At 42.7% G+C, this 72,089-nt stretch overlaps 1 protein-coding gene across 1 annotated transcript; it reads right to left on the bottom strand.

Annotated features, from left to right (window-relative positions):
- Positions 1–35,842: 35,842 nt before the first annotated feature.
- LOC135524579 (neurturin-like) lies at positions 35,843–71,714 on the bottom strand. The gene is made up of 4 exons (XM_064952243.1): positions 71,275–71,714; positions 70,640–70,964; positions 44,321–44,561; positions 35,843–37,154 (listed from the first exon to the last, which is right to left on the bottom strand). The coding sequence occupies exons 3-4, from the start codon at positions 44,538–44,540 to the stop codon at positions 36,736–36,738; spliced, it is 639 nt and encodes a 212-aa protein (XP_064808315.1). The 5' UTR covers positions 44,541–44,561; positions 70,640–70,964; positions 71,275–71,714; the 3' UTR covers positions 35,843–36,735.
- Positions 71,715–72,089: the final 375 nt, after the last annotated feature.

The following is a 72,089-nucleotide window of genomic DNA, read 5'->3' as shown; positions in this document are numbered from 1 at the left end:
GTAAATGTATATATATATATATTTTTCTATTATTTTTTCCCCCTTTTTTCCATTATTTTTTCTCAATTTTTGGGGGGAGGGGTGTGTTAGAATACCATTTTGGTATTTTGTATATAGTTATTTGTTTCAAAATGTATACCTTCACCAATTTGGCCACTTGGGTACATTTGGGCTACTTGTGTGGGACACCTGGGTGACTTCATGATAAATGTCAGGTAGCACACTCATTTTGGAAGTTATCATTCTGAAACTTTGCACAAGTACTGTTGCTCTCTTATATTTTTCACTGAAATTGTCCCCATCATCCTATCTGAATGTTTGTTTTATCTTGTTCATTTTAAAGATGATGATACAAAAAGATCTATTGTGTTATATTCTCCTACATTCACATTTACACAAACTTCAGAGTGTTTTCTTTCAAATGTTACCAAGAATATGCATATCCTTGGTTCTGTGCCTGAGCTACAGGCTGTTAGATTTGGGTATGTCTTCAGGCGGAAATTGCACAAAGTAGAGGTTATCCTCTAGTGACTCCCCATCCCGCATGAGGGAGCGTAATCGTCGACTGACACTAATTAGCATAACGCAACGGACATAAATATTCCTAGAAAATATTCCTATTCATGAAAATCACAAGCGAAATACATTGAGACATAGCTTAGCCTTTTGTTAATCACCCTGTCATCTCAGATTTTCAAAATATGCTTTACAGTCAAAGCTAGACAAGCATTTGTGTAAGTTTATCGATAGCCTAGCATAGCATTTTGTCCAGCTAGCAGCAGGTAACTTGGTCACGGAAATCAGAAAAGCAATCAAATTAAATTGTTTACCTTTGATGAGCTTTGGATGTTTTCACTCAGGAGACTCCCGTTTGTTCTTCACGTTTGGCTGAGAAATCCCGGAAATTGCAGTCACAAAAAATATTCCAAATTAACTCCATAATATCGACAGAAACATGGCAAACGTTGTTTATCATGAATCCTCAAGGTGTTTTTCAAATATCTATTCAATAATATATCCACCGGGACAATTGTTTTTTCAGTAGGACCGATTGGAATAATGGCTACCTCTGTATTTTACACAAGAATCACTCTGAGAGCATCAGGTGACCACTTGCACAATGTAGCCGCTTACGGGTATTCTTCCACATAAATGCGTAAAACTACGTCACAATGCTGTAGACACCTTGGGGAATACGGAGAAAAAGTAATCTGGTTGATAGCCCATTCACTGCTCAATAGGGACGCATTGGAACGCAGCGCTTTCAAAACATGAGGCACTTCCGGATTGGATTTTTCTCAGGCTTTCACCTGCAATATCAGTTCTGTTATACTCACAGACAATATTTTTACAGTTTTGGAAACTTTAGAGTGTTTTCTATCCTAAACTGTATGCATATTCTAGCATCTTGTCCTGACAAAATATCCCGTTTACTACGGGAACGTTATTTTTCCAAAAATGAAAATACTGCCCCCTAGTCACAAATTAAGGTGCTTTCGAGAGATTTTATCAGACTTTGAAGTCCACGTTGAGAGGTTATTGCTTTGAGTTTGCGAAAGACTAGGATTTTTTTTAAATTATTATTTCACCTTTATTTAACCAGGTAGGCCAGTTGAGAACAAGTTCTCATTTACAACTGGTCAAGATAAAGCAAAGCAGTGCGACACAAACAACACAGAGTTACACATGGGATAAACAAACGTACAGTCAATAACACAATAGAAACGTCTATATACAGTGTTTGCAAACGTAGTAAGATTAGGGAGGTAAGGCAATAAATAGGCCATAGTGGGAAATAATTACAATTTAGCAATTGACACTGGAGTGATAGATGTGCAGAAGATGATGTGCAAGTAGAGATACTGGAGTGGAAAAGAGCGAGATGGTAAGAAATAATATGGGAATGAGGTAGTTGGGTGGGCTATTTACAGATGGGCTATGTACAGGTGCAATGATTGGTTAGATGCTCTGACAGCTGATGCTTAAAAATAGCGAGGGAGGTATGAGTCTCCAGCTTCTGGATAATTTTGCACGCCCAATTTTTCAGTTTTTGATTTGTTAAAAAAGTTTGAAATATCCAATAAATGTCGTTCCACTTCATGATTGTGTCCCACTTGTTGTTGATTCTTCACAAAAAAATACAGTTTTATATCTTTATGTTTGAAGCCTGAAATGTGGCAAAAGGTCGCAAAGTTCAAGGGGGCCGAATACTTTCGCAAGGCAATGTAGTTTGATATGGGGGTCTGTGCTCAGATAATCACAGCATATTCTTTCGCAATAAATCATTTTTAAATATGACAACGCAGTTGGATTAGCAAGATTCCAGGCTTTTGAAGCATGTGAGACACTTGTATTTTCAGGAATGTTTAATATGACTATTTGTGGCGAACACCGTATGTTATCGATTTCAAACCAGTATCCGGAATGGGTAAGCGTTGCTACATAAGACCGAATCAAGGCAGTCAGTCACATATTTAGTATAGTTTTATCTAAAAAGTATAACTTTTCAAATATTTCACTATTTCTTTTTTTCTGAAATTCACTGAGAAAGACGGTCCACCCCTTCCTCCTCTAAGGAGGCTCCACTGCTATACATCCATTTAGGGAATGCAAGCAGACATGTTTACCTGTTAACGTAGATGTGCTTTTACAACAATATCAATATCTCAAGAAAATGATACAAAAATGAAAGTGTAATAGGTTTCACATTCTCCATGCATTCAACCTGTCCAGCTTTGCATCTACAGTGATCTCTGTTTGAGTTGTTTTGTCTTTTCTGTCCTGCCCCTTATCAATGTGTGTGTGGTTTTCACTGGAAGAGGCTGATAGTAACAGGAACTAGTAACAGGAAGCTTGCAAGTTCAAACCCCCGAGCTGACAAGGTACAAATCTGTCGTTCTGCCCCTGAACAGGCAGTTAACCCACTGTTCCTAGGCCGTCATTGAAAATAAGAATTTGTTCTTAACTGACTTGCCTGGTTAAATTAAGATACAATAGAGAGATTGTATCTTTATCTACAACCAATGCCAGAGCCTTTACATGGCAGTTAATTCTCTGGAAACCGCAGCAGTAGTGTGGATAAAATCACTTGTGTAGCCAAGCCAGAAAAACAAGCCATATTACAACCTATGTGTTGTGATAATTGAGTTGTTTGCTCTATAACTTGTTAGTTCATATGCCTTGCAACCATGATATATAGGCCTAAGGACAAGACAAGAAAAGGCACAGTGGCAGAATAATTTCAACCGCACCTTTGTTTTATCACTCAATCTCTGTCCAGTGAAGTCCACAAAGCATATTGCATGTAACAAACAGTTACAGTTGAAGTCGGAAGTTTACATACAGTAAGGTTGGAGTCATTAAAACAAGTTTTTCAACCACTCCAAAATGTTCTTGTAAACAAACTATAGTTTTGGAAAGTCGGTTAGGACATCTACTTTGTGCATGACAGTCAATTTTCCAACAATTGTTTACAGACAGATTATTTCACTTATAATTCACTGTATCACAATTCCAGTGGGTCAGAAGTTTACATACACTACGTTGACTGCGTTGAAACAGCTTGGAAAATTCCAGAAAATTATGTCATGAAAATGAGTCATGGCTTTAGAAGCTTCTGATAAGCTAATTGACATAATTTGAGACAATTGGAGGTGTACCTGTGGATGTATTTCAAGGCCATACCTTAAAACTCAGTGCCTTTTTGATTGACATCATGGAAAAATCCAAATAAATCAGCCAAGACCTCAGAAACAAAAATGGTAGACTTCCACAAGTCTGGTTCATCCTTGGGAGCAATTTACAAATGCCTGAAGGTACCACGTTCATCTGCACAATATGGTGTTTATCCGCAAGCATAAACACCATAGGACCACGCAGCCGTCATACCGCTCAGGAAGGAGACACGTTCTGTCTCCTAGACATGATCGTACTCTGGTGCAAAATGTGCAAATCAATCCCAGAACAACAGCAAAGGACCTTGTGAAGATGCTGGGGGAAACAGGTACAAAAGTATCTATATCCACAGTGAAACGAGTCCTATATCGACATAACCTGAAAGGCCGGTCAGCAAGGAAGAAGCCACTGCTCCAAAACCGCCATGAAAAAAACAGACTACGGTTTGCAACTGCAAGGGGACAAAGCTTGTGCTTTTGGAGGAATGTCCTCTGGTCTGATTAAACACAAATAGAATGTTTTGGCCCTAATGACAATCGTTATGTTTGGAGGGAAAAGGGGGAGGCTTGCAAGTCGAAGAACACCATCCCAACCGTGAAGCACAGGGTGGCAGCATCATGTTGTGGGGGTGCTTTGCTGCAGGAAGGACTGGTGCACTTCACAAAATAGATGGCATCACGAGGCAGGAAAATTATGTGGATATATTGAAGCAACATCTCAAGACATCAGTCAAGAAGTTAAAGCTTGGTTGCAAATGGGACTTCGAAATGGACAATGACCACAAGCATACTTACAAAGTTGTGGCAAAATGGCTTAAGCAGAACAAAGTCAAGGTATTGGAGTGGCCATCACAAAGCCCTGACCTCAATCCTATGGAACATTTGTGGGCAGAACTGAAAAAAATGTGTGCGAGCAAGGAGGCCTACAAACTGACTCAGTTACACCAGCTCTGTCAGGAGGAATGGGACAAAATTCACACAACTTATTGTGGGAAGCTTGTGGAAGGCTACCCAAAAAGTTTAATCCAAGTTAAACAATTTAAAGGCAATGCTACCAAATACTAATTGAGTGTATGTAAACTTCTGACCCACTGGGAATACATCACTCTTTACTATTATTCTGACATTTCACATTCTTCAAATAAAGTGGTGATCCTAAATGACCTAAGACAGGGATTTTTTTTACTAGGATTAAATGTCAAGAATTGTGAAAAACTAAGTTAAAATGTATTTGCGCAGCAACTCACTGCCTTCCCGAAGACAAACAATGTATACGAAATGCTTCAGTCTGGTTTTAGACCACATCATAGCACTGAGACGGCACTTGTGAAGGTGGTAAATGAAATTTGAATGGCATCGGACAAAGGCTCTGCATCTGTCCTCGTGCTCCTAGACCTTAGTGCTGCTTTTAATACCATCGATCACCACATTCTTTTGGAGAGATTGGAAACCCAAATGGGTCTACACGGACAAGTTCTGGCCTGGTTTAGATCTTATCTGTCGGAAAGATATCAGTTTGTCTCTGTGAATGGTTTGTCCTCTGACAAATCAACTGTAAATTTCGGTGTTCCTCAAGTTTCCGTTTTAGGACCACTATTGTTTTCACTATATATTTTACCTCTTGGGGATGTTATTCGAAAACATAATTTTAACTTTCACTGCTATGCGGATGACACACAGCTGTACATTTCAATGAAACATGGTGAAGCCCCAAAATTGCCCTTGCTAGAAGCATGTGTTTCAGACATAAGGAAGTGGATGGCTGCAAACTTTCTACTTTTAAACTCGGACAAAACAGAGATTCTTGTTCTAGGTCCCAAGAAACAAAGAGATCTTCTGTTGAATCTGACAATTAATCTTAATGGTTGTACAGTCGTCTCAAATTAAACTGTGAAGGACCTCAGCGTTACTCTGGACCTTGATCTCTCTTTTGAAGAACATATCAAGACCATTTCAAGGACAGCTACGTACATTGCAGAAATCAGAACTTTCTGTCCAAAAATGATGCAGAAAAATTAATCCATGCTTTTGTCACTTCTAGGTTAGACTACTGCAATGCTCTACTTTCCGGCTTCCTGGATAAAGCACTAAATAAACTTCAGTTAGTGCTAAATACGGCAGCTAGAATCCTGACTAGAACCAAAAAATTTGATCATATTACTCCAGTGCTAGCCTCTCTACACTGGCTTCCTGTCAAAGCAAGGGCTGATTTCAAGGTTTTACTGCTAACCTACAAAGCATTACATTGGCTTGCTCCTACCTATCTCTCTGATTTGGTCCTGCCGTACATACCTACACGTACGCTACGGTCACAAGACGCAGGCCTCCTAATTGTCCCTAGAATTTCTAAGCAAACAGCTGGAGGCAGGGCTTTCTCCTATAGAGCTCCATTTTTATGGAACGGTCTGCCTACCCATGTCAGAGACGCAAACTCGGTCTCAACCTTTAAGTCTTTACTGAAGACTCATCTCTTCAGTGGGTCATATGATTGAGTGTAGTCTGGCCCAGGAGTGGGAAGGTGAACGGAAAGGCTCTGGAGCAACGAACCTCCCTTGCTGTCTCTGCCTGGCCGGTTCCCCTCTTTCCACTGGGATTCTCTGCCTCTAACCCTATTACAGGGGCTGAGTCACTGGCTTACTGGGGCTCTCTCATGCCGTCCCTGGAAGGGGTGCGTCACCTGAGTGGGTTGATTCACTGATGTGGTCATCCTGTCTGGGTTGGCGCCCCCCCCTTGGGTTGTGCCATGGCGGAGATCTTTGTGGGCTATACTCAGCCTTGTCTCAGGATGGTAAGTTGGGGGTTGAAGATATCCCTCTAGTGGTGTGGGGGCTGTGCTTTGGCAAAGTAGGTGGGGTTATATCCTTCCTGTTTTGCCCTGTCCGGGGGTGTCCTCTGATGGGGCCACAGTGTCTCCTGACCCCTCCTGTCTCAGCCTCCAGTATTTATGCTGCAGTAGTCTATGTGTCGGGGGGCTTGGGTCAGTTTGTCATATCTGGAGTACTTCTCCTGTCCTATTCGGTGTCCTGTGTGAATCTAAGTGTGCGTTCTCTAATTCTGTCCTTCTCTCTTTCTTTCACTCTCTCGGAGGACCTGAGCCCTAGGACCATGCCCCAGGACTACCTGACATGATGACTCCTTGCTGTCCCCAGTCCACCTGGCCGTTCTGCTGCTCCAGTTTCAACTGTTCTGCCTTATTATTATTCGACCATGCTGGTAATTTATGAACATTTGAACATCTTGGCCATGTTCTGTTATAATCTCCACCCAGCACAGCCAGAAGAGGACTGGCCACCCCACATAGCCTGTTTCCTCTCTAGGTTTCTTCCAAGGGTTTTGGCCTTTCTATGGAGTTTTTCCTAGCCACCGTGCTTCTACACCTGCATTGCTTGCTGTTTGGGGTTTTAGGCTGGGTTTCTGTACAGCACTTTGAGATATCAGCTGATGTACGAAGGGCTATATAAATACATTTGATTTGATTTGATTTAACCGAATTGGTCTACCTATTTCACAAAGTATTGTGAGGAGTGATGGTTTTTTTTGTTGCCCAAAGACATTTGTGAAAGGTTGAAGGTGAATGACATAGGCTTTGTTGTACCCTTATTCTATGCACTTGTTCTAGGCCAACTGATAAGGCTTGAACTTTCAACCTTCAGGTGTTGCATTAAACATTTTGAGTAGTGCGTACATGTGAATTTTATGTTGCTGTATTTCTGTTCTTACAAATACAGTACCAGTTACCCACTCTGTGGCGGCAGGGTAGTCTAGTGGTTAGAGCGTTGGACTAGTAACCGGAAGGTTGCAAGTTTAAACCCCTGAGCTGACAAGGTACAAATCTGTCATTCTACCCCTGAACAGGCATTTAACCCACTGTTCCTAAACCATCATTTAAAATAAGAATTTGTTTTTTAACTGACTTGCCTAGTATAATTTTCTTTTTTTTCTTTTTTTCTTTTCTTTTTTTCAACTTGATTTAACCAGGTAGGCTTGTTGAGAACAAGTTCTAATTTGCAACTGCGACCTGGCCAAGATAAAGCATAGCAGTGTGAACAGACAACAACACAGAGTCACACATGGAGTAAACAATTAACAAGTCAATAACACAGTAGAAAAAAAGAAAAAAAGAGTCTATATACATTGTGTGCAAAAGGCATGAAGGTAAAATGTAAAAAAATCAATGTTTTTTCTTTATTGTAGAATAATAATAAAATAATAATAATAAAGACATCAAAACTATGATATAACACATATGGAATCATATAGTAACCAAAAAAGTGTTCAACAAATCCAAAATATATTTTATATTTTATATTATACACCAGGCTCACCCAGAGCCCTCTGTTGCGCACATGTTTGTGTATATTAATTTTCCTGAGTTTCCCAGGATTCCCAGCATAAGGCACTCATAGATTCAGGCGCAGCTGGGAACTTTATTGTCAGATCATTTGCCCATAGTTTAGGGATCCCTATTGTTCCAGTGGATATGCCCTTCCCAGTTCATGCCCTAGATAGTCGACCATTGGGGTCGGGGCTAATTAGGGAAGCCACCGCTCCACTGGGCATGGTGACACGGGAGGATCACAAGAAAATCAGTTTTTCCCCTTATTGATTCTCCTGCGTTTCCCGTGGTGCTGGGTATACCGTGGTTGGCCTGTAATGACCCCACTATTTCATGGCAACAGAGGGCTCTCAAAGGGTGGTCGCGAGAGTGCTCAGGGAGGTGTTTAGGGGTTTCCGTCGGTGCGATTACGGTGGAAAGTCCAGACCAGGTCTCCATCCTCCTTGTGCTCATCAATTACCACCCCATCGACTGGGGGATTGTGTGATAAATCTCCTGGTAGACGCAGCACTTCCCAGGAGTCACGTGTATTCCCTGTCACAAGAGGAGACAGCGGCTATGGAAACATGTGTCTCCAAATCCCTGGAGCAGGGGTACATTCGGCCCTCCCCTTCACCTGCCTCCTCGAGTTTATTTTTTGTGAAGAAGAAGGATGGAGGTCTGCGCACCTGTATTGACTATTGAGGCATCCAGATCACGGTGAGGTACAGTTACCCCCTACCTCTCATAGCCAGGCCGATTGAGTCAGTGCACAGGGCGTGCTTCTTCACAAAATTGGATCTCAGGAGCGCTTACAACCTGCTGCGTGTCCGGGAGGGGGACGAGTGGAAGATTGCATTTAGTACCAACTCAGGGCACTATGAGTACCTCGTCATGCCGTACGGGTTGATGAATACTCCATCAGTCTTCCAGGCTTTTGTAGACAAGATTTTCTAGGACCTGCACGGGCAGGGTGTAGTGGTGCATATCGACGACATTCTGATGTACTCCGCTACACGCGCCGAGCATGTGTCCCTGGTGCGCAGGGTGCTTGGTCAACTGTTGGAGCATGACCTGTATATCAAGGCTGAGAAATGCCTGTTCTTTCAGCAGTCCGTCTCCTTCCTAGGGTACCGCATTTCCACTTCAGGGATGGAGTTGGAGAGTGACCGCATTACAGCCGTGTGTAATTGGCCGACTCCCACCACGGTAAAGGAAGTCAGCTGAGGCGGACAGGGCTTTTGGTCAGCTGAGGGCTATGTTTACCTCGGCTCCCGTGCTGGCTCAACCGGATCCCTCTTTGGTGTTCATAGTGGAGGTAGACGCCTCCGAGGCTGGGAGAGGAGCCATGCTCTCTCAGAGCTCGGGTACGCCACCAAAGTCACAAACCCTCACGTCTGGGCTGAGATTCTTCGAGGAGAAGGCACAGGGGCAGAGCGAAACTATGACGTGGGGGACTGGGAGTTGTTGGCTGTCGTCAAGGCTTTGAAGGTGTGGAGACATTGGCTTGAGGGGGCTAAACACCCTTTTCTCATCAGAATTGACCACCGCGATCTGGAGTACATCCGGGCGGTGATGAGACTGAATCCAGGCAAGGTTGGCCATGTTTTTAACCCGTTTTGTTTTCACCCTATCCTACAGACTAGGTTCCCAGATTGCGAATGCAGATGCACTGTACCGGATGTATGACACAGAGGAGCGGCCCATGGATCCCCCTCCCATACTCCCGGCCTCTTTCCTGGTGGCACCGGTAGTGTGGGAGCTGGACTTGGGCATCGAGCGGGCGTTACTTACAGAGCCCACTCCCCTCCAATGTTCAGCTGGGCGTCTGTACGTTCTGTCTGCTGTCCACAACCGTTTGATCTATTGGGCCCATACGTCACCTTCCTCTGGTCATCCAGCATCGGTCGGACAGTGCGCTGTCTTAGTACACCGTCTTAGTGGGAAGTATTGGTGATTCACTTCAGGATGTGAGGGAAGTTACAACCCTTACCCGTTCCAGAATGGCTGTGGTTGCACCTGTTGGTGGATTTCCTAACAAATCTTCCTCAATCACAGGGTAACACCACGATCCTGGACGTTGTGGATCGGTTTTCTAAGTCCTGTCGTTTCCTCCCTTTGCTCGGTCTCCCTACGGCGCTACAGACTGAGGAGGCCCTGTTTACACACGTCTTCCGGCACTATGGGGTGCCTGAGGACATAGTATCTGATCGAGGTCCCCTGTTCATATCAAGGGTCTGGAGGGCGTTCATGGAATGTCTGGGGGTCTCGGTTAGCCTTACCTCGGGTTTTCACCCCAAGAGTAACAGGCAGGGGGAGAGAGTGAACCAGAATGTGGGGAGATTTCTGCGGTCCTATTGCCAGGACAGGCCGGGGGAGTGGGCGGCATACATGCCCTGGGCAGAGATGACAAAGAACTGGCTCTGCAACTCTTCCACTATCCTCTCCCCCTTCCAGTGCGTACTGGGGTACCAGCCGGTCCTGGCGCCTTGGCATCAGAGACAGATCGAGGCTCCTGCAGTGGATGACTGGTTTAGTCACTGAGGAAACATGGAATGCCTTTCATGTGCATCTTCAGCAGGCCGAGGCGCCAGAAAACCTGCGCAGATCGCCACCGCAGTGAGGCCCCGGTGTTTGCACCGGGTGACCGGGTTTGGCTCTTGACCTGAAACCTGCCCCTCCACCTTCTCTGCCGGAAGCTGTGCCCGTGGTTTGTGCGGCCATTCAAAGTCCTGAGGAGACTGAACGAGGTATGTTACAGGTTATAGCTTCCGCCCGATTATCGAATTAACTCCTCGTTCCATGTGTCTCTCCTGAGGCCGCTGGTGGCTGGTCCACTCCAGGAGTCTGAGGTGCGAGAGGTTCCTCTGCTCCCTCTGGACATCGAGGGAGCCCCGGTGTATGCAGTTCGATCCATACTGGATTTGAGGTGTTGGGCAGGGGCCTTCAGTACCTCGTGGAGTGGAATTGCGTGGAATTGCGTGGTACGGTCCAGAGGATAGATACTGGGTGCCGGTGGAGGGCGTTAGACCCATCGATACTGCGGGATTTCCACCGTCTCCATCCGGATCGCTCTGCGCCTCGCCCTCCGGGTTGCCCCCGAGGCCGGTGTCGGCATGCTGCTGGAGCCGCGCGTCAAGGGGAGGTACAGTCACGACTTCCGCTGAGGTCGGTCTCCTTGTACGGTCGGCGTTCGGCGGTCGAAGTCACCAGTCTTCTAGCCATCGCTGATCCATCTTTCATTTTCCATTGGTTTTGTCTTTATTTTCTATACACCTGGTTTTTATTATCCAATTACATGTTCATGTATTTAACCCTCTGTTTCCCCCATGTTTGTTGTGCGTGATTATTTAATTTTTCAGTTCGGTTCATTATGGCTGGTTTTTCGACAGGTGCTGTGTTCACCCGTGCATAATATTTACCATTGGTTTTTGGGTCAAGTGTATTTGTTTACCTTGAGCCTTTATTTTTTGAGTAAAGTATGTTGCTCGCTCATTTTGCTCTCCTGCGCCTGACTTCATGCACCATCTACACTCACCTTCTGACGATATTTGAGATTCTTCAAAGTAGCCACCTTTTGCCTTGCCTTGATGACAGGTTTGCACACTCTTGACATTCTCTCAACCAGCTTCATGAGGTAGTCACCTGGAATGCATTTCAATTAACAGGTGTGCCTTGTTAAAAGTTAATTTGTGGAATTTCTTTCCTTCTTAACACGTTTGAGCCAATCAGCTGTGTTGTGACCGCTGAACACAGCTGTGTTTTGCTCCCAGTGTTTTGCGGGTATTATTTAATGAAACTGCCAGTTGAGGACTTGTGAGGCGTCTGTTTCTCAAACACGCTAACTCTAATGTACTTGTCCTCTTGCTCAGTTGTGCACCGGGGCCTTCCCCTCCTCTTTCTATTCTGTTTAGAGCAGGTTTGAGCTGTTCTGTGAAGGGAGTAGTACACAGTGTTGTACCAGATCTTCAGTTTCTTGGCAATTTCTCGCATGGAATAGCCTTCATTTCTCAGAACAAGAATAGACTGCCGAGTTTCAGAAGCAAGTTATTTGTTTCTGGCCATTGTGAGCCTGTAATCGATCCCACAAATGCTGATGCTCCAGATACTCAACTAGTCTAAAGAAGGACAGTTTTATTGCTTCTTTAATCAGGACAACTGTTTTCAGCTGTGCTAACATAATTGCAAAATGGTTTTCTAATGATCAATCAGCCTTTTAAAATGATAAACTTGGATTAGCTAACACAACGTGCCTTTGGAACACAGGAATGATGGTTGCTGATAATGGGCCTCTGTACGCCTATGTAGATATTCCATTAAAAAATCTGATGTTTCCAGCTACAATAGTAATTTACAAAATTAACCATGTCTACACTGTAATTCGGATCAATTTGATGTTATTTTAATGGACATAAAATGTGCTTTTCTTTCAAAAACAAGAACATTTCCAAGTGACCCCAAACGTTTGAACGGAAGTGGATATATATTTGTTTAACACTTTTTTGTTACTACATGATTCCATAGGTGTTATTTCATGGTTTTGATGTCTTCACTATTATTCTACAATGTAGAAAATAATTGTAAAACATCTAAAAACTCTTGAATGAGTAGGTGTGTCCAAACCTTTGACTGGTACTGTAAATAGCTAGCTAGCTAACTTTTTGACTATGCTGGCTAGTATAAATAGCTAGCTAACTTTTTGTTTGTGAGACACTAATAGGCCTAGTCTCTTTTTGTTCACTACAATAACAATATGAACAAAAGCATTTCATCAGGCAAAAATAAAAACCCAGTTCAGGTAAGCAAACATAACTCAACAACATTAGCTTGCAAGCTCTGGCAGATGATAGCAATAGCAACCAACTTACCAAGTTAAGGACTTTGCTGGTGGAATCTCTATCTTCTTCTGCATATTTGACTAGGAAAGGGTATCTCCATACAACCACTAGATTGTAGGCCTACACCAGAAAAGTAATGTTAAGTAATGCTATGGACACATAGCTTTCCTGTAGGCTATTAGGCTACCACAGGCCATTGCCTTTGCCTCTGTCATTGGAGCAGCACATAATCACAGAGGGGAGACACTCTGTTTCCCCTGTTTTCCCCTAATCACCTAGCGCACACTTGGCCAAGTGTGAACTGAACACAGCACCCAGAGACCCAACTGCCCATTTCACCCCAATTTGAGGAAAAAACAAAATGCAGTTCACCTCCCACTCCATTCAAGAGCATTGTGTGAAGTGTGTCCCTCACTTCATTGTGAGAGTAGGCATATTTTTCCCCATTCATACTGCTTGGTGTTGAAAATGATGTATTGATGAATATGACCTATGTACTGTACTACTTAAATTCAGATAGCTGTTTGTTCATGTGTGCATCATGGATTACAATGTAATTTACAAGTTAAATAGACACATTCGGTAAAACCTTTCAGGATATCATCATGTATTTTGGACAATCATGTCACACATAGCCATGGGAAGTAGGGGTGCTGCAGAACCCCCTGAAAACTCAGAATTAACAATATATATAAATATATTTATATATATATATATATATATATATATATATATATATATATATATATGTATACTTTTTTCACAAAAGTAGTGCACTGGGCCTTTACTAGTCCTGTATTAGCGGACCGATATAGACATGTGTAGCATGGGCAAAACATTTTTTTCAGCATCTCCGTTTTGGCAAAAAAGGTAGTTGTATATTTAAGAACTATTTAAGTGTCTTGTAGGTGAAAAAATCACAGCAACTCCACCCCACTTCCCGAGCTATGATATAACATGACCTGGATTTTAGCCGTTACCTTAAGCTTTTTCATCAAACGGTCTAATTTGCTTTTCATGTCAGATGGTCCAGCACCATCCTCAGATAATTGCTTGAATCTTTTGCGTAATTCTCATTTCTGGAAAATACTTAAAAATATAGCTGCGAGCAGCAATAAATGGGGTTCACAGGATGACATACCTCCATTTTAGAAATTAGGAAATCCAACATCGCATACTTCCGTTTGTACTGAGATCTGACGCCTTGCCCTTACACCGAACCTCCTGGTAAACAGGCCCTTTGTCCTCATGACAGTCCGACAACTCTCTATGGAGTATGGATCCAAGGGGATTGATAGCAAATCACTTTGATGTGCATCTGTATTATGTTTTACATTTTACATTACATTTTTTTTAGTCAGAAGCATCATCAATCATGGTACCCCAGCCATGTTTGTTTTTCCTGTGTACTCAATATGTGGATGAGGTATGAATATCATTGGGCTCAGAGAGGTGTGTGTATGTGTGTGTGTGTGTGTGTTTGTGTGTGTCACAGCATCCGGATTAATCATAGACACACACACAGACAAAATACTGCTGGGGAAATCATTCTAGAGAAGATGCCTGTCTGCATAGATATCAGATACTACTCTGTTGAAAGGCTGGACTTGAGTAATGTACAAAATATGTCACTATCTTAACCCTGATCAAACTACAGTAAAGAGTTCCACGGAAAGTTCACCGGGAATATAAAAAAAACAGCAAATGTTGAACAAGGCACTTGCCTCGCCTCTCCTCTCCTCTCTTCTCCTCAGTGTAAAACATGCTGTCTCTATTCCTGAGAATAATAATAATAGTTATCTAGCAGGTGCAGAGCAGGAAGAAAATAACATTTCTCAGAAAACAAGTTTACGGTCAGCAATAGGGAAGTGTCTTTCCACATAACTTCAAGCACAGTAATAACCCCACACATTTTCCTGTACTGTCTTTAACAAAGGTACACCATCCAAGGGGCTTTAATTCCAGGAGGAACATATTTTAGTTTTTCATATCATAGTTTTTCATATTCTCTTAGGTCAACAAATAGTACAACATACATAGGCTCCTGGTTTTCCCAAAATCCCGGTTGGAGGTTTCCCGGAATCAGGAGGGAATTAACAGGAAATCCGAAATACTCCACCCAGGACTGACAGGGAATTTATTGAAATTCCCAGAATTTTGCAACTAGCGGTTGCCCGTGTTTATTAAAGCATGAGTGTGTTCTGAGCCGGGGCCTACCAATCAACACGCTATGTACAAGTACAGTACTGTATACTATACATGTTTAGACAAGAACTCTCAGCCCCTCAGAGTGTATGAGGGATTCATTCATAACATTGTGGTGTCAACAAACAACAGTTATAGAATGGACATGATAGAGACATACACTACCAGTCAAAAGTTTTAGAACACCTACTCATTCAAGGGTTTTTCTTTATTTTTACTATTTTCTAAATTGTAGAACAATAGTAAAGACATCAAAACTATGAAATAACACATATGGAATCATGTAGTAACCAAAAAAGTGTTTAAAAAAGAAAAATATATTATATAATATAATATACAAAATATTTTAGATTTTAGATTCTTCAAATAACCACCCTTTGCCTTGATGACAGCTTTTGCACATTCTTGGCATTCTCTCAACCAGCTTCCTGAGTTAGTCACCTGGAATGCATTTCAATTAACAGGTGTTTCTTGTTAAATGTTAATTTGTGGAATTTCTTTCCTTCTTAATGGGTTTGAGCCAATCAGTTGTGTTGTGACAAGGTAGGGGGGTATACAGAAGATAGCCCTATTTGGTAAAAGACCAAGTCCATATTATGGCAAGAACAGCTCAAATAAGCAAAGAGAAATGACAGTCCATGAAGATAAGTCAAGGAAAATTTCAAGAACTTTGAAAGTTTCTTCAAGTGCAGTCGCAAAAACCATCAAGCGCTATGATGAAACTGGCTCTCATGAGGACTCCTACGGGAATGGAAGACCCAGAGTTACTTCTACTGCAGAGGATAAGTTCATTAGAGTTACCAGCCCCAGAAATTGCAGCCCAAATAAGTGCTTCACAAAGTTCAAGTAACAGACACATCGCAACATCAACTGTTGAGAAGAGACTGTGTGAATCAGGCGTTCATGGTCGAATTGCTGCAAAGAAACCACTACTAAAGGACACCAATACTTAGAAGAGACTTGTTTGGGCCAAGAAACACGAGCAATCGACATTAGACAGCTGGACAGCATTAGACAGCTGGAAATGTGTCCTTTGGTCTGGAGTCCAAATTGGAGATTTTTGGTTCTCACCGCTGTGTCTTTATGAGATGTGGTGTGGGTGAACGGATCTCCACATGTGTATTTCCCACCGTAAAGCATGGAGGAGGATGTATGATGGTGTGGGGGTGCTTTGCTTGTGACACTGTGTGTGATTTATATAGAATTCAAAGAATACTTAACCAGCATGGCTACCACAGCATTCCGCAGCAATAAGCTACCCCATCTGGTTTGGGCTTAGTGGGACTATAATTTGTTTTTCAACAGGACAATGACCCAACACACCTCCAGGCTGTGTGAGGGCTATTTTACCAAGAAGGAGAGTGATGGAGTGCTGCATCAGATGACCTGGCCTCCACCAAATTGAGATGGTTTAAATATAAAATATATATTTATTTTTTACCACTTTTTTGGTTACTACATGATTCCATATGTGTTTTTTCCTAGTATTTATGTCTTCACTATTATTCTACAATGTAGAAAATAGTAAAAAATAAAGAAAAATCCTTGAATGAGTAGGTGTTCTAAAAGTTTTGACCAGTAGTGTACTTGTCATACTTCAGAAATTATAGATCTTGAAGCACTCCAGTCAGGCCATCCTGCACCCTCAACAGAGTTTGATCTTTGTCGATACAGCCGACTTGTACCGCCTTTCAACGAAAAGGAGGAGGATGTATATTTTACTCTGTTTGAGCGGATTGACAGATCTCTAAAATGGCTGTGAGACCAATCATTGCTGCTCCTACCAAAGTGTTATTGTGGGAAAAGCTCAGAAAGTGTACGCCACTTTATTTGTTAACCAGAGTTCAGATTATGACACTGTTAAAGCTGCAATCCTTCGGGCTTACAAGTTGGTCCCAGAGGCTTACAGAACACAGTTCTGTAAATTCCAAAAGACAGAATCACAAAGTCATGTTGAGTTCACAAAGGAACAAGCATGTCCTTTTGATCGGTGGTGTGGTTTTCAAGAGGTCAAGGATCTTGAGGATTTAAAGACACTCATACTTCTCGAGCAGTTCAAGAATTGCCTGCACGAAAGGGTTGCTACCTACATTTATGAGCACAAGGATCTCACTCTTGAGAAAGCTGCAGTCCTGGCAGATGAGTTTGTGTTGACACATAAAACTACCATCCAGAGAAGTCACATACTACTGTGAGGTTTCAGTCCATTTCTACAGAGTCCAAAGATAAAGATCGGCAGAAAACTGGTTCTTCGTATCCGCCAGTTTGTCATTACATTGTATCTCAGAAAAATGAGAGAGAGAAAAAGCTGTTTTTTCTTGTGGGAGAATTCGAGCCCATTAAGTCTCTGGTTGGGACTAGTGTATCTCCTAAACAAAATGGATAAAATGTGTATGAACCCTTTAGATGGGTTCGTGTCTCTGCAGAGTGGCGATGCTGTTAAGCAGCCAGTGAAGATACTGCGAGACACTGGGGAAGCCCTTCATTTTGGAGGGTGTTTTACCTGTGTCTGACACTTCAGAAATGTTTTACATTGTGTTAGTACAAGGTATGGAGATGGGTTGCATGGAAGTTCCTTTGCATAATGTGGAACTCAAGTCTGATCTTATTTCTGGCTCTGTTGTCATTTGACAGAGGACTAGACTATCGGTGATGGGGGTCTCATTCATTTTGGGAAACGATTTAGCTGGAGGGAAGGTTGTCCCAAATACTGTCGTTTGTAAGGAACCCAGAGTAGAGGAACCTGATGGGTTATCAGAAAGTACACTAGCGTGTTCCCAGCGTGTGCCGTTACATGTGTTATGTCTAAGAAAGTCGCCGGAGGCAAGTCTCGTGTTGAGGAGAACATCAGAGATCCCACCATGGTTCGTCTATCCGAGACATTTCTGGGTGATCCTGATTTCGCTAAACCTTCTGAGTTGACCTCTCCTTTGAAAAGCACAAAGGTGAGCGAGTTTGTAGGATCGCTGAAGGAAGAGGGTCCCTACTTTTGACACTTTGATGTCTAGGAAGTAGCTGATTGCGGAACAGAGTGAAGGTGTTTCCCTCTCCCCTCTTTTTTCTGTGATACATCCAGAGGAGGAATTTGACGAGGTTTGTGTGGGTTACTTTGACAGACATGATCTAATGAGGAAATGGCATCCCAGTGTATCTCAAAGTGTCATTCCAGTTACACTTTGACATTATATACTGAGGTTGGCTCACGATGATAGTATGGCAGGCCATATTGGGGTCAACAAGACGTATGACCATATCTTGCGTAAATTCTTCTTGCCTAGTCTGAAACAGGATGTTGTGTCTTACTGTAAATCCTGTCGCTTTTTGCAAGGGGACACCGAACCAAGCTGTACCGGTTGTACCTTTGCAGCCTATTCCTGCTTTTGACGAACCTTTCAGCAGGGCTCTGGTGGGCTGTGTTGGTTGTTTGCCCAAAGCCAAGAGTTGTAACTAGTATCTCTTGACCATTATGTGTGCTGCCACTAGTTTCCCTGATGCCATTCCACTGAGGAAAATCATGGCTTCCAGTATTGTTAAGGCCCTGGTGAAATTATTTTCAACATTGGTCCAACTGCAGGTAGTGCAGTTGGACCAAGGTTTGAATTCCATGTCAAAGGTCTTCTAGCAAGTGCTACAATAGTTGGGTGTAACCCATTGCCCCTCTAGTGCCTAGCACCCAGTCTTAAAGAGCAAACAACTCAATTATCACAACACATAGGTTGTAATATGGCTTGTTTTTCTGGCTTGGCTTCCCAAGTGATTTTATCCACACTACTGCTGCGGTTTCCAGAGAATTGACTGCCTAGTAAAGGCTCTGGCATTGGTTGTAGATACCATCTCTCTATCAGCCTCTTCCAGTGAAAACCACACACACATTGATAAGGGGCAGGACAGAAAAACCCCCCAACTCAAATAGAGATCAATGTTGATGCAAAGCTGGACAGGTTGAATGCGTGGAGAATGTGAAACCTATTACACTTTCATTTTTTTTCTTGAGATATTTGTAAAAGCATATCTACGTTAACAGGTAAACATGTCTAATTGCATTCCCTATGTGGCTTCAACAGCACTCTGCAGGGTAGCACCATGGTGTAGCCGGGGGACAGCTAGTTTCCATCCTCCTCTGGGTACATTGACTTCAATAGAAAACCTAGGAGGCTCGTGGTTCTCACCCCCTTCCATAGACTTAAACAGTAATTATGACAACTTCCAGAGGCCCCCTCCAACCTAACTAAGCTCTTGCAGCATGGACTGACATGTTACTCAATCAAAGGATCAGAGAATTAATCTAATACTGAAGGGGAAGCAAGTGAGAGAGAGACCTATCTATATTTAGTTGTATTTGTGTTTCACTTCCTTAGCTAGCCAATGCAGCTCGCAAGTTTAGCCTACTCAATGACCTGGCTAAAACAGAAAGGGATGCTATGTTAGCTTGGTGGCTATGACTATCCAACACTGGAACTTCTCCTAGTCAAGGTAAACTTTTGGTTTTATAATTTTTCGCGACTGGGGCCCGCTGGTGTAACTGATAAACTGCTTGTTGACTGTACTCTGTACTGCATGATTGTAGCGGGTTTACTAACGCGTTAGTTATAGTAGCTATGTTAATTATGAATATGTAGTGGTAAGCAGTTATATGAAATTTTGGCTTCAAAGGTTTTTTCGCCTGGTCACAGACAGCTGAAGTCCCCAAGTAAAGATAAAAGGTGAGAGGAGGAGTGCGGGTAGAGGCGATAAGGAATTATACAACGATCAAAGGGACCATGCTGTTTGTATGTGGCTGCTATGAAAGTGAACTGTGTTTACGTATGATTCATTGCGCCAATTCTGTTGAAAACAAAAGGGGTATAAACATACCTGAATGTGTCTAATAGAAACTCTCATTTGCAAAGCGGTATTGAATGTGTCATTGTTAATTCATTACAAATAAAGTGTATTTATAATGTGTTTCAAGTATGCTTTTACAAATAAACTTGATTGGCCAAGGCATCTTCTCAGCCAATGTTAACATACTATTTACAAAGCAGTTGTTATCAAGGCACAAGGCGAGACCCAAATGCAGACACATGAGGCAGATGGTTGGAATCTTACAATGTTTATTAATCCAAAGGGGTAGGCAAGAGAATGGTCGTAGACAGGCAGAAAGGTCAAAACCAGATCAGAGTCCAGGAGGTACAAAGTGGCAGACAGGCTCGTGGTCAAGGCAAGCAGAATGGTCAGTCAGGCGGGTACAAAGTCCAGAAACAGGCAAGGGTTAAAACCGGGTGGAGACAATAACGAGGACAGGTGAAACTGATCGAGGTGTGACAGTTGTGGCTGGGGGAGCAATTTACAATGAATGTGTTTGGCAACTGTGCACCAGTGGCATTTCACACTTAAATTGTTCACATTATGATGATAAATTAACATTATTATGTACCTTATTCGCATTAAAAATTAACACCAAAACATTTGAAGAAGCTAAATATGAGGAACAATATATTAGAAATCAAACTTCAGCTGCAGAAAATAATGTTGGGTAATATGACATTTTTGGCACACGTTTTTGAAAGTATACTTTAAATATAATTTGTGGACATTTAAGTTAAATACAGTTTTTTGAAAGTATACTTAAGTATGTTTTCTTGAGATATGAAAAAGTATACTCTCAGGAAGTACGTACCTCAGCTGTGCATGTTTCCTCATGTGGAATAAATAATCGTTATCATTGTCAACTGTCTCTGCACTCTTTTGAACAGGAATTCATTATTAGCACTGAAACTACGGTGCGTTGCAAAAGTATTCATACCCCTTGGATTTCTTCACATTTTATTGTTACAAAGTGGGATTGAAATGAATTTAATTGCAATTTTTGTTCAAGAATATACACAAAATACTCTGTAATGTTAAAGTGTAACACTTTTTTGGGTGAGGATTGAGAACTTAAATAACTAAAACATAGTCGTTGCGTAATACATGTTGAGTCAGGGAGGCAGCAATTACCACATTGCCCTCAAAGCTCATCACTAAGCTAAGGACCCTTGGACTGAACACCTCCCTCTGCAACTGGATCCTGGACTTCCTGACGGGCTGCCCCCAGGTGGTAAGGTCAGCAACACGTCTGCCACGCTGATCCTCAACACGTGCGTGCTCAGTCGCCTCCTGTACTCCATGTTCACCCATGACTGCATGGCCAAGCACGACTCCAACATCATCATTAAGTTTGCCGACGACACAACAGCGGTAGGCCTGATCACCGACAACGATGAGACAGCCTATAGCGAGGAGGTCAGAGACCTGGCAGTGTGGTGCCGGGATAACAACCTCTCCCTCAATGTGATTAAGACAAAGGAGATGATTATTTGTGTCACCGCCTGATATGGCAACTACTCGGCCTCCGACCGCAAGGCACGTATGGCCCAGTACATCACTTGGGCCAAGCTTCCTGCCATCCAGGACCTCTATACCAGGCAGTGTCAAAGGAAGACCATAGAAATTGCCAAAGACTCCAGCCACCCTTAGCCATGGACTGTTCTCTTTGCTACCGCATGGATAGCGGTACCGGAGCACCAAGGTCCAAAAGGCTTCTTAACAGCTTATTCCCCCAAGCCATGAGACTCCTATTTTTACGCTGCTGCCACTCTCTGTTTATTATCTATGCATAGTCACTTTACCTCTATCTACATGTACATATTACTTCAACTACGTCGACTAACCTGTGCCCCCGCACGTTGACTCTGTACCGGTACCCCTTGTATATAGCCTCGCTACTGTTATATTATTGTTGATCTTCAGTTAATTATTATTTTTCTATTTCTTTTTTTATTTCTGTTTATTTTAGTAAATACTTTCTTAACACTTATTTTTCTTAAAACTGCGTTGTTGGTTAAGGGCTTGTAAGCATTTCACTGTAATGCTGTTGTATTTGGCGCATGTGACAAATACAAATTTGATTTGAGTCTTCTTGGGTAAGTCTTTAAGAGCTTTACATACCCGGATTGTGCATTATTAGCCCATTATTATTTTCACTATTCATCAAGCTTTCAAGATTTTGGTTATCATGGCCAGACAGAAATGTTAAAGTCTTGCCATAGATTGTCAAGCAAATTTAAGTCAAAACTGTAACTTGGCCATTCACCACAGATAACACTGCTACTCCTACTGCTCTCTCTTCGTCCGCCCACGTGTTCTCGCACACCCCAAGAGCTTCTGGTCAGCGGGGTGGTGGCACCGGGATCCTCATCTCTCCCAAGTGGTCATTCTCTCTCTCTCCCCTTACCCATCTGTCTATCGCCTCCTTTGAATTCCATGCTGTCACAGTTACCAGCCCTTTCAAGCTTAACATCCTTATCATTTATCGCCCTCCAGGTTCCCTCGGAGAGTTCATCAATGAGCTTGATGCCTTGATAAGCTCCTTTCCTGAGGACGGCTCACCTCTCACAGTCCTGGCCGACTTTAACCTCCCCACGTCTACCTTTGACTCATTCCTCTCTGCCTCCTTCTTTCCACTCCTCTCCTCTTTTGACCTCACCCTCTCACCTTCCCCCTACTCACAAGGCAGGCAATACGCTCGACCTCATCTTTACTAGATGCTGTTCTTCCACTAACCTCATTGCAACTCCCCTCCAAGTCTCCGACCACTACCTTGTATCCTTTTCCCTCTCGCTCTCATCCAACACTTCCCACACTGCCCCTACTCGGATGGTATCGCGCCGTCCCAACCTTCGCTCTCTCTCCCCCGCTACTCTCTCCTCTTCCATCCTATCATCTCTTCCCTCTGCTCATACCTTCTCCAACCTATCTCCTGATTCTGCCTCCTCAACCCTCCTCTCTTCCCTTTCTGCATCCTTTGACTCTCTATGTCCCCTATCCTCCAGGCCGGCTCGGTCCTCCCCTCCCGCTCCGTGGCTCGATGACTCACTGCGAGCTCACAGAACAGAGCTCCGGGCAGCCGAGCGGAAATGGAGGAGAACTCGCCTCCCTGCGGACCTGGCATCCTTTCACTCCCTCCTCTCTACATTTTCCTCCTCTGTCTCTGCTGCTAAAGCCACTTTCTACCACTCTAAATTCCAAGCATCTGCCTCTAACCCTAGGAAGCTCTTTGCCACCTTCTCCTCCCTACTGAATCCTCCTCCCCCTCCCCCCTCCTCCCTCTCTGCAGATGACTTCGTCAACCATTTTGAAAAGAAGGTCGACGACATCCGATCCTCGTTTGCTAAGTCAAACGACACCGCTGGTTCTGCTCACACTGCCCTACCCTGTGCTCTGACCTCTTTCTCCCCTCTCTCTCCAGATGAAATCTCGCTTCTTGTGACGGCCGGCCGCCCAACAACCTGCCCGCTTGACCCTATCCCCTCCCCTCTTCTCCAGACCATTTCCGGAGACCTTCTCCCTTACCTCACCTCGCTCATCAACTCATCCCTGACCGCTGGCTACGTCCCTTCCGTCTTCAAGAGAGCGAGAGTTGCACCCCTTCTGAAAAAACCTACACTCGATCCCTCCGATGTCAACAACTACAGACCAGTATCCCTTTCTTTTCTCTCCAAAACTCTTGAACGTGCCGTCCTTGGCCAGCTCTCCCGCTATCTCTCTCAGAATGACCTTCTTGATCCTAATCAGTCAGGTTTCAAGACTAGTCATTCAACTGAGACTGCTGTTCTCTGTATCACGGAGGCGCTCCGCACTGCTAAAGCTAACTCTCTCTCCTCTGCTCTCATCCTTCTAGACCTATCGGCTGCCTTCGATACTGTGAACCATCAGATCCTCCTCTCCACCCTCTCCGAGTTGGGCATCTCCGGCGCGGCCCACGCTTGGATTGCGTCCTACCTGACAGGTCGCTCCTACCAGGTGGCGTGGCGAGAATCTGTCTCCTCGCCACGCGCTCTCACCACTGGTGTCCCCCAGGGCTCTGTTCTAGGCCCTCTCCTATTCTCGCTATACACCAAGTCACTTGGCTCTGTCATAACCTCACATGGTCTCTCCTATCATTGCTATGCAGACGACACACAATTAATCTTCTCCTTTCCCCTTCTGATGACCAGGTGGCGAATCGCATCTCTGCATGTCTGGCAGACATATCAGTGTGGATGACGGATCACCACCTCAAGCTGAACCTCGGCAAGACGGAGCTGCTCTTCCTCCCGGGGAAGGACTGCCCGTTCCATGATCTCGCCATCACGGTTGACAACTCCATTGTGTCCTCCTCCCAGAGCGCTAAGAACCTTGGCGTGATCCTGGACAACACCCTGTCGTTCTCAACTAACATCAAGGCGGTGGCCCGTTCCTGTAGGTTCATGCTCTACAACATCCGCAGAGTACGACCCTGCCTCACACAGGAAGCGGCGCAGGTCCTAATCCAGGCACTTGTCATCTCCCGTCTGGATTACTGCAACTCGCTGTTGGCTGGGCTCCCTGCCTGTGCCATTAAACCCCTACAACTCATCCAGAACGCCGCAGCCCGTCTGGTGTTCAACCTTCCCAAGTTCTCTCACGTCACCCCGCTCCTCCGCTCTCTCCACTGGCTTCCAGTTGAAGCTCGCATCCGCTACAAGACCATGGTGCTTGCCTACGGAGCTGTGAGGGGAACGGCACCGCAGTACCTCCAGGCTCTGATCAGGCCCTACACCCAAGCAAGGGCACTGCGTTCATCCACCTCTGGCCTGCTCGCCTCCCTACCACTGAGGAAGTACAGTTCCCGCTCAGCCCAGTCAAAACTGTTCGCTGCTCTGGCCCCCCAATGGTGGAACAAACTCCCTCACGACGCCAGGACAGCGGAGTCAATCACCACCTTCCGGAGACACCTGAAACCCCACCTCTTCAAGGAATACCTAGGATAGGATAAGTAATCCTTCTCACCCCCCTCCCCCCTTAATGATTTAGATGCACTATTGTAAAGTGGCTGTTCCACTGGATGTCAGAAGGTGAATTCACCAATTTGTAAGTCGCTCTGGATAAGAGTGTCTGCTAAATGACTTAAATGTAATGTAAATGTAATTCAAGAACATTCACTAAATTCTTGGTAAGCAACCAGTGTAGCTTTTGCCTTGTGTTGTAGGTTATTGTTCTGCTGAAAGGTGAATTCCTCTCCCAGAATTTTGCCTGTGTTTAGCTCCATCCTGTTTCTTTTTATCCTGAAAAACTCCCCAATATTTGCCGATGTTAAGCAGACCCATACCCTGATGCAGCCACCACCATGTTTGAAAATAAGGAGGCAGTTAATCTGTGATGTGCTGTGTTGGATTTGTCCGAAACATAAAGCTTTGAATTTAGGTCAAAAAGTGTATTCCTTTGCAATGTTTTTTGTTGTTGCAGAATTACTTTAGTGCATTGTTGCATACAAGATGCATGTTTTGGAATATTTTTATTTTGTATATTTGTATTTTTCTTTTCACTCTGTAATTTAAGTCACTACAATGTTGTTGATCCATCCTCAGTTTTCTTCCATCACAGCCACTGTCACCAATGGCCTCATGGTAACTTCCCTGAGCAGTTTCATTCCTTTTCTACAGCTCAGTTCAGAAGGTAGTGTATACAAAATCGACAGCATAAATATTAACTTGACCATACTTAAAGAGATATTCAATGTCTGATTTGATATTGTTACCCAACCAACAATCAATGCCCTTCTTTTTTAGGCTTTTTGAAACACTCCCTGGTCTTTGTAGTTGAATCAGTGCTTGAAATTCTATATTTGAAATCATGCCAACCCCTACTATTTCACACAGTGAGCATTTAACATATTATGTGATTTGTTAAGCCAAATTGTACTTCTAATTTAGGGTTGCCTAACCAAATGGCCTGAAAACGTATGCAATGACTATATTTTAGTTATGTAATTGTACTAATACAAAAAAAGTTGTATACTAGAGACATTATAGTATTTTGAGTAAATTGTAGAAAAAAATTACAATTAAATCAAATTTAGCCCCACTTTGTAACACAATAAAATTTGAAGAAATCCAGGGGGTTAGAATACTTTTACAAGGCACTGGATATTTATAGTGTACTTGGACACTCACAGAGTTTCATAAAAAAATCATATTTATTCAACTTTAAAATCACTCCAAGTGTAGCGTTTGAAATTGATGGACAGCTTTCCTGAGTGTGTTTAAGTTTAATGATAGTGGACATATGGTAAACTTAGACTGAACTATTAATTTAAAGTATACCTTTAATAAGTGTTTTGAAGTGTAATGATAGTATATTTATAGTACACGTTAAGATATACTAGAAAGTACATCTCATATTTGAAGTATATTATTTGCATTTTTTGTATATTTAAGTATACTTTAGTATACTTTAATGTATTAAAATATACTTTTTTCCCCTTGGGAATGCCTTGACATAATGATGCAAGGAAATGCAGCAATTAGTAAAACCATACAATTGTCGTGGAGCTTAATATCAAATAATATCAAATATCCTCCCTAGACTCTAGTTGTGGTTGTTATTTCATTTTTGATAATGAGGATTTTTTTTTCATGACCATGGATTTCCTTTGTTTATTTTATCTCCGGAAGTATTAACATGTTGCAAGGAGCAGAATAGTTATTCCAAAGCTGCAAGAATATAAGTTTTTCATGCCATATGAGACAATGCTTTCATTGCATTGTGCCATGGCATGCATGATTCTGGACTGAGGTTAAGGCTCTCATCGTGACCTCTTAATTTGATAGTCTGAGGCAAGGTCTGTAGCTTACCTCTACTACAAATAACATTTAGTATAATTTAACTTGAAATGCAGACAATTAGATCTGTTCATGTTACCTGATGAAATTGCTGTACAATATGATCTTGCTGCCATCTGATGCAGGGTAGTCTAGTGGTTAGAGCGTTGGACTAGTAACCAAAAGGTTGCAAGTTCAAACCCCCGAGCTGACAAGGTACAAATCCGTCGTTCTGCCCCTGAACAGGCAGTTAACCCACTGTTCCTAGGCCGTCATTGAAAATAAGAATTTGTTCTTAACTGACTTGCCTAGTAAAATAAAGGTAAAATTAAAAAACATAATAATAATTAAATTCACATTTCATAAATCAGCACTGCAGAGCTCTCCCTGTACTATGCCGTGCCTTGATTGTATTATTGTCGATGATATCTGGAAATGTGCATGTACACCCTGGCCCATCTACCGTTGCTAGCCCCAATTCTGACTTAATGCTATGATTTCTGCTCCTGTAAAAGCCTGGGTTTTCTGCACGTTAACACTAGAAGCTTATTACCTAAATGGATCAATTGGAAGTGTGGCTTCAGAGCTCCAATGCAGATGTGTTGGTCATTACTGAGACATGGTTAAGGAAGAATGTTTTGAATGCTGATGTTAACCTTTCTGGTTATAACCTTTTTTGGCAAGACAGATCCTCCAAAGGTGGGGTAGTGGCAATCTTTACCAAGTATCACCTTCAGTGCTCGGTTGTCTCCATCAAGTCTGTCCCCAAATAATTTGATTTGCTGGTTTTAAGGATTAAACATTCAAATAGCTCTTTATTGACTGTTGCTGGGTGCTAACGTCCTCCATCAGCACCGGCCTGTACCCTATCTGCCCGAAACTCTTTCCTGGCCCCTTACATCAAGTCTGAATTTGTCCTGCTTTGTGACCTAAACTGGGACATGCTTAGACCACCTGACCAAGTACTAACGCAATGGGACTCCCTAAATCTTTCTCAGATTATTACCAATCCCACAAGGTATGACTCCAAACACCCAGAAAAGGCTACTCTTCTTGATGTTATCTTCACAAATAATCCTGATCGGTATCAGTCTGGTGTTTTCTGTAATGACCTTAGTGATCACTGCTTTACAGCCTGTGTCCGTAATGGCTGGTCAGTGAAACAACCTTTCCTGATTTGTCATAGATGCTTGGTAAAAAACTTGAATGAGCAAGCCTTCCTTCATGAACTGAGCTCTGTAAAACGGTATAGAATCAGGAAAATGAGATATAAGTGCACTCAGGCTATCCGGAAGGCCAAAGTTACTTTAAGGAGCAGTTCTCTCTCTCTCTGTGGGTCTAACCTCAAGAAGTTCTGGAAAATGGTTAAAGACCTGGAGTATAAACCCTCCTCTTTACAGCTGCCCATGTCCCTTAAAGTTGATGATGTGGTTGTTACTGACAAGAAGCACATGGCTGAGCTCTTTAATCACCACTTCATTAAGTCAGGATTCCTATTTGTCTCAGCCATGACTCCTTGCCCGTCCAACATTTCCTCATCTCCCACCCCTTTTAATGTGACTGTCTCCCATGCTTCTCCCTCTTTTTTCCCTGCCTCGCTACAGTGTTTCGTCCTGCAGACAGTCACTGACTCCAAGGTGCTAGAGGAGCTCCTGAAACTTGACCTCAAAAAAAACATCTGGGTCAGATGTTAGACCCTTTCTTCTTTAAGGTTGCTGCCCCTATCATTGCCAAGCCTATCTCTGACCTTTTTAACCTGTCTCTCCTTTCTGGGGAGGTTCCCAGTGTTTGGAAGGCAGCCATGGTTTGTCCTTTATTTAAAGGGAGAGATCAAGCTGATCCTAACTGTTACAGGCCTATTTCTATTTTTCCCTGTTTATCAAAAGTGTTGGAAAAACTTGTCAATAATCAACTGACTGGCTTTCTTGATGTCTATAGTATTCTCTCTGCTATGCAATCTGGTTTGCGCTCAGATTATGGATGTGTCACTGCAACCTTAAAAGTCCTCAATGATGTCACCATTGCCCTTGATTCTAAGCAATGTTGTGCTGTTATTTTTATTGACTTGGCCAAAGCTTTTGATATGGTAGACCATTCCATTCTTGTGGTCCAGCTAATGAATATTGGTGTCGCTGAGGGGTCATTGGCCTGGTTCGCCTCTCTACCTCTCTCAAAGAGTGCAGTGTATAAAGTCAGAAAACCTGCTGTCTCAGCCCCTGCCTGTAACCAAGGGAGTACCCCAAGGCACAATGCTAGGCCCCACGCTCTTCTCAATTTACATCAACAACATAGCTCAGGCAGTAGGAGGCTCTCTCATCAATTTATATGCAGATGATACAGTCTTATACTCAGCTGGCCCCTCCCTGGAGTTTGCGTTAAATGCTCTACAACAAAGCTTTCTTTGTGTCCAACAAGCTTTCTCTACCCTTAACTTGTTATGGCTGCAATCCCATTAACGGGAGAGATTTGACAACAGCCAGTCAAAGTGTAGGGCGCCATTTTGAAAACATCAAAAATCTCAGAATTAACATTCCTCAAACATACATGTGTCTCATACAATTTTAAAGCTATGCGCGTTGTTAATCCCACCAAAGTGTCCCATTTCAAATATGCTTTTCAGCAAAAGCACTACAATCGATTATGTTAGGTCTCCGCCAAACCACAATAAGCACAGCCATTTTCCAGCGAAATATAGCATTCACAAAAAGCAGAAATAGAGATAGAATTAATCACTAACCTTGAATTATCTTCATCAGATGACACTCATAGGACTTCATGTTACACAATACATGCATGTTTTGCTTGATAAAGTTCATATTTATATAAAAAAATCAGAGTTTACATTGGCTTATTAGATTCACTAGATCCAAAAACATCAAGTGATTTTGCATAGCCACATCGTTTCAACAGAAATACTCATCATAAATGTAGATGATAATACAAGTTATACACCTGGAATTATAGATATACCTCTCCTTAATGCAACCGGTGTCAGATTTTTTTTAAAGTTTACGGAAAAAGCAACCCACGCAATAATCTGAGACGGAGCTCAGTACAGAAGCCAAATTAGCTGCCATGTTGGAGTCAACAGAAACCAGAAAATACAGTGCCTTGCGAAAGTATTCGGCCCCCTTGAACTTTGCAAACTTTTGCCACATTTCAGGCTTCAAACATAAAGATATAAAACTGTATTTTTTTGTGAAGAATCAACAACAAGTGGGACACAATCATGAAGTGGAACGACATTTATTGGATATTTTAAACTTTTTCAACAAATCAAAAACTGAAAAATTGGGCGTGCAAAATTTTTCAGCCCCCTTAAGTTAATACTTTGTAGCGCCACCTTTGCTGCGATTACAGCTGTAAGTCGCTTGGGGTATGTCTCTATCAGTTTTGCACATCAAGAGACTGAAATTTTTTCCCATTCCTCCTTGCAAAACAGCTCGAGCTCAGTGAGTTTGGATGGAGAGTATTTGTGAACAGCAGTTTTCAGTTCTTTCCACAGATTCTCGATTGGATTCAGGTCTGGACTTTGACTTGGCCATTCTAACACCTGGATATGTTTATTTTTGAACCATTCCATTGTAGATTTTGCTTTATGTTTTGGATCATTGTCTTGTTGGAAGACAAATCTCCGTCCCAGTCTCAGGTCTTTTGCAGACTCCATCAGGTTTTCTTCCAGAATGGTCCTGTATTTGGCTCCATCCATCTTCCCATCAATTTTAACCATCTTCCCTGTCCCTGCTGAAGAAAAGCAGGCCCAAACCATGATGCTGCCACCACCATGTTTGACAGTGGGTATGGTGTGTACAGGGTGATGAGCTGTGTTGCTTTTACGCCAAACATAACGTTTTGCATTGTTGCCAAAAAGTTCAATTTTGGTTTCATCTGACCAGAGCACCTTCTTCCACATGTTTGGTGTGTCTCCCAGGTGGCTTGTGGCAAACTTTAAACAACACTTTTTATGGATATCTTTAAGAAATGGCTTTCTTCTTTCCACTCTTCCATAAAGGCCAGATTTGTGCAATATACGACTGATTGTTGTCCTATGGACAGAGTCTCCCACCTCAGCTGTAGATCTCTGCAGTTCATCCAGAGTGATCATGGGCCTCTTGGCTGCATCTCTGATCAGTCTTCTCCTTGTATGAGCTGAAAGTTTAGAGGGACGGCCAGGTCTTGGTAGATTTGCAGTGGTCTGATACTCCTTCCATTTCAATATTATCGCTTGCACAGTGCTCCTTGGGATGTTTAAAGCTTGGGAAATCTTTTTGTATCCAAATCCGGCTTTAAACTTCTTCACAACAGTATCTCGGACCTTTCTGCTGTGTTCCTTGTTCTTCATGATGCTCTCTGCGCTTTTAACGGACCTCTGAGACTATCACAGTGCAGGTGCATTTATACGGAGACTTGATTACACACAGGTGGATTGTATTTATCATCATTAGTCATTTAGGTCAACATTGGATCATTCAGAGATCCTCACTGAACTTCTGGAGAGAGTTTGCTGCACTGAAAGTAAAGGGGTCGCAAAGTTCAAGGGGGCCGAATACTTTCACAAGGCACTGTACATGATAAATGTTTCCTTACCTTTGATGAACTTCATCAGAATGCAGTCCTAGGAATCCCAGGTCCACAATAAATGCTTGATTTGTTCGAAAATGTCCGTTATTTATGTCCAATTAGCTACTTTGGTTAGCGCGTTTGGTAAACAAGTCCAAAGTCACAAAGCGCGTCCACTATAACGCGACGAAATGTCCAAAAGTTCCATAACAGTCAGTAGAAACATGTCAAACGATGGACTGAATCAATCTTTAGAATGTTGTTTACATATATCTTGAATAATGTTCCAACCGGAAAATTAGGATGACTTCAGATGACCGGTGGAACGCAGGTCCTTCCCCTGTGAACGCGCATAGTGAAAGCATGGTCAACTCGTGGCAGTGGTGACTATTTCCTGTCTCATTCGACCCTCCTTCACATTAGAGTCATCAGACAAAGTTGTATTGACTGTTGACATCTAGTGGAAGGCGTAGGAAGTGAAAACTCATCCATATCTCGCTGTAATTTCAATGTGAGCTTGGTTGAAAACCTGCCACCCCCAGAACAAATACAAACAGGAAGTGGAATTTCTCAGGTTTTTGCCTGCAATATGAGTTCTGTTATACTCACAGACATAATTCAAACAGTTTTAGAAACTTCAGTGTTTTCTATCCAATACTAATAATAATATGCATATATTAGCAACTGAGACTGAGGAACTGGCCGTTTACAATGGGCACCTTTTCATCCAAGCTACTCAATACTGCCACTGCAGCCATAAAAAGTTAACCTTGTTCTCAACACCTCCAAAACAAAGGTCATATGGTTTGGTAAGAAGAATTCCCCTCTTCCCACATGTTTGATTACTAACTCTGAGGGTTTAGAACTTAAGGTAGTCACCTCATACAAGTACTTCGGAGTATGGCTAGACAGTACACTGTCCTTCTATCAGCACATATCAAATCTGCAGGCTAAAGTTAAATCTAGACTTGGTTTCCTCTATCGTAATCGCTCCTCTTTCACCCCAGCTGCCAAACTAACCCTGATTCAGATCACCATCCTACCCGTGCTAGATTACAGAGACATCATTCATAGATCAGCAAGTAAGGGTGCTCTCGAGCAGCTAGATGTTCTTTACCATTTTTTGCCATCAGATTTGCAACAATGCTCCATATAGGACACATCAATGCACTCTATACTCCTCTGTAAACTGGTCATCTCTGCCTCACTCCCCCCTATCTGAGATATCTACTGCAGCCCTCATCCTCCACATACAACACCCATTCTGCCAGTCACATTCTGTTAAAGGTCCCCAAAGCACACACATCCCTGGGTCGCTCGTCTTTTCAGTTCGCTGCAGCTAGCGACTGGAACGAGCTGCAACAAACACTCAAACTGGGCAGTTTTGTCTCAATCTCTTCATTCAAAGACTCAATCATGGACACTCATACTGACTGTTGTGGCTGCTTTGCATGATGTATTGTTGTCTCTACCTTCTTGCCCTTTGTGCTGTTGCCTGTGCCCAATAATGTTTGTGCCATATTTTGTGCTGCTTCCATGTTGTGTCGCTACCATGTTGTTGTCACGTTGTGTTGCTACCATGCTGTGTTGTCATGTGTTGCTGCCTTGCTATGTTGTTGTCTTAGGTCTCTCTAAAGAGTAGTGTTGTGTTGGCTCTCTTGTCGTGATGTGTGCTATGTCCTATATTTATATGTAATTTATTTATGTTGTTTAAAAAAAAATCCCGTCCCCGTCCCCACAGGTCTTTTACCTTTTGTTAGGTCGTCATTGTTCTTAACTGACTTGCCTAGTTAAAGGAAGGTTAAATAAAAATTAAAATAAATCAATTATACAGAAGTATTAGAAGATTCATGATGGTCATTGGCAATTGTTATGTAATTTCCTTCACCTCAATCACATTGAAGAGAGGTCTGATAATCGACTCCTTAAAGAGATTGAACAGGATCTTAAGCACTTACACGTTTGTAGGATATTGTATGACTGCTTTTATCTTTTCTTAAATGTAAAAAAAACTATTGTAGGATGTAACATATCATACAAAGTAGATTACTTTTTAAAGAATTGTGCACAATTTTCGGGGAACCGTTTTGGCTCATGAGCGCTACTTTCAAAACTACTGGATGAAATTATACAAAATGTCTGTAACATCACTTTAAGGCATGTGTGTGCCATTGTACATGGGAGTTTTTCGAAGAGAAGAACATACAATGTTATATTTTTAAGCAGATTAAGTTTATTCAACAGTTAGAATATTTAGAGTATTGGCACCAATAGTTCAATAAATAAACATGTTCCTCTTTTTTTATGATTCTATCTAAATAAATAAACCATAACTTAAGCTCCAATAAATATACATGATCTATAATACAGATGCATTGCATCAACTTTACTGCAGTTGGTCAACGTAGTCCAACAATGCCAGAGCTGTAGGTTGTCGTTTGTCATTTCCCAGACATTCTCTTCTTATTTTGAGAGAGCATTCTAGGTAGGCCAAGAGAGGAAACAAAGGAATCCTTAGGGAATTTCAACCCATAGATATATTTTAACGCTGCGTAGTCTTAGTAAATTGTGATGGCAAATATAGGGGTTATGAAAATATATAATGACAAATACATATCATAAACATTAAGACAAGAATTTGTTTTCTAGTTGCTCTTTTCTCTTAAATTGTCAACCATTTCAACAGGCAAAACTAAATTGCATGTCTTATTAGTCCTTAAAAAAATGCATTATTTGATTGAGATGTCCTCAACAACGTAGAGCATTTGTAACATGCCAGAGATATGCTCATTTCTATACATGCAAGGTGGCATTAAAAGCCAGTTCATTTTAGTGCACAAACCTAGTAATGGTTCTCACTATATAGCATCATGTCACCTCAAGCTTGAAGAGCTCTAGGCATAATTATCCTCTCACTAGCAGCAGCTACAGCTAACTTGCATAGTGACTGTCTGTGTACTGATTGTTCAGAGAGTGTGGAATCCTTTGGTTTTTAAGTACATTTAGTCTTGAGGCTATTTTGGTCCCTGGCTGGGGAGGCCTGTTTTCTTGGCTTAACGCCAGCATGGGCCTTTAATTACCTGTCTGCTCTAATTATTTGATTGGTCTTAACTTAAAGAGCGACTGCCTTTCAAAAACAATGAATCCCTTTTAAAATGGCCTATGTTGCATCGATATGAGTCAGAAACAGTTATTCTACTGCCAAAATTGACTACAAAGTGTAAATAGGGTAATTTTGGTCATGAAGTCAGTCTCGTCTAAAACGGGTAAATGAAGGTTGAATTTTGATTTGACGATGTCCATTTGCCCACTAACATGGGGTGAACAGCTGTGGTGATTGCTCTCTATCCAATATAATAGACAGTGAGACAGTCCTGCCCAGCAGCTCCGACTGTGTTTACATAAGACAACACGTCACACATCTTTTTAACTTGAGAAATACTGCACCAAACACACTTAGTTAAATTGCACAACTAAAATATCCTCGACAAAAACGCCAAAATTAATTATAGATTCCATGAGTTATCTTAGATACATTCTGGGGATTTGAAGAAGTAAAATAGGCGTTCCTGTCTACAGTCTCTCATAGGGGACAAACATCATTAAACAAATGCAGAATCGGTCAGAAAACACCGATTCACCACTGAACACCGAGAAAACAGACTGAAATCTCATTGACCAACAGAAAAACACACTTGCCAATCAGTGGCTCTTGAAGAGATACTCCCACTGGCTTCAGACTATTCCATTTAAACCTAACTGTACCTCACACTACACTGTAGATGCTCAGGTAAAATCTATCATTTCGATACAGCACTCAGTCTATAATTATTTGTTTACAGTTTTCAAGATTGAGAGATATTTTCTGAACTCATGTCATTCGAGTACATTTTTTTTTAATTGCTCTTGAACTTTTCTAAGGTGTGTTATTTTAATCTTATTATAAATATATTTGGCCACAATTAAATCTAAATGAATGATTTCTATTTGGTTTTCAGAAAATAACTCTGTTTGATGCAACACATATTAACACGTATTGTTGCTCAAACCTGTTCTGGTAACATTTATATTACATGTGTGGTTAAAAACAATGGCTACTCCTTTACATCTCCAGTGTTCTAGTGACAAAAAAATAGTAATGCTGCATAGTGGCTTGTATTTCTCTCTCTTTCTCAGTGCTTTTGGCCAAGTCAGTTATAAAGGAGGTAAGTGGATTATGGTAGTCTATTGCAGGTTTTGCGCAAATGGTATGGATTTGCAGAGGCTAATTCATGGTAAAACTAAAGCACAATCCCTTGCAGTCACATTTAGAATGCACCACTCTGTCTAGATGATCAAACAAGACTGCATTGCTGTATTACCATTTAAGTTATATTTCATGAGCTCATAGTGATCTTGCTGTAGAAGGATAGGGATTTTTGATAGCACATTGTTTTTCAGCTGGATTGTTCTTTCTGGGAACTGGCTTACTTATACAGCTATAGCCATTCCATTTGATTAACAAGCTGTTGTCATTAAGCCTAAAATCACCCATACCGTCTCTATTTAGCATGTATAGAACAGGCATATGGCTGTGGGCTAGCTCTTTTTATTTTGTTTTAACCTACAGCTTCATATGCCAATATAGGCCATGCTTTATTACTAAAATATCTCCTTTTAGTCTGGTCCTAGTGATGAATACAGAGGAAGCTGTTGAAGAACATGTTCGTGTGTTTTTGCATCGGATGTTGTCCATTATTGTTCAACATAAATGAGGTAGATTTTCAAAGTTACTGATGAAGGCTAGAAATGTCATGATTCAGTTCATTACCTGTGATATGAAGGAGTGCCTATACACATAATATGAAGTGAAGCCTGCTATACATGTTTCTCCAAGCCTCTAGTCTTTCCTAATACTGCTGTTGCTGCTCCATTGGACTTGCCTTCGTGATACCTCATGCGTTATCAATGGTGCAGATCAAGAAGTTGTGGAGAAGCACATTGTGGTAGCTTCATGTTGGTTTCATCCTTTTGTATACCGTATATGTCGTCCTTGGCATTCCCTATATTATTCTACTATTTTCCATGTACACACTTCTACACACTAATTCCTGAAAAAATAAACCAGGCCTCTTACAAGTGTAGTATAAGAACAGACTTGCAGTGTACAATGCACTAGTTAGCATACCTTAGCTGGTCTTCTGTATTGGTAGTGGAGGCATTGCCGCATAGTCCACAATCAAGCAACAAATCGTTACTTTAACTGTGATTGCCCCATGATGACAAATGTATAATCCTAGGACATACAATGTATAAACCAACAGATAAATATCCCATGAAAGGCAAAGAAAGCTAAACAAACAAAATTAATGAACAGATGGTAGAATAGATGGTAGTTTCAAATGTCCGTATTCCCTGGCGTCATACTGTAGGGATCTATTCATTTTTTTTGTAGCAGTAGTTGTTGCGTTTCCCATGTTCGATACAGTATCTGGAAAGCCAAAATGGTCACCATCTAGGTGTTATACACAACCGCACGCTAGAGCAGAAAACTCGTGGAGCATCTGGTATCTGTTACTGTTGTCCAAGAAGGAAATGTCATCGTACTCCTTGGGCCGGCAACAGGGGCTCCTCTCCCTCTTTGAGATGCCTTTCCTCGTCCATTTTTCCAGTATGAGGTCGTAGTTGCGGCGGCTAGCATTACAGTTCCCGCTGCAGTACCTGAAGAGCAGCGTTTCGTCGCTGTAGTAGCCCAGACCCAGCTCACTGACAGTCACTTCCACCTCCCGCAGGGAACATGGCTTCGATGCTTTCTTAGCTCGTTTAGTCCTTTTGCTCTGCCGAGCCTCCTGCCTGGCCTCCTGCTGTGCCTTCTTCTCCACCAGAGTCCCGATCACCTTCTTCAGCTCCCCCTCTGTAAAGCTCTGGAACATGTGCATGACTGCAGAGAAGAGATGAAGAGATGGTGATATGCCAAAAGAATATTCAACCATAAGAACCGTACAATACATCTGGTGTAGCTATAGCATGGCTTGTGGTACAATGAAGACCTTTGAATGTCTGTGAAACCACAGTCTCAAACATTATGTCAGTTTGGAAAATAAAAATATAAAAGATATTCAGTTGTTGGTTTTCAAATGATAGGAATGTGACAAGCTAACAGCTACATCACCTATACCTGTGACATTTACTGGAACATACAGTGTAATGCTAGCTTTAGACTTTCCTTGACCCATTTTGTAGAGATTCATTGCAAACAAATTGAAACATTTGAATCCTTGATTAGACCTGCATGGATCATTGGCTTGGTGAAGAATACGTTCTTGGTGGCTTGGTGAAGAATACGTTCTTGGTGGCTTGGTGAAGAATACGTTCTTGGTGGCTTGGTGAAGAATACGTTCTTGGTGGCTTGGTGAAGAATACATTCTTGGTGGCTTGGTGAAGAATACGTTCTTGGTGGCTTGGTGAAGAATACGTTCTTGGTGGCTTGGTGAAGAATATGTTCTTGGTGGCTTGATGAAGAATACATTCTTGGTGGCTTGGTAAAGAATACGTTCTTGGTGGCTTGGTGAAGAATACATTCTTGGTGGCTTGGTAAAGAATACGTTCTTGGTGGCTTGGTGAAGAATACGTTCTTGGTGGCTTGGTGAAGAATACGTTCTTGGTGGCTTGATGAAGAATACGTTCTTGGTGGCTTGGTGAACAATAATCCTCATTGAGCTTGGGTTTATCGCCAGTCCAGCTGCTAGCTATGTACTTGACAGAGAAAGTAGACAATATTTTCTGCTGAGTCTATAGAAATAGAATGTCTCCTTTCAGATCATGTCAATTTGTCTGGTACACCTGTGGCTGAGTCTTTGTGTAAATGAGGTAGAGCAACTTTGTAAATATTGTTTAACATGTTAAACATCAGCACATTTACACATTACATCAAATTTTATTAGTCACATGCGCCGAATACAACAAGTGTAGACCTTACAATGAAATGCTTACTTATAAGCCCCAAACCAACAATGCAGTTGAAAAAAATATGAATAAGAAATAAAAGTAACAAGTAGTTAAAGAACAGCAATAGCAAGACTATATACAGGGGGAACCGGTACAGAGTCAATATGCGGGGACACCACCGGTCAGTCGAGGTCATTGAGGTAATATGTACATGTGAGTCGAGTTACTAAAGTGACTATGCATAGATAATAACATAGAGTGGCAGCGGTGTAAAAGAGAGGAGGGGGGGTATGCAAGGAGTATAGGTAGCCTTTTGATTAGATGTTCAGGTGTCTTGTGGCTTGGGGGTAGAAGCTGTTTAGAAGACTTTTGGACCTAGACTTGGTGCTCCGGTACCGCTTGTCATGCGGTAGCAGAGAGAACAGTCTCTGACGGGTGGCTGGAGTCTGACAATTTTTAGGGCATTCCTCTGACACTGCCTGGTATAGAGGTCCTGGATGGCAGGAAGCTTAGCTCCAGTGATGTACTGGGCTGTAAGCACTACTGTCTATAGTGCCTTGCGGTCGGAGGCCGGAGCAGTTGCCATACCAGCCGGTGATGTAACCAGTCAGGATGCTCTCGATGGTGCAGCTGTAGAACCTTTTGAGGATCTGGCGACCCATGCCAAATCTTTTTAGTCTCCTGAGGGTGAATAGGTTTTATCGTGCCCTCTTCACAACTGTTTTGGTCTGTTTGGACCATGTTAGTTTGTTGGTGATGAGGACACCAAAGAACTTGAAGCTCTCAACCTGCTCCATTAGGAGTCAATGAACTTCTTTCCCATGCCCAATGCATTTGAACATCTGATCCAGAACCTCATGCCATAGGGATTACCAAATACCAAATAAATTCTGTCAAAATATGAGGTAAAACTTTATAGAACCCTGGGAATTTACTTTTGTGTTCAATGGGCCTGTAGAGATCACATCATGTTTATGCGTTGACAGCATCAACGGTATAGACAAATAACACTTTTTTATTAATTGAAAGGGATTCCATACACATTGTCATACTCAAGGTTTATGCAAACAAAGGCATATGCATATCAATTAAAGGAGCATCTACAGTTTAAACAAAAAACGGTCACCTCTCCTCTATTTTGGTTAAGAGCTGAGGGATGGGGCAGGAGAAATGTAACCATTCTCAAATTCATAGACATAACTATGGATGGAAGGACTGACCACCCATGAGATCAAGATTAGATTTAACCATGTTTTGAGACTATACAGTGTTTAAAATTATTTTTTTTGTTTTTACAAACGATGGAGTAAAATATTTGTATATTTGGGGTTGATGCGATACGACAGTTGAACTAAGTTGCTGAGGCATTTATAAAAGTTATATTCTTCAAGAATCAACGGGTATATATAATTTAAAAGTCTAAAAATTGATGAAGCAATCACAGGTTACCCCTTTAATTACGTGTTCAGGTATTTACTTCACAAGATAATAAAAAATGATGCTCATCTGTCTGACAATTCTGTTCTACTATGCCCCTTAGGGTCTGTTCTAAAGATAGAGCTGTAATTAACAGTTCATTCTATCCCCTCCAGGACACAACCTTCACTTAAAAGGCTTTTGAAACACCAGGGAGCTTGTTAAACACTAAACCCTACCAACTCAGACACTGTAATAGCCCTGCTTTCGCTTTCTGCACTGACTGATACTGTAATCAATGGTGGTCTTGAAGCAACAACACTTCGTTGTTCTTTGCATTCACAAATTAAACTGAAAAAGGCCTTCCCAAAGTGATTTTTTCCAAAATGGTTTGCGATTCAGTTGTTTGTTTTGTGTGAAGATCTCCCCGTGGCCTGGCAGTAGCATGAAAGATTATGTGATTAGGCTAGGTGATTAGGCTAGCAGACCTTACTCTTGACCTTGCCTAGAAAATCTCTATTGGATGATCTGAATAATGGCCTGAGAGTCATACTCTGAGTCCAGGCCAGAAAAAGGACACCAGATAGACATTTCGGTCTAGTAAAAATGACTGAGGGGAGAAATTCCCCTCAGTCACGCTCTGTTTTGCAACCTACTTTGTGGTAGTTTGAAAATAGAATGCCCATCAGCGGATGAGAGATAAAGAGAACCCTCAGTAATGCCCAGTCCAAAGCCAAAGGGACAGTGTGTAAGGACAGTGTCTTAACACAAGGCCAGGTGGCTCTTATTTATTTTGATTTATTTAACTTGGCATGTCGGTTAAGAACAAATTCGTATTTACAATGACGGCCTACCAAAAGGTAAAAAGCCTTCAGGAATGGGGGATGGGATTAAAAATTAAAATAAAGAAAAATATAGGACAAAACACATATGACAAGAGAGACCTAAGACAACAACATAGCATGGCAGCAACACATGACAACACAGCATGGTAGCAACTGGGGTTGCACATTTCGGGGAATATTCAGAGGTGGAAACTTTCCGTGGGAATTAACGGGAATATATGTGAATTAACGGGAATATATGGGAATGAACAGAAATATATGCAAATTAATATAAATACCATTTAAATGTAGATTTTTTTGCATTGGATATACAGTTGAAGTCGGAAGTTTACATACACCTTATCCAAATATATTTAAACTCAGTTTTTCCCTGTCTTACATCAGTTAGGATCACCGCTTTATTTGAAGAATTTGAAATGTTAGAATAATAGTAGAGAGAATTATTTATTTCATCACATTCCCAGTGGGTCAGAAGTTTACAAACACTCAATTAGTATTTGGAAGCATTGCCTTTCAGTTGTTTAACTTGGGTCAAACGTCTCAGGTAGCCTTCCACAAGTTTCCCACAATAAGTTGGGTGAATTCTGGCCCATTCCTCCTGACAGAGCTGGTGTAACCGAGTCAGGTTTGTAGGCCTCCGTGCTCGCACATGCTTTTCAGTTCTGCCCACAAATTGAGGTCACGGCTTTGTGATCGCCACTCCAATACCTTGACTTTGTTGTCCTTAAGCCATTTTTTGCCACAACTTTGGAAGTATGCTTGGGGTCATTATCCATTTGGAATTGAGATGTTGCTTCAATATATCCACATAATTTTCCTTCCTCATGATGCCATTTATTTTGTGAAGTGCACCAGTCCCTCCTGCAGCAAAGCACCCCCACAACATGATGCTGCTACCCCCGTGCTTCAGGATTGGGATGGTGTTCTTCGGCTTGCAAGCATCCCCCTTTTTCCTCCAAACATAACGATTGTCATTAGAGCCAAACAGTTCTATTTTTGTTTCATCAGACCAGAGGAAATTTTTCCAAAAAGTATAAGCTTTGTCCCCATGTGCAGTTGCAAACTGTAGTCTGGCTTTTTCATGGCGGTTTTTGAGCAGTGCCTTCTTCCTTGCTGAACGGCCTTTCAGGTTATGTCGATATAGGACTAGTTTTACTGTGGATAATAGATACTTTTGTACCTGTTTCCTCCAGCATCTTCACAAGGTCCTTTTCTGTTGTTCTGGGATTGATTTGCACATTTCGCACCAAATACGTTAATCTCTAGGAGACAGAACGCCTCTCCTTCCTGAGTGGTATGACGGCTGAGTGGTCCCATGGTGTTTATACTTGCATACTATTGTTTGTACAGATGAACATGGTACCTTCAGGTGTTTGTAAATTACTCCTAAGGATGAACCAGACTTGTGGAGGGCTACAGTTTTTTTCTGATGTTTTTGATGATTTCTTTTGATTTTCCAATTATGTCAAGCAAAGAGGCACTGAGTTTGAAGGTAGGCCTTGAAATACATCCACAGGTACACCTCCAATTGACTCAAATTATGTCAATTAGCCTGTCAGAAGCTTCTAAAGCCATGACATCATTTTCTGGAATGTTCAAAGCTGTTTAAAGGCACAGTCAACTTAGTGTATGTAAACTTCTGACCCACTGGAATTGTGATACAGTGAATTATAAGTGAAATAATCTGTCTGTAAACAACTGTTGGAAAAATGACTTGTGTCATGCACAAAGTAGATGTCCTAACCGACTTGCCAAAACTATAGTTTGTTAACAAGAAATTTGTGGAGTAGTCGAAAAAAATATTTAATTACTCCAACCTAAGTGTATGTAAACTTCCAACTTCAACTGTATTTACCGTATCGTATCGTAGAGACAGAAACATAAACCTTTAACCTTATCATACGTAGATATAATTGCAAATGATTAAATCATTCCAATAGAAATAAAAAAAATGATTTAGTTACAAATCGAACTTTAATTAAATGAGTTGACTCTTCACATGGTGTCACATTCACTGTCTTCAAACCCCCTGTCATAGATGAGCCAAGGCAGCGTGCATGTAATTCCACATCTTTTAAGAAAGTTAAACTTTCACAAAAAACACACTTAAACAGAAACCGAACGTGAGCAACCGTGGCACACACAAGCACACACAGAAAATAAATAATTACCCACAGGATTAGGTGGGAAAAAAGGCTGCCTAAGTATGATTCCCAATCAGAGACAAAGATAGACAGCTGCCTCTGATTGGGAACCACACTCGGCCAAAAACAAAGAAATAGAAAACATAGAATTCCCACCCAAATCAAACCCTGACCTAACCAAATAGAGAAATAAAATGTCTCTAAGGTCAGGGCGTGACACATGGGATGATTTCATTGAACAACAAAAGAAAGGGAATATTGAGCGATCCCAATGACCCATCGCATCTCCCAAAACCGTTTTCAACATGCGTCTGTAAAATGATATTCCAGAAACTAAAGCTTTGGTTGTCTTCCTCTCAGGCTTCCATGACTTCTCCCTGGACCTTCTCATTGTCCACCTCCTGAACATCAGACTCCGAAGCCTCATCTTCATTGTCACTTTCCAACCTTGTTGATGATGGCTCGTTGTCAGGTTCAAAAAGCCTCAAATTTGCCCTTGACGGCCACTAATTTTTCAACCCTTGTATTGGTCAGTTTGTCGCGTGCTTTGGTGTGTTGGTTCCCTAACAAGGAACAGTTGCGCTCTGAGGCGGTTTATGTTGGTGTGATTTGGAGGATGATGGAGGCAACAGGGGAAAGAGCCTCAGATCCATAAAGTCCCTTCTACCAGGTGGCTGATGAGATATGTTGGCACGACTGTCATATTGCATCTCCATCCCAAAGCCCTTGCTTGGAAGTGTACTTCGCCAGACTGGAAAGAACCTTGCCCTCATCCAGGCCAAGGTGGTGAGACACGGTAGTGATGACACCATAGGCCTTGTTGATCTCTGCACCAGACAGGAAGCTCTTGCCAGCATACTTGGGGTCCAACATGTATGCTGCGGCATGTGTGGGCTTCAGGCAGAAGTCTTCACGCTTTTTGATGTATTTCAGAACTGCAGTTTCCTCTGCTTGGAGCAACAGTGAAGTGGGCAGGGCAGTACGGATTTCTTTTCCTACATCTGCAAGCAGAGACTGAACATCAGACAGGATGACATTGACTCCCTCAATTGTGCAATGGCAACTGCTATAGGTTTCAGGAGTTTCAGGCTGCTTACAACTCTCTCCCAAAATACATAATCCAGGAGGATCCTCTTGATGGGGGCTGTCCATATTGGCAGACTATGATATGGCCAGTTCTTGGAGAGACTCCTTCCCCTCCAGGAGACTGTCAAACTTGATGACAACACCACCCCAACGGGTGTTGCTGGGAAGCTTCAATGTGGTGCTCTTATTCTTCTCACTTTGCTTGGTGAGGTAGATTGCTGCTATAACTTGATGACGCTTCACATACCTAACCATTTCCATGGCTCTCTTGTAGAGGGTATCCATTGTTTTCAGTGCCATGATGTCCTTGTGGAGCCAATGGGTGTGATGTGAGGGTAGGACTCCTCCACTTTAGACCAAGCAGCCTTCATGTTCACAGCATTGTCTGTCACCAGTGCAAATACCTTCTGTGGTCCATGGTCATGGAGATGATGTAGTTAATTAGCTTTATCTGTACAGGTAAACTATAATTATCCAATTTACTGTTGACACATTAACACATGAAAAGTGTACATTCCCTTGACCACTCTCCAACATAACGTTTTCTTTAGTTACCATTGAAATATGCAATCACATCAGAGCTTTAGCAAGGGTCAATCAGAACATCTAAACCAATCAGAACATCTGGACCAGAATGGTTGGTGACTGAAGATGATGGTTTTGCTTACATTCTGTCAAAATGTTGCTGATGCCATCTGTCGACCGTGCTTTGCGATGAGGTCCGATCAGGGAGGAAGAAGAGTTGGCGGAGACTGATGTCCGCGGTGAAGACCAGTCCCAGGAGAGGAAGTGATGCGGCGGTGTGGGAACCATGATTCTAGTGAGGAAGAAGGACAGTGCTGTACCACAAAGAGTCAAGGCGATGGTGGCACACTTCCATAACTTCATCTTAGAATGAGCATTGACAGTCTGAAAGACAAGGAAACACAAGGGAAGAGGTTAGGGGGGACTGTTTTTACTGGAACACCCACAATGATGAAAGCACAGGAGTGACGGGACAAATACTTCATGCAATAAATGGCAAATACAGCTGCTTAGTTCCATAGTATCACACATGTACAGTGGGAATGGCCTCTTGTTGGCACAGGAGCCTCCATTTCAACAGATCTCATTCTCAAAATGTTATCACAAGTGTTATTACCATCAACAAAATACTTTTTCCCTCTGCTCAGGCCATTCTGCAATGACTGTTTCACAGGTGTGGATTGTCAGATGTGCTAAGTGTGGCTTTGCCCAGATACTCTATGTCAACACACCTGTGTTACTCAATTCCGGCAACCCATGCATGAAGTCTCTGAACGCATTTATTTATTGTTTTTATGTTTCAGTATATCAAAAGTGAGCAGAGAATAGCAGTCAGCGTACAGCTTGTGTAAACTCCCTCACAGAGCTTGCCCTTATTGTGAGCATGGATGGGATTCTCCTCTGGCATAGTGTCAAGCCCCAGATGAAAAGTCAATTACTAGCATGGTAGCCATCAGAGGTCTCTCATTCCACCACAAGATTGATTTCGTTCCAGTTGTAGTCTCCCATTTGCAGTACAGAGACTTGTCAGGTATGTCTGTGTTTGAAGAGACAGCTTTGAATTTACAGTGGTTCTCACGTAAGCCTGCCATGCTTAAGTTTACAGAAGATACTCATCTCGCAGCGTTGAGAGTCACAAGAAACACCTAAAATCTGTCATCTTGAAACTATCTTGAAATTGTTCCTTAAAAGATCTGAGCGATTATAATTTTCTTCTAGTTTGCTTTGCTCGAGGGATTGCCTACATAGTAATGGTTTAAACTGAACTATGCAGCAAGAGACTCTGTTTTATTACTTATCTACCCAATAGTGTTTTATCGGCTTCACAACTTGATTTAGGCTCCCATTGTTGTGGGATCTGTCAGTGATGCTTCTGTGTGTAATCAATATTGTCTCACCCACAGGAATGGTGGGTGAGTGGCAGAATGGTGTAAAAACACATGGTTTCCAGTTATTTGATGCCATTCCATTTGCTCCATTGTTATGAGAAGTTCTCCCCTCAGTAGCCTACTGTGGACTCTCACCATATTACTTATTATGTTCTACGATATTGTTTCTGAAGTCTCTTTTTAAAGGCCCAGTGCAGTCAAAAACATGATTTCCCTGTGTTTTATAAACACTACCGTTCAAAAGTTTGGGGTCACTTAGAAAATGTTCTTGTTTCTGAAAGAAAATCCAAATTTTTGTCTATTAAAATATCAAAATGATTCGAAATACAGTGTAGACATTGTTAATATTGTAAATGACTATTGTAGCTGGAAAAGGCTGATTTCTACAAAAAAATCTACATAGGCGTACAGAGGACCATTATCAGCAACCTTCACTCCTGTGATCCAATGGCACGATGTGTTAGCTAATCCAAGTTGATCATTTTAAAAGACTGACTGATCATGAGAAAACCATTTTGCAATGATGTTAGCACAGCTGAAAACAGTTGTGCTGATTAATGAAGCAATAAAACTGGCCTTCTTTATACTAGTTGAGTATCTAGAGCGTCAGCATTTGTGGGTTCGATTACAGGCTCAAAACCAGGAACAAAGATCTTTCTTCTGAAACTCGTCAGTCTATTCCTGTTCTGAGAAATGAAGGCTATTCCATGCGAGACATTGCCAAGAAACGGAAAATTTCATACAACACCGTACTACTGTACTACTCCCTTCACAGAACAGCGCAAACCAGAGTAGAAAGAGGAGTGGGAGGTTCCGGTGCACAACTGAGCAAGAGGACAAGTACATTAGAGCGTCTAGTTTGAGAAACAGATGCCTCACATGTCCTCAACTGAGAGCTTCATTAAATAGTACCCGCAAAACACCAGTCTCAACGTCAACAGTGAAGAGGCGACAGTATATTTCTACACTATGATGCTGGAATAATACTGAGAAATTGTAAAAAAAAAAAGAATTAAAAAAAGACAAATGCCCTTTCAGTGTATGATCGGTTTGAAAAGACAGACACTAGGTCCATGGAATGAGTTTGACACCCCTGGTGTAGAGTCATTGTACCATCTAACCTCTATGAAATATCTTTTCAATAATCAAAACGATTGCATTTTCAGAAGTTTGTAGCTAGTGTACAGAACCAAAAGTAAAATACGCAAAAACTAAACTTAAAAATGGGACGCATAGAATTAACGCACATAGAACAGATCTACCACTTCTGAGACTTATTTTCATTGAGAATTACATATCTATAACTCGCATTTCTATGCGAATATGGTCGGGTCGCCCAAAAAGTTACATATTGCAGCATTAATTGAAAACAATCACAGTAACATACTTAATTGTTACCAATTAATGATTTGATATTGAGATAAAAACGGCTGCATTGGGCCTTTAAGTGTTTGGTGTTGTGTTGCATGCCACCATACTATGATGTGTCTGTCTTGAATTATAACCTGTTCCTCTTTAGCCAAATAACATAAGCCAATATGTGCACAACAGAAGGCATTTGAAAACACCACTACTGTTCAGCAAGGCAGATATTTCACCATAGGCCTACTGCTAATCACATGGCCATGAATCTCAGCACTAATTTTCATACCTGGACTCTATCTAATTGTCAGTGTGGACAGCAGAGGAGGCTGGTGGGAGGAGCTGTAAAAGGATGGGTTCATTGTAATGACTGGAATAGAATAAATGGAATTGAGTCAAACATGCGTTTTCCATATTTATGTGTTTGGTACCGTTCCATTTATTCCATTCCAGCCATGACAATGAGCCAGTCTTCCTATAGTTCTTCCCACCAGCCTCCTCTTGTGGACAATAGACGTGAAGCTAAGCAGAACAATCCTGTTCCAGACACCAAAGACCCTTGACCTTTTCACTACTTTATGTTTGTCTGCTCACGCACCGGTGTTTGTAATTGTTTTCCCATGCAAATACATGTATGTTATTGTACCACATTTTACTTTCCACGTTCATTCCCACACTTTACCATTAACAGTATCAGTTGATTCAGATCCCTCCTATGTTTGAAATCTGTTTTTGTTTGTGCGGGGCGGGGAAGATGGTGGGGTGCAAAACATTTCTCCAGATGAGGAAATGGTAAACTGACAGTGGCTGAGGACATATCCAGATTACCTCTGTCAAAGTGCTTTGCCAGACTGGGGGTGAGTGTGTTGGCCTCTGTAGGGCCTTCATCAGAGCCTGTGTTTCTGTCCCTCTCTGTAGTGGCCGACTAGGAGGGAAAACATGGTTGGAAGTGAAAAGATCTGCTTTACAGTTTCTGGCAATACTCACCGGTTGTATGCCTTTTACTCAGAGACACTACCGACTGGCATCGACAAACGTCTTTGAAAAGTCACTAAAGTCACTATTAAAACATTCCCCAACCAGAAACCGTGGATTGATGGCAGCATTCGCGCCAACTGAAAGCGCGAACCACTGCTTTTAATCAGGGCAAGGTGAACGGAAACATGACCGAATACAAACAGTGTAGCTATTCCCTCCGCAAGGCAATCTGTCACGACTTCCGCCGAAATCGGGTCCTCTCCTTGTTTGAGCGGCGCTCGGCGGTCGGTGGCGCTGGTCTTCTAGCAATCGTTGAGCCACTTTTAATTTTCCATTTGTTTTGTCTTGTTTTTCCACACACCTGGTTTCAATTCCCTTATTTACTTGTTGTGTATTTAACCCTCTGTTCCCCTCATGTCTTTGTGTGAGACTGTTTATTGTAGTGCTTGTGCATGTTCGCCGTGAGCGCACAATGGGTTTTTTTTGTGCCTATTTATCTTGTTGTTCTGGATGCCTTGGTTTTGCTTAATAAATCTCCGGTTATTACCCAGTTCTGCTCTCCTGCGCCTGACTTCTCTGCCACCAATTACGCACCCTGTTACACAATCAAATAAGCTAAGTGTCAGTATAGAGAAAAAGTAGAGTCGCAATTCAATGGCTCAGACACGAGAGGTATGTGGCAGGGTCTACAGTCAATCATGGACTACAAAAGAAAAACCAGCCCCGTCGCGGGCCACGACGTCTTGCTCCCAGACAAACTAAATAACTTCTTTGCTCGCTTTGAGGACAATACAGGCCACTGACATGGCCCTCTACCAAAACCTGTGGGCTCTCCTTCACTGCAGCCAACGTGAGTAAAACATTTAAACGTGTTAACCCTTGCAAGGCTGCAGGCCCAGACGGCAACCCCAGCCGCGTCATCAGAGCATGCGCAGACCAGATGGCTGGTGTGTTTACGGACATATTCAATCAATCCCTATCGCAGTCTGCTGTTCCCACATGCTTCAAGAGGGCCACCATTGTTCCTGTTCCCAAGAAAGCTAAGGTAACTGAGCTAAATGACTACCGGCCCATAGCACTCACTTCCGTCATCATGAAGTGCTTTGAGAGACTAGTCAAGGACTATATCCCTTCCACCGTACCTGACACCCTAGACCCACTCCAATTTTCTTACCACCCCAATAGGTCCACAGACGACGCAATCACACTGTACACTGCCCTAACCCATCTGGACAAGAGGAATACCTATGTAAGAATGCTGTTCATTGACTACAGCTCAGTATTTAACAACATAGTACCCTCCAAACCCTGGGTCTCAACCCTGCCCTGTTCAACTGGGCGCTGGACTTCCTGACGGGCCGCCCCCCAGGTGGTGAGGGTAGGTAACAACATCTCCACCCCACTGATCCTCAACACTGGGGCCCCACACGGGTGCCTTCTCAGCCCTCTCCTGTACTCCCTGTTCACCCATGACTACGTGGCCATGCACGCCTCCAACTCAATCATCAAGTTTGCAGATGACTCTACAGTGGTAGGCTTGATTACCAACAATGACGAGACGGCCTACAGGGAGGTGGTGAGGGCACTTGGAGTGTGGTGTCAGGAAAATAACCTCACACTCAATGTCAACAAAACAAAGGAGATGATTGTGGACTTCAGGAAACAGCAGAGGGAGCAGCTCCCGATCCACATCGACGGGCCAGTAGTGGAGAGGGTGGAAAGTTAAGTTTCCCGGCATACACATTACAGACAAACTGAAATGGTACACCCACATAGACAGCGTGGTGAAGAAGGCTCAGCGGCGCCTCTTAGACCTCAGGAGGCTGAAGAAATTTGGCTTGTCGCCAAAAACACAAACTTTTACAGATGCACAATCGAGAGCATCCTGTCGGGCTATATCATCGCCTGGCATGGCAACTGCTCCTCCCACAACCATAAGGCTCTCCAGAGGGTAGTGCGGTCTGCACAACTCATCACCGGGGGCAAACTACCTGCCCTCCAGGACACCTACACTACCCGATGTCACAGGAAGGCCAAAAAGATCATCAAGGAAAACAACCACCCGAATCACTGCCTGTTCACCCCGCTATCATCCAGAAGGCGAGGTCGGTACAGGTGCATCAAAGCCTTTACACTTGTGTGTATAAGGTAGTTGTTGTGAAATTGTTAGGTTAGATTACTTGTTATATATTACTGCATGGCCAGAACTAGAAGCACAAGCATTTCGCTACACTCACATTAACATCTGCTAACCATGTGTATGTGACAAATAACATTTGATTTGATTTAATGGTTTACTGTCTTGTAAATAGAAGCATCCTGTTTTGGAGTGTTTTTTTTGGTAGTCAGATACTAACAGTCCCATAGATCATCTCCTGAGGACTTACACAGCACGCTCTAAAGGATTACTCACTAATATGTAAAGCACTTGGCAATGCTGCATGCATTGTAACTGGCACATAGGGAAAGGTGTGCGCTCATAGAAAACAGGCATTCAAACAACATAACGTGTTCCTATTCATTTTCATCCATACCACACTATTATATTGTAGGCCTACTATATTCACAATGCCATGGTCTGATCTCCCTATTTGAGCAGTAGGCATGTCGATTTCTAGCAGAAATGTGATTCATTGCGATGGTATTATTTTGTTATTACATTACATTATAGCCACAGCTTTCTTTTGAAGTTACTCATGGTTTTGTGTCTCTGTACAACACTGACACACAGGAAATGGGGTGGTAAAGCAAGCTCGACATCATAGCCAGAGTACCAGTCTCTTTAGCTAACATTCCACTTGCCACTCCTTGTCATTGACAAATGTCAATTTGCCATTGCCTTGACTTTGGCAATAGGAAGGAGTGGCCAGGAGTGGAATGTTAGCTAAAAAGACTGGTACCCGGGCTAAACTAGTCATATCCTCTGTTATAACGGCACAATAGAGTCATAACCTCCATGTTGGGCATGACCTACAGGTCTCAGTGGGAGAAAGGGTATAAATCCAGATACTGAATCACATCAGCTTTTGTGCAGCATAAGTGCAGTGGTGTCGGCTATTCTGTGTGGTGCTAGTAGTTAGGAAGAGAGCTAATGGTGTACTTGCCTAAATCTGAGACACTGAATGTGTCTTCTTCTAATTTGAAGTGCCTGATGCTTTTTACTGCATTGAAGCTTGCAGCCCGTCTGTCATTCACTACCATGCATTCTAAACCCAGCATGTACACGGTCGTTCACATGCGTTACACCCCATTTTGTTTGATTTGGGCTTTAGCCTGACATGCTGACAACATTGCTCACGTCGCGTGCATGAGTGTTGCAAAGTAAATATACACATACATGTTATTTAAACATTGCGCGCGCCAGCGAGGTTCTGTATGTCCAGGCGCTAAAATAGAAGTTGGTTCTATTTGTGGCACTCAACGCACTGCAAGTCCTGCTTCTCCCATATCCTCATTGTTTTTTTAGGAGCATATACCCATGTGCCAACTCCTAATTTGTTTTTAGGAGCATATACCTACGTGGGTGATTGAAAAATTAACTGAGATCCACACTCATTTGATCTTTGTCGTTGCCAACTGCCATATAAAGTCCAAAGAAGAAAAAGACGCTTGAAAGAAGGAGGAGAGACGATGAGAAAGGAATTTGGTTGACCGTTTTATCTGTGGATGAATTGTAGAGGACCTTGTGCATTTCAGGTAAAATAACAACCCAAAGTTTATATACCAGGACAAATTAGCTAGCAACAGAAAGCTAGGTAGCTAATTGTCATAAATGTTTAATTATTTTTGACCTGTCCCCAAATTAATATAATTGGTTCAGAGTTTGTTTTAATATTTCCACCTGCATGTCGTGTCTCCAGATCGTGTCTGGTGTGGGTGAACAAAATCAACTTGTGCGCAATGGCGCACCCATGCGGTTTGGTCAGCATGTGTGCGTCGCAAAATAAATGTACACATACATGTTATTCCATCATTGCACCCACACTGCTCACAAGCATCTGCGTAGCCAGGTGTTAAAATAGAACTTGGTTCTATTTGTGACGCTCAACACGTTGCAAGTCCTGCCTCTACGATCTCCTCATTGGTTTTTACGAGCATATACCCATGTGCCAATTCCTCATTGGTTTTTAGGAGCATATACCCACATCGATGATTGAAAGTTGAACTGAGCTCCACACTCCAGTACAGTCGGAAGTGGTAATGGACCGTAAAGTTGGTTGCCAACCGCCAAATAAAGTCCAAAGAAGAGGAAGAAGCCTGAAGCAGGAGACATTACTAGAAGACAAACATTTACCCTTTTATCTGTGTATTAATTGTCAGAGTAGAGAAACATGTGCATTTCAGGTAAAATAACAACCCAATGTTTATATCCCAGGACAAGCTAGCTAGCTAAATTGCCATAAAAGTGTAATGCTTTTTGAACTGTCCCCAAATGAATATAGTTGGTTCAGATTTTGTTTTGATATTTCAATCTGCATGTCCTGATTGCTTCTGGTGTGGGGGGACATCACCCACCTTGCAATCTGAGCGGAGGCATTGAATGTTTTGAAACTATTTACCCATAAGCGTAATGTCTTACCATGTTCTGACCATAAGCAATTTAAGGGGATTATTTTATAAACACTTCCTCATATGCTATTGAAACCAGTATGCTAATTTTCTCAACTTTCTTTCGTTGTCTAGCAGCCAAAGACACCATCCTAGTCATATTAACAACCCATGCAGTGAGCTTTGGAGTGTTTTCCTGCTAATTGCATTTTGGAACATTCGCACATATAGCATTGATGCACTTGTAATGTTAATAATGTTAATAAATAGCCTAATAGTTTATCAACATGTTAAGCTAAATGTTCTTATCTGTTGCATCAGCCTCATTGCTTTAAAAAAATGTTTTGGTGTAGAGTGGTTGTAATAATTTGTGATCCATCCTCCCACAACTGTCCCAGAGTCTGTTTGGAAAATGTATTTATTGCACAGAAAGACAAGCTCACTGTCACACCCTGATCTGGTTCACCTGTCCTTGTGATTGTCTCAACCCCCTTCAGGTGTCGCTTATTATCCCAGGTGTATATATTCCTGTGTTTCCTGTCTCTCTGTGCCAGTTCGCCTTGTTTGCCAAGTCAACCAGCGGTTTTCCTTGCTCCTTTTCCCCCAGTCTCTGTTTGTTCCTAGTCCTCCTGATGTTGACCCTTGCCTGTCCTGACTCCGAAGCCGCCTGCCTGACCACTACCTGTTCTGACTACCAGCTTGCCTATCCCCTTGTAGTGTTTTGAACTCGGATCTGGTTTCTGACCCCTGCCTGGCCTGACCGCGAGACTGCCTATCGTCTGGTACTGTTTGACCTGTTTTATGAACTCTCGCCTGTCCCCGACCTGCCTTTGCCTACTCCCTTTATAATAAATATTGGAGCTCTACCATCTGCCTCCTGTGTCTGCATTTGGGTCTCGCCTTGTGCCCTTATACTGACCAATAGAATAGGTCAACTTTTGTAATATAGCTGACGAAAAGTAAATGTGGTCAGTTCTAACATCTTCAATATGCTCCTCAATTCTATAAGAAAGACATGCGCCATTGCATCCCAGATGTGTCTGTCTGTCTACACTAGTAGCCTAGTTCGGAGCTTGCATGCCTTTGAGAACCCGATCACGTGACGGGCATTGGCTAATAAGAATTTAGATATCTAAGAGAGCAATGTGAGTGAGGTGCTTCAGAGCAGGGCAAATTATTTGTATTTATTTTATTCAAATTTTTACAAAAAGTAGTCCACTGGGCCTTTACAACTCCCGTATTAGCGGACCGATATAGCCGTCTGCAGATCAGGAAATTTAGTGCACTGGGCCTTTACTACTCCTGGCCCCAAAATAAATAAATCTGAACCAAACATAGATGCCTGTTATTGGTTCAGATTTGGTCCGGACATGACCAAAAATCTATGTCCGTGGACGTTGAAATTTGTATTTATTTATTTATTTATACATTATTTAACAGGTAAGTTGACTGAGAACATGTTCTCATTCGCAGCAACGACCTGGGGAATAGTTACAGGGGAGAGGAGGGGGTGAATGAGCCAATTGTAAACTAGGGATTATTAGGTGACCATGATGGTTTGGAGGGCCAGATTGGGAATTTAACCCCGGTGTCCTGGCTTAACACCCCTACTCTTACAATAAGTGCTATGGGATCTTAAAATGACCTCAGAGTCAGGACACCCATTTAACGTCCCAACCGAAAGACAGCACCCTACACAGGGCAGTGTCCTGGGGCATTGGGATATTTTTTTAGACCAGAGGAAAGAGTGCCTCTTACTGGCCCTCCAACACCACTTACAGCAGCATCTAGTCTCCCATCCAGGAACTGACCAGGACCAACCCTGCTTAGCTTCAGAAGCAAGCCAGTGGTATGTAGGGTGGTATGCTGCTGCCAAATCAAGGCTGACCAGGACCAACCCTGCTTAGCTTCAGAAGCAAGCCAGTGGTATGTAGGGTGGTATGCTGCTGCCAAATCAAGGCTGACCAGGACCAACCCTGCTTAGCTTCAGAAGCAAGCCAGTGGTATGTAGGGTGGTATGCTGCTGCCAAATCAAGGCTGATCAGGACCGCACCAAATATGAACCAAACAGAGACGTCTGTGTTTGGGCCAAATCGAGACTGGTCCAAACGGACCAAAAACCAAAGTCTGTGGACCAGAAAATCAAGGCCGGTCTGGACTGCACCCCCCAAAAAAAGACTCGTCCAGACAGGACCAAAATAACATACAAAAGACGTTGTCAGTGCTTACTGGGATGTAGCCTACCTTGTAGGCCTGCAATGGAACTTTATGAATGCCCATCCATGTGTTAGGCTCAACATTTGTAAAACAGGCTGTTGCATTGGCTTTATTAGCCCTGATTCCTGTGACTAATCAATTTTAGGCATTTAGGCTCTGATTATCAGCTACCCAACGTTATCAGGAGTTATCCTGAGCCTATTTGCAATGTGTTTACATGTCGGGAAATGCACAAGTATTTTATTTTTTTGCTATGATCAGCTCCTCAAAAATGTATGGATACAAACTTGAACCCACTGATCATGGTAAAATAAGGGTTAAATACATTTATTTTTTTAGATTTAACCCACAGGGTGAAACTATGGACAGCAGTTGTCCAGACATCATCCATTCCATATTGTCCATTTTACTTTGACTTCTCCTGTTTTACAGATATGTTACTGTTAAGATGTCAGCACATTCATTTTGATTGGGCACCATTTAGGTGAGGCTATTTGATCAGAGAAACCTGCATGATGTAAAAAGTGTCTGTCTCATTACATTGTTATACATTTTAGCTCCAGCCTGTAGGCTACAGAAAAAGGCCACATACATCTGCTACATGATTTATGTTAGATAATTATTTTGACGGAAAGTTGGTGGAGTGAGGCAGCGATGGAGCTCGCCAACAGTACCCTGGAGAGGTGCAATGGGAATGGACAAGCTAAATATTTTGTGCCCGCCTTTGAGAAAGTAGGCACTGCTTATCACAGGGCGGCATCAGCACGCACCTAAAATTCCCATATGCCACTGGTTGAGAGAAATTGTCATTGTTTTGGCACAGAATTATGTGAATTTTTATGTTGTTGGAGGTAAGTCTTGGTCAGTTTATCAGAAAATGCTACCCTCTTCAGTCTGCCACTATAGGCGGTTGCCTAATCCTGCTTAATGAGAAGGCCGGCCTTGCATGTATTAGCGGATCGATATAGCCGTCTGCAGTGCGGGGTACATTTTTTTGTCACAAACGTAGTGCAGCCTCAGCTCCAAGTGATTTTAATTTTGGAAATCTGTTCCAAAGTATTCCCACAATAGAGAGATATTGTGATATTTTACAAATGTAAGCAAAGTTTGAAATTATGTTTTATTCAAATATGATATGTTTAGTCTTCTTGAGGTAAATTTGCAGTCTACAAATTATTTGTAGTTATGTTCTGGCCCCCTGACCATCCTCTCAAGAAAAAGTGTGTGTGTGTGTGTGAGAGAGAAACAGCTCGTCGAGCCACTCGTATTTCATTTTTTAAAGTGCATTCTTCTATAATGTATTTTTTAATGCTGAGTTCTTCATCAACTACTCCACTGATATCAAGGAGAAGGCATTATTTTCTCATGGCGACCTTTTGTATATCAAATGAGCAGACTACAGTGAGACAGGAAAACAACTAGGGTTATTATTCATAGACCACGTATCCAAGGACACTACACCCTGTCCCCTCACAAGGAGACAATTCAATTCACAAAGGAAGTTTTGGAAAATAAGCTGTAACTTTAAATGTCAGGCTTTATACATTTCTAGTCCCAACCCAAAGGAAACAAAATCAATCAACTTTATGAGTATTTATAGAATAATTCCAAACAAACTAAAATAAACCAAATTGTTCTTACTCCTATAGTCAAGTAGGTGATTCACATTTGGTACAGATCCACAATGTTCCAAGGCCACTCTTCCTCTATAGACATTCACAGGCCTCAACAACAATAGAGACTAATTCAGCCCATCTGTCTGTCTCATATAGTGTCCGTTTGTGTAATTTACGTGCTGTAATCACTTGAGTAAAAATACATGGAGACGTGATGAAGTGGGGTCTTTCAGTAACTAATAAACAAGTGTACGAAGGGGAAGTAAATCACTATGGGAGTTGTCCATACATGCAACCTTACATCATACAATGATCTGCTCATGTGCAGTGCAAGTCCCTGACATACAGTAAATTAAAGTATTGCAATTCAATGACATGAAAGCAAAAGTAGGTCTCACACAAAAAACTATTCAGAATAAGGATTACCCCATATTTGAATTCTAGGACATCGATGTGCACATGCCTTGCTCTTGGTAGAGATAAACCACATAAGCATTGAGCTTGTCACACAATCTGCTGTTTAGTGCTTTACAAATTGGGATTAATTATGTTGAGGTGGATCAGTGTGAATGGTGCACAATGTTTGAGCTGACTACTAGGGTATATTCCATGGATCAATTGCAATATCATAAGAAAACCTCTAAAGAGTAGGAAGATTCCAAGTGCAACAAGATAATCAAGTGTACATGTACAGTGATGTCCACAAGCTTTGGTCCTTTCAGGGTTAAATGTTTGGAGGAGGTGGAGAAGCATGCATAAGGGGACCCCAGATGCAATCCATCACTTGACACACAAGGTTCAATTGCTACAGTAATGTCAATGGCTGCACGCCTCTACAGAAGCACGATCATTTAGATCAAAGGTGAGCAAGGTCACCTCTGTAACTCAGCGAAACTCAAGACAAAAAGACTTAAACTCGACACACTACACCGAGAACATCACAGCAGGAAAAGTGATTCGGTACCTTCATTTTCTCTTCCCAAGAAGAGGAGAAGACTTGGGCTGAATTCTTAATAGTTCATGTTATTGTACGGTCAGTTGTCTTCAAGGCCTAATGGCAGGGCAACAGGGGAGCAGCATATAGAGCGGAGCATGGCTCCCAAGATCAGGCCTGGATTACAACTGCTAATGCCTCCCAGTTTATTTCCATCACGTGGGCTGCAATTTACCCAGCGTGGCTGGAGGGAATCACCACCTGGAGGTGTGGGGATGGAAGTGGGGGGTAATCTGTTAACCACATCATAGCTTTGATATAGGTAAGGATAACTGGTTTCCATTATGTAGCCTACTATTAATGCAATGAATTCACCACATGATGTCTCAGCCAGAGAGAGGGGTAAAGGTACTTTGTCAATATTAGAGATTTGAGGCATTTTGAAAGAGGACTAGATGGAGGGTATTGATCACAGCTCCCATTATATGTGGTGCAGGTCAGGGGAAATACCAGTAGGCTCCCAAGGATGGTATTCCTCATCCCAGAAGTCAACTCTGTCGTCTTGTAGGGTGACTCATGTTCAAGTCTATTTTTCACATGCAAAAGTACAGTGAAATGCTTAACTTGCAAGCCCTACCCAGCAGGGCTTGCAATATCAAAAAGTATAACTAATTACAAAATAAGAATTCAATAAAAAACACGATAAATAAGAAATAAGAGAGGAAGCTAGATACAGGGTCCCTGTAAAAGATTTTCAGGGTCCCTGTAAAAGATTTTCTATTGGGTTCAGGTCTGGAGACTGGCTAGGCCACTCCAGGACCTTGAGATGCTTCTTACAGAACCACTCCTTAGTTGCCCTGGCTGTGTGTTTCGGGTCGTTGTCATGCTGGAAGACCCAGCCGTGACCCATCTTCAATGCTCTTACTGAGGGAAGAAGGTTGTTGGCCGAGATCTCGCGATACATACATACTGTGCAGTCGTCCTGTCCCCTTTGCAGAAAAGCATCCCCAAAGAATGATGTTTCCACCTCCATTCTTCATGGTTGGGATGGTGTTCTTGGGGTTGTACTCATCCTTCTTCCTCCAAACATGGCGAGTGGAGTTTAGACCAAAAAGCTCTATTTTTGTCTCATCAGACCACATGACCTTCTGCCATTCCTCCTCTGGATCATCCAGAAGGTCATTGGCAAACTTCAGACGGGCCTGGACATGCGCTGGCTTGAGCAGGGGGACCTTGCGTGCGCTGCAGGATTTTAATCCATGACGGCATAGTGTGTTACTAATGGTTTTCTTTGAGACTGTTGTCCCAGCTCTCTTCAGGTCATTGACCAGGTCCTGCCGTGTAGTTCTGGGCTGATCCCTCACCTTCCTCATGATCATTAATGCCCCACGAGGTGAGATCTTGCATGGAGCCCCAGACCGAGGGTGATTGACGTCATCTTGAACTTCTTCCATTTTCTAATAATTTTGCCAACAGTTGTTGCATTCTCACCATGCTGCTTGCCTACTGTCCTGTAGCCCATCCCAGCCTTGTGCAGGTTTACAATTTTATCCCTGATGTCCTTACACAGCTCCCTAGTCTTCGCCAATGTGGAGAGGTTGGAGTCTGTTTGATTGAGTGTGTGTCTTTTATACAGGTAACGAGTGCAAACAGGTACAGTTAATACAGGTAATGAGTGGAGAACAGGAGGGCTTCTTAAAGAAAAACTAACAGGTCTGTGAGAGTCGGAATTCTTACTGGTTGGTAGGTGATCATTCCGGGCGCATTTCATCCGGACGTGAAAATACTTCCCCGTCACCAAGAAGTTTTAAATTAGGACTGCGGAGTCCCTGCCCATCTTTTGAAAACGTCTGAAACCCTACCTCTTTTGAAGAGAATCTTAAATAACTCTCACGGCACACCCAACACCCCCATGCAGTTGCCATACCAGACGGTCATACAAGTCAGGATGCGCTCGATGGTGCAGCTGTAAAAGTTCCTAAGGATCTGAGGGGCCATGCCAAATTGTTTCAGCTTCCTGAGGGAGAAAAGGCACTGCCATGCCTACTTCATGGCTGTGCTGGTGTGAGAGGAACATTATAAGTCCTCAATGATGTGGACACCAACGCTCTCGAACCCTCTCCACTGTGGCCCGTCGATGTGGATGCGGTGTGCACCCACCCCTGTTCCCTGTAGACCACAATCAGCTCCTTGGTCTTGCTGACGTTAAGGGAGAGGTTGTTGTCCTGGTATCACACTGACAGGTCTTTGACATCCTCCCTATAGGCTTTCTCACCACCGTTGGTGATCAAGCCTAACACCGTCATGTCATCAGGAAAGTTAATTATGGAGTTGTGCGTGGCCACACAGTCGTGGGTGAATAAGGAGTACAGGAGGGGACTAAGCACACACCCCTGAGGAGAACCCATTTTGAGGGTCAGCGTGGCGGATGTGTTGTTGCCTAATCTTACCACCTGGGGTCGGCCCGTGAGGAAGTCCAGGATCCCGTTGCAGAGGGAGGTGTTCAGTCAGAAGGTCCCGAGCTTGATGACGTGCTTGGAGGGCACTATGGTGTTGAACGCTGAGCTGTAGTTGATGAACAGCATCCTCACATAGGTATTCCTCTTTTCTTGGTGGGAGCGGACAGTGTGGACTGCAACTGAGATTAAGTTGTCTGTGGATCTGTTGGTGCAATATGCAAATTGGAGTGGGCCACGGGTGTCTGGGATGATGCAGTTGATGTGTGCCTTGACCAGAGTGCTACAGGGTGGTAGTCATTGTGGCAGGATGTCTTTGATTTTTTGGGAACAGGAATGATGGTAGTCAGCTTGAAACATGTGGAGATTACTGGTTGGGGTTATGTCCATGGACACCAGCTAAGTAAATGAACCTCTGGGTGGTCTAGTGTATATTAGATAACGACTTGAAGAAACCTCTGTTACTGCTGCATACCGTTGTTGGAAAGTGTTATAACACTTTATCAGTTCAGTTCCTGTTAAGATAAAATGGCATCTAGCAGTTTTAGGACGCTGCAGGTGCGTATAGTGCATGTGGTAATATTTACAAAAATGGTACTGTTTGAGTCCAAATATGACATTCAGAAGTTGCAGATAGAAATGACAAAATGTAAAAATAAAGAACAATAGCAATGAGGAGCAACCAAAAGGCTACAAAAGACAAAACACCTATAAAGCCCAGTGTTGTGAATGAGATAGATGTTCTCAGATAGTTTTCCTGTGAATCACTCTTCATGTTCAAACCATCTCAAAATGGATTGAATTACTCAATAATTTTACTTGAGATGATTTGGATATGAATGCTAATATTGACTTGCATTGGATTTGTGAAACCAATGCTAAAAAGTTAGAATTTGAAACAGTGGCCAGGTAAACTAAACCAAAGCATGGGATGCTGTCATACCTTGTTCATAGACTGCTACAAGGTAAGGAAGCCAATATATAATTTTGGAATTTGGTTGAACTATCCCTTTAACATTGAGGGGGGGCGGATTACATTTATTTAACACCTAATAGCAAGAACATCACCGTCTAGTGGTCAGGACCTGGTAATATCAGAATGTAGGAAGGGACATAAACCTACAACTTCTATGACTAATTGTCTGAACAGGAGGGAAAATAATAGCAAATTCACTGAGAATGTATTACATAGGATGAAGAAACAATACTCCGAGCTGTACTACTTGTCAAAGGTAGAGAATGTATTGTATACTAGTTGTTGGGTTGGGATTTGTGTGGGGTGTGGGTTATACGTGGGTGGCTTTTGACAATTTCTTTGAAACCCTCATGTCTTACTCATGTAAGTGTTGGTCCAAATCGGATGTTATGTACTATATTTATTGAATATTATATGAATCCTATCATTTAAAAAAGGTCCAATTTGGGTGCAATCAATTAGCTTAATTTCTCAGAGATCAAATTATATTTCAACAAAATATTGTTGCAGGAATACTAATCTTACCCGTTTCTAACTTTCTCTCCACATAGGATAACCCTTTAGGTTTTAGGTAGAACCCTTTTGGGGTCCATGTAGAACCTTCTATGGAAAGTGTTCTAGGATGTCCCTTGTGGGAATCTGTACCTATACAGTACATTCAAAAAGCATACAGACCCCAATGCAGGAGTGGCTTCGGGACAGTCTCTGAATGTCATTGAGTGGCCCAGCCAGAGCTTGGACTTGAACCCAATTGAACCTCTCTGGGTAGACCTGAAAATAGCTGTGCAGCGACACTCCCCATCCAAACTGACAGAGCTTGAGAGGATCTGCAGAGAAGAATGCTTGTAACACGATACCCAAGAGGACTCAAGGCTGTAATTGCTGCCAAAGGTGTTTCAACTATGTATGTAAATGTGATATTTTAGTGATTGATTTGTAATCAATGTGATATTGTGTGTAGATTTGATGAGGGAAAAAACTATTTAATACATGTTAGAATAATGCAGTAATGTAACAATGTGGGAAAACATCAAGGGGTCTGTATACTTTCCGAATACGCTGTGTATGACATGCGCAGACTGGGCTAGTAAACATCCTAGGGCCTTGTCGTGCCTCCTTATTTTAGATAATATACATGGTGTCAGAGTGGTTTTAATAATGACAAAAACGTGAAGGACTTACCATGTAAATCATAAATCCATGCCGACAGACTCTTTCATAGCAAGGAGGGCACATTTTTGGAGATAAACAGTGCAGATCATCATTGGTCTAAGCTAACGAGTGAGGATTAGGTTACTGCTAGCAACATCTTGCAAGAAGAAGAAACTGTCGGGATTTCAGCGATGTCAACTCCAAGTTCAATGGACACTCTCACGAACATGAACAGGCCAGTGCTGATGGATTTCGCATTAGCCCCAAGAGATTTTTGATTGTATGTTCATTCAAAACTGGCCAAAATGGATCAGGCGCTTTGAGAAGTTTCAGAATTAAACATGGCAAATCTGGCATTTCAAGTTGATACGCTGATTTACTCTATAGGTGATGAAACTGGGGATATATTAAATGTTTCATTGTTGACTGAGGAAGAGAAACTTAGCTACAGTGCAAGTAAAGACTTATGAAATGCTTTTCGTAGGGAGACAACATTATGTTTAAGAGAGGTAGGTTTAATGTGTGCAGAAGCAGGGTGAAACCGCTGGCAGATTTATCACAGCTGTTCAGAAGCTAGCAGAACATAGTCAGTTTGGTGCACTCAGGGAAGAACTGATCCGAGATCGGATTGTATATCAGAGAGACGTCAACTTAACAGCACAACCAGCACTACGACCAGGAATATGACTTTCCCAAAGTGGATCCTTTGTCTGCACCTCCGAAGGCATTTGAACTGATTCCAGAGGTCAACCCAAAACAACACTGTCGGAGGAGAGGGTGCTGGAGCGGTCTTCTAGTGAGGCTTCGGATGCGCGCACACCACCCACCGCTTCTGAGTATATTACTTGCTAATGTCCAGTCCCTAGTCAGCAAAGTCGATGAAATTAGGGAAAGAGTTGCTTTCCAAAGAGAGATCCGGGATTGTATAACATATTCTGTTGCACAGAGACATGGCTAGCTGGGGACATGCTGTCGAAGTCTGTACAGCCATCGGGATTTTCTCCTATAGGCAGAAACTAAAACAGGAAGCGCCCGGTCTATCTAACCCCGGTCTGACCAATCGGATTTCACGCTTCAAGATTGAAGCAATCACGTGGACTGGGATAAGTTCCGGGTAGCCTCAGACAACAACATTGACGTATGCACTGACTCGGTGAGCGAGTTTATAAGGAAGTGTATAGGAGATGTTGTACCCACTGTGACTAATAAAACCTTCACTAACCAGAAACCGTGGATTAATGGCAACATTCGCACAAAACTGAAAGCACGTACCACCGCATTTAATCATGGCAAGGCGACTGGAAACATGGCCGAAAACAAACAGTGTAGTCATTCTCTCCGTAAAGCAGTCAAACAAGCAAAGCGTCAGTATAGAGACAAAGTGGAGTCCCAATTCAATGGCTAAAACACGAGACATATGTGGCAGTGTCTACAGACAATCACGGATTCCAAAAAGAAAACCAGCCCCGTCGCAGATATCGACGTCTTGCTCCCAGACAATTTAAACAGCTCCTTTGAGCGCTTTGAAGACAATATAGTTCCACCGACACGGCCCGCTACTAAAGACTGATGGGCTCTCCTTCCCCGTGGCCGACATGAGTAAAACATTTAAACCTGTTAACCCTCGCAAGGCTGCCGGCCCAGACGGCATCCCTAGCCTCAGAGCATGCGCAAACCAGCTGGCTGGTGTGTTTAAGGACATATTCAATCAAACCCTATCCCAGTCTGCCGTCCCAACATGCTTCAAGATGGCAACCATTGTTCCTGTTCCCAAGAAAGCTAAGGTAACTGAACTAAATGACTACCGCCCCATAGCACTCACTTCTAGACAAACTCCTAGACCTACTCCAATTTTCTTACCGCCCCAATAGGTCCACAGACAATGCAATCGCCATCAAACTGCACACTGCCCTATCCCATCTGGACAAGAGGAATACCTATGTAAGAATGCTGTTCATGGACTACAGCTCGGCATTCAACACCATAGTACCCTCCAAACTCATGATTAAGCTCGAGACCCTGGGTCTCGACCCCGCCCTGTACAACCGGGTCCTGGACTTCTTGACGGTCCGCTCCCAGGTGGTGAAGGTAGGAAACAACATCTTCACTCCGCTGATCCTCAACACTGGAACGAAGTCTGGAGTCAGGAAAATAACCTCTCACTCAATGTCAGCAAAACAAAAGAGATGATCGTGGACTACCTGTTCACCCCTATTTACATTGACGGGACAGCAATGGAGAAGGTGGAAAGTTCCTCGGTGTACATATCACAGACAAACTAAAATGGTCCGTGCACACAGATAGTGTGGTGAAGAAGGCACAACAGCGCCTCTTCAACCTCAGGAGGCTGAAAAAATGTGGCTTGTCACTGGAAATCCTCACTAACTTTTACCAGTGCACAATGTATCACCGCCTGGTACGGCAACTGTACCGCCCACAACCGCAAAGCTCTCCAGAGGGTGGTGTGGTCTGCACAACACATCACTGGGGGCAAACTACCTGCCCTCCAGGACACCTACACCACCCGATGTCACAGAAAGGCAAAAAGGATCATCAAGGACAATAACCGCCCGAGTCACTGCCTGTTCACCCCGCTACCATCCGGAAGGCGAGGTCAGTATAGGTGCATCAAAGCTGGGACAGAGAGTTTGAAAAACATTGAGGCCATCAGATTATTAAACAGCCACCACTGGCATAGAGAGGCGGCTGCCTACCTACAGACTTGATATCATTGGCCACTTTAAAAAATGGAACACTAGTCACTTTAATCATGTTTACATATCTCGCATTACTCATCTCATATGTATATACTGTATCCTTCACTATCTATTCTACTCTCCATACAACTCTCCTTCCGTGGCCTCCAACTGCTCTTAAATGCAGGGGAATCTAAATACATGCTGTTCAACCGATCCCTGCCCGCACCTGCTCGCCCATCCAGCATCACTACTCTGGACGGCTCTGACTTAGAATACGTGGACACCTACAAATACCTAGGTGTCAGGTTAGACTGTAAACTCTCCTTCCAGACTTACATTAAGCATCTCCAATCCAAAATTAAATCAAGAATTGACTTCCTAAATCGCAACAAAGCATCCTTCACTCATGCTGCCAAACATACCCTCGAAAAACTGACCATCCTACCGATCCTCGACTTCGGTGATGTCATCTATAAAATAGCCTCCAACACTCTACTCAACAAACTGGATGCAATCTATCACAGTGCCATCCGTTTTGTCACCAAAGCCCCATACACTACCCACCATGGCGACCTGTACGATCTCATTGGTTGGCCCTCGCTTCATACTCGTCACCAAACCCACTGGCTACAGGTTATCTACAAGTCTCTGCTAGGTAAAGCCCCGCCTTATCTCAGCTCACTGGTCACCATAGCAGCACCCACTCGTTGTACGCGCTCCAGCATGTATATGGTCACCCCCAAAGCCAATTCCTCCTTTGGTCGTCTTTCCTTCCAGTTCTCTGCTGCCAATGACTGGAACGAACTGAAAAAATTCTCTGAAGCTGGAGACTCATGTCCCCTCACTAGCTTTAAGCACCAGCTGTCAGAGCAGTTCACAGATCACTGCATCTGTACATAGATGGAATGTTTACAGATTGGCTATCTACCTACCTCATCCCCATGCAGTATATTTATTTATTTATCTTGCTCCTTTGCACCCTAGTATCTCTACTTGCACATTAATCTTCTGCACATCTACCATTTCAGTGTTTAATTGCTATATTGTAATTACTTTGCCACTATGGCCTATTTATTGCCTTAACTCCCCTATCTTAGCTCATTTGCACTCACTGAATATAGACTTTTTGTTTTATTTTGTTCTACTGTATTATTGACTATGTTTTTTTTATTCCATGTGTAACTGTTGTTGTATGTGTGGAATTGCTATGTTTTTTCTTGGCCAAGTCGCAGTTGCAAATGAGAACTTGTTCTCAACTGGCCTACCTGGTTTAAATAAAGGTGAAATAAAATAAAAAATCGAATTCTTTGCTATCTATTGCATCTTAGCCGCTCTGTCACTGCTCATCCATATATTTTATACTTATATATTTTCATCCCAGTCCTTTACTAGATTGTGTGTATTAGGTTTTGTTGTGGAATTGTTAGATATTACCTGTTAGATACTGCTGCACTGTCAGATCTAGAAGCATAAGCATTTCACTAGATTTGCAATAACATCTGCATGTGACAAATAAAATGTTGATTTGATTTAGTGAACAGTTTCTGAACAGTTACAGTTGGATTCACAGCTTACCTTGTCCAAAGCTGTAAACCAGGTTAGGCAGTGAGACAGTAAAAAAACAGCAGGCGATGCTGTGCAGTAGCAGCTCTATGTAGAGTGAAGAGAGGGAGGAAATACATGCGTTTTCATACCGTGCTAAAACAACTGAGGGGAACAGAGACAGATGTGGAGAAAACAATCACAGACAGTCCCAGTAGCCAGTTCAAGCATTTGTCGCAAATGTGGGAAATCCCCTTTCCACAGCTGGAAAGATTGCCTAGCAAAGGATGAGGAATGCAGGTAATGTCACAAGAGAGGACACTTTTCATCGGTCTGTCAATCAAAGCAAATGCATGAGGTCTCAGAGGAGGAACAGCAGTTACAGTAGGTCAGCTAATTCTGGGGGAAGTAGGGGGGGGGGGGAGATGCTGGCTGGCACTCCGACATTAAACTGTAGTCATTTCAACCAGACACAGGTGTAGCAGTGACATCAATCCCCACTAGGCTGTATAGCTACAGTAGAGATGGCTTGCTACAAACAAAAAAACTGTACAGGCCCAGTAATAAGATATTACCAGTGGTAGGGCAGATTGTGTGTAAACTGGAGAATAAAGAGAAGTGCCATCCAGACTGTATTCGTCATTGACTCTCTGGCCAGATCGCTGCCGTGGCTGCCAGCAATTGAAGCATTGCAACTCATTGAGAGAGTGAGTGAACTGGACGACCCAGGGGAGGTTTTCAGAAATAAATTCCCAAAAGTGATTTCTGGCCTAGGAAGGCTAGAAGGTGACTACAAAATCCACCTGAAGGAGGATGCAGTCCCCTATGCCCTTATCACCCCCTGCTGTGTGCCTATCCCTTTGGAAGGATGGAAGAAATTGGGTATGTGTCTAAAATAGAGTCCCACTGATTGGTGTGCAGGGATGGTGGTGGTCCCAAAAGCCAATGGGGACATTACTAACTTGAATGAGGCACTGCAGAGAGAGACACATCTTACCATCAGTGGAGAAGTCACTGGCTTAGTTGGATGGTTCACAAGTCTTCACAAAGCTGGATGCCCGCTCAGGCTTCTGGCAGATACCCCTGTCACCAGAGAGTAGGGCGCTCCCACCATTTGGCCGGTACGGTTTCAATGTTTTGCCATTTGGAATCGATCTCGGTCCTGAGCATTTCCAAAGACGCATGTCCCAGCTGGGCTGAGGGGCATCATAGTCCACGTGGACGGCATGCTCATGTGCAGACGGGACAGAGCAGAACATGATGAAAGACTGGCCTGACACTCAATGAAAAATGCCCCTTTGCACAGCCAAACGTCTTGTTCTTGGAAAACAAAATCAGTGCAGCTGGAAAAGAGCCGGACCCGGAGAAGATCAGCACTATCACAGACATGCCCATCCCCCAGAACGTGGCTGGAGTCAGGACCTTCTTAGGCATGGCCACATATGTGAGTAACTTTCAGACACAACCAAACCCCTGATAGACTGACTAGCCAAAGAGAATGACTCAAAGAGAATGACATGCAACAGGCAGCATTTGACAAAATCAGAGGACACCTGGCCTCACAGAGAGTGCTGGCCCAGTACCGCCCCCATGCTAAGACAAATGTGTCAGCAGAGGCACCATCCTTTTGGCTAGGGGTGGTCCTCACACAGATGCAGGACAACATGGAGTGGTGTCCAATAACATACATCTTACAAAGCTTATCTGACACAGAGCAAAGGCATGCACAAGTGGAGAAGAAGGCGTTGCCTATCACATGGGCATGTGAAATGCTCAGGCAATAGTAAATTGGCCTTCAGCTTACAGCAGAGACTGACCACAAAGCACTGTTCGCTCTGTTAGGGACAAAAGCACTGGACGACTTGCCTCCCACAGTTCTGCGCTTCCGCCTCAGATTGCTGAGGTTCACCTACAAGATGGTGTATGTGCCAGGGAAGGCACTGAACACAGCAGATGCACTCTCCAGGGCCCCAATTAAACATCCATTAACAGAGGAGAAGCAATGTCTAGAGGGTGAGGCACAGGTGTCTGTTAATGGAGTAAGAGACAGCATACCTGTGTCTCAGACCAAACTGCAGCAGATTGCAGAGGAGCAACAGCGAGACCATCTGCCGACAGAGAGTACAGGAGTTCAAAAAAGAATGGCCTAAGGCCTAGGCAGTAGGCTCTGCCTCAGCTTCTGAAGCCCTATTGGGTGCACCAAAGTGACGTCCACCGTAATGGAGACCTACTCATGAACAGTCAATGGATAGTTATCCCAGAGACTCTACAACCAGAAATGCTAAACTGAGTTTATGAGGATACATGAGGATATCCAAATGCAGACTGAGGGCTCTACAGTTGGTGTGGTGGCTTGGTCTAAGTACTCAGATTGCCAAGCTGGTGGCCCAGTGTGAGGTGTGTGCAAAATGTCAACCTTTATCATCCTGAACCAATGATGGCAACTGAGCTGCCAAAACGGCCATGGCAAAAGGTAGGGGCAGATATGTTCTCTTGGATTAGATTACTATTCAAGATACATTGAAATAGCAAAGACACCCATAACCACATCAGCTGGTGTTATCAATGGATTAAAGTCTTTTTTTTTCTGAGGTCCTGGTTGCTTTTTCTGTATAATATGACTTCACACATGTGACCAGTAGCTCATACCATACACAGAGAAGTGTCAAGGCAGAGAGGGCTGTGAAAACAGTCAAGGGCCTGCTGAAAAAGAACAAGGATCTGTATAGGGCTCTGTTGGCTTACAGAGTCACACCACTGCATCATGGACAGAAGGCTACGCTCCACATTGCCTGTCTCACCGGCTCAGGTTAACAAGCTCGCCCAAAAAGTGATGTGAAGCCACCAGAGTGGCTGAAAGACTATGTTATGTGAATAGAATACATACTGTTGAGGGGACCATACCCAGCAAAATTAAAGATTTTACCTAAGTTAATGCATAGTTCAAACTGTGTAATTTCATGCTTTCATGGCATTTCAGAATGGGAAGTAGCATGTTAAAGAAAATAATACTTGTTTCAAAACTGCATTTCAGTTATGCTTCAGTGACGATGCATGTTGAATTCTTGTTCATTGGAGAGGGGAAGATGTAGTAAGATGTCCCTTGTTTTCATGTGCGTAAAAACAGTGATCACCTATTGCATGAGCTTCCACATTCGCTACAGAAGTGGAAAAGATGGAAAAACGTTTATTTTCTCTGTAAATTATCACAGCTGGAAGATACATTTAAAGAGACGCACGTGAACAAGCTTAAATCTGCTCCATCTCCAACAAGCAAATCAATAAATCTATAAGAACCACGGGTCTTAAACATGAATGACCCAAGATGCTACCAAACTTTAAGTAAAGTTGACTGCCGACAAACGTACGTAGAATATAATGTTGCCAACGTCTTTTGTGTAATCTGGTAATCATGAGTTTGAATATTCCCTGTCGTTTTGGCATGGGTGGATTTCAGATATGTTAGCACACATCCTAAACTCTTCCTCTTCTCTCAACATAGTGTTGCAACATGTGTTCCAGACAATGGGGGGCACTAGCGGTTTCCCATTTACTTATTATTGGGTAATTCCAATATGACCAGATTTAAGTGGTTCTACCTAGACATTAACTAAAAACATGCCTCCAGGTTACGTCACATGAAAATCGAAATGTGTCATAACACATTCAGCTTTAGAGTCATGTGTCAATCATAGAGCCATCGTCATTGGTCCGACCATGTTGTCCACACAGAGTAGACGGCTGTGACCCTTTCTAACGCCGGAGAGTGCAGTTAAGGTAAATCACTGCTTTTCCAGATAGTTAGCAGCCTGCGCTATAAGCCGGATTGTTACACAGGTTATGGCAGTTGAACAGCTCAGAGACAACTGGTTTAGCTTCCCATGCCCCAGACTCTCTCCATAGGGAGCTACTAATTCAAGTGAGATTTCAGTTCCTTGTATGTTGAATTTTACAATGTTGGCATAGCCCTTTCCTGTAGTCAATGACCAAAAGCAACCTCTTTGGCGTCATGGGAGGAAAGTAAAAAAATAAATACAGTTTTTCTATGTCAAACAGTTTTGTTATATTTTTGTCTTCTGAGATGTATATAAAGTGTAATATTAGGAGGTAATACATTCAAACTCTATGTCTGATATGGTACAGGTTTCATCTTTTTTTAAGCCCATATACGTGTGTGAGGTGTATATTTTTGTTTCAAAGTAGATTTGTATAAGATTATCAATAATCACTCTGTGTGACCTTGACCCAGTAAAAAGTTCAAGTATCTTTCTGGGGTTTAATTTAGTGTTTATAAGTGTTTCCCTTTCAAATTGTTCTCTGGGAAAGAGAATACAGTCAGTGTTGTTTGGGGATTTACCCTATTATAGTATATGATATAGTCAGACTTATACAGGTCTGCTAAGCATGACACTACCAAACCAAATTTAACTGTAGCGCAATAGCCTCTGGGACAGTGATTTTGACATAGACACTTAGCACCTTACATTGTGCCGTTGGTCCGTTCATGTTTAATTTAAGACACTAACAGTGATTACCATCCTCCCACATAAGCCCCCAGTTTACACTGACAAAAGAGGATACCACGTGTCCTTACCGTTTGCCCGGCTTATCCAGACTCGTCTGTGTGTCTAACGTTTCGCTTGACTTCCAGGTGAGAACTGCATGGGATCAATATGGCCAATACTCCTCCGTCTTCCGCTCAGGCGAGGCAGAGTAGAGGAGAGAGGTATCAGCTCTCCCTTCAGCCCAGTAATAAAGCAGTCAGAAAGTAGCGGCGTTAGCCTTCAGGACTACCAGGCTGCTGCGTTTGTGCATCTGCTGAAGACCATTGTCACACGTCCAGAGGTTCCGCTGGTGGAGGAAGATGCCCAGAGTCCCCATAGTCTTAACCTCAGGTGTTCAGAGTGACTTATCAAAGCCTAGGTGTTAGGGCAGATAGAGTTTTTTTAGTAAGGGTATGAAACACAACATCTGTTAGTAGTGTAGAGTTGTTTCCTCCAGATGATTCTACCTCCTTCACACACAGCCAGACATGCTGAAGGAGACCTGCCAGACTTTCAGAGAGAGAATCTGCCCTAGAAATCCAGCAAGTCTTATGGCAATAAACAATCAGCCCACAGCTTAACAATTTGTAAATCAACATAAATTGTCTAGAAATCTCCTGCAGTGTGTTGAGTAAATGGAATGTTATTTACGCAGTACTGAAATATTTTAAAATCTCATGAGTACTTTTTAAACTCCAAGATCCAGATGAGTTCGATCAGTCTGTCCTTTTCCCTGCGTTTAGAACACAACACTCTGAACAAGATGAGACGTTCCAAGACGGAGCTATTCACCCCACAGATTCCTTCAATGCGAGTTAATTACAGCTCTGTCCTCACAGAGTAAGAGAGAGAGAGTGACTCCAGCCATAATCTAAATTACACAATCATTTGCGAATCCCGGTGCTGCAGCGATGGAAGTTTCAGAGATACTGAGTGTCCCGACTAAGTAGGCGCGCCGCTGATTGTAAACACGGCAGCTGCTACCTGTCATCCACAGAGAAACAAGCAGACACTGAAATAATGTTCCTTCTGCAAATTCAAAGTAACCTCTTCTGTTGGTGTACAGTGTAGTGTAGTAGACTATTCTGCTTTTCGTAAACCAGCTTGTGTCAGAGAGCCCAGTTTTACACTGCTAAGGTACGGAGGGATGGGAGCGCAGGTTGGACAGAGGGGGGAGCTAAATGGAAGAAGGGGGTGAGGGATTGAATAGCTTCATCACTCTTTCGCTCCCTTTCTCCGCCTCCTCGTTTCCTCCCCTCCCCTTTAAGACATAAATACATTCAAATACACACACGCATGCACGCACACGCACTCAGACACATTCACACACACCATTGGCAGACTCAAATCTAATCAAAGGAGGCTGGCTTAGAATATCTCGGGACTGCAGTTGATTCATGTGCGTGTGCGTATGCTCGTGTCACAGTCTGCACTGACCTCTGCACAAAGGATAAAGATACATTATGTTTGTACATTTACATTAGCAGAGCCAAAAGAGTA

Source organism: Oncorhynchus masou, chromosome 31 (assembly GCF_036934945.1).
Source record: "Oncorhynchus masou masou isolate Uvic2021 chromosome 31, UVic_Omas_1.1, whole genome shotgun sequence".
Classification (NCBI taxonomy): domain Eukaryota; kingdom Metazoa; phylum Chordata; class Actinopteri; order Salmoniformes; family Salmonidae; genus Oncorhynchus; species Oncorhynchus masou.
Note: the sequence above shows the minus strand (reverse complement) of the source record. Positions and strands in the feature narration are given on the sequence as shown.

Bases quoted from the DNA above. Each gene is read 5' to 3' on its own strand.
- LOC135524579 (XM_064952243.1), bottom strand. From the start codon at position 44,540: ATGAAGTTATGGAAGTGTGCCACCATCGCCTTGACTCTTTGTGGTACA. The intron at 37,155-44,320 runs GTAAGCAAAACC...TCTTCTCTGCAG, and splicing joins CAGCAACATTTTGACAGAAT to TCATGCACATGTTCCAGAGC.